We start from the raw sequence: 72,089 nt of genomic DNA, 5'->3' as shown, positions 1-72,089 counted from the left end.
GTGCATGTATAGATAACAAGACCAAATAGAATATGTGCTCACTAATGACTGGCCCTCTTTTTTTTTTTGTGGGGGGGGGGGGGGCTGGGGGGTGGGAAACTATGGCTGTAAATCATCAATTAATCTTAGTGCAGCCTTTTGGTGGTATGGTAGGAGAGTGTTTGTAAACATGCTTTTATGGCCAGTATCTATTTTTTAGCTCTGCAGTAAGCATAACTATGTGAAAGTTAGGAAATTAGCAAAGACAGGCTATTTGCCTCAGCCTTTAGAAAGGTGATTCTGGTGTGGTACTTGGAGCATCTGCTTGCAGGGAAGGGTAGGGTGCTGGTTAGGCAATTAGTACATTTTATATTAAACTTTGATTGAGGAAGATAGGGACTTTATGGTGCTTGATTAGATTTTATGATTGTGAATATTTCGCTTGTAAGCTGCTTTGATGCTATTGGGAAAGGTGGGTTATCAAACTGGAATGAATGAATACATAAATAAATAAATACATTTCTAGTTCCTTTACTCAGACATCAGCAGAATGGAGGAATGGCTTAGTGGTTAAAGCAGTGGATTATGAAACAAGGAAGTGAGAGTTTAAATCCCATTCCTGTTCCTTATGATCTTGAGCACTTCATTCTCCAATGCCTTAGGAACTATTTTTTGAGCAAAAATATTCAAAGGAATTCCATGCATACTTTGTAATGAACATACACACGAATATCATCATGAATGCATGAATGCATTCACAGCAATTTAACATGCCAAATTCAAACGTCTTTGTCTTTTATGACCTGGCATTTGGCATGCTGGCTGCTTGTGGTGAGTGGAAAGGACAGCTAAGTAGAAATTTAGGAACAGGGTATTTGGGGGGGGGGGGCTAACAGGGAAATCATTATCCTTTATCCTTGCTCATAAGTTTCCTTGGAGTCTCTATTTATCTGTTTTGCATGTCTGTCCTTCCATCTCATCCATTACCCTTAACCAAAAAGCCTGATGCTACACTTCTGATGCAACTCCAATATTGCTCTCTGCTTCAACTGCAGGGGGCGGTGTGTGTGTGTGTGTGTGTAAGGAAACTGAACTCAAACAGGAACCAACAGGAACATAGGGGTAACTTGCTTGATGCTGTGGTTTTACTACCCTTAACCAAAAAACCTGATGCTACACTTCTGATTCAACTCTAACATTGCTCTCCACTTCAACGGCTTGGGGGGGGGAAAGGAAATTAGACTCAAACAGTAACCAACAAGAGCCCTGACCTTGATGGTCTGAGTAACTGATAAGTATGGGAAACTGATAACTATGGGAGCTTGCTGGGCTGTCTGGATGGGTCACAGTGGCCTTTTCTGCCGTCACTTCTATGTTTCTATGTTTCTATATATATATGTATATCACTAGGGCTAACTGTGGCTTACTAGGGGGATGTGTGTTACTGTGGCTGACTGGTTGTTACTCGAGGGATGTCACTGGGACTGACTGGGGGGAGAGCATGTTTGCTTGGGTTGAGTGGGGCTGATTGGGGGGGTGAGTGTGTCACTGGTGGTAGCTAGTAGCTAGGGCTAATGGGGGGTATGAGTGTGACTGGGGCTAACCGGGGGAGTATGTTAGTGTCACAGGGGCTAACTGAGGGTGTGTGTGAGTGATGATGAAGTGATGGACATGAGTATTACTAAATTATGGATACCCAGGGCACTACGTTTGAGGAGGCAGAGAAAACAGCAGAAGAGGAGGAGGTACCCCCTTAGAGAGACTATATAGGACCAGGGTACAGTTTCTGGATCTGTCTGAGAAGCAAGTCTTGCACAAGTTCAGGTTCAACAAGGAAATCATACTATACCTCTGCCAGCAGTTAAAGCAGGACCTGTGCCCTTCTACTCAGAGAGGCCACACCTTGCCGGTACACCTCAAGATTACTTCAGCCCTGACTTTTTTGGCCACTGACACCTTACACATACCTTTAGGATCACGGCTAGACTAAGACAGTTTGCCACCTTCATATGTATTGATCAGTTTCTGGCTGCATTTCTCTGGAAAACACATCACTATATATCTTTCCCTTGGAGTAAACAGCAACAACAACAAATTATGATGGATTTGTACCAAACTGCATGTTTACCCTATGTTTGGGGGCTATCGATTGAACTCTCATCCCTATAAGGCCACTTGCAGATGCAAATGCCACCTTTGGCAAACGCAAGTGCTTTCACTCGCTTAACATGCAGATGGTCAGCGATGCTAAGGCCATAATCATGGACCTAGTGCCCAGGTTTTCAGGATCCTGTCATGATTCCTACATTCTCTCACAGTCAGGAATTCATGATTGCTCTAGGAAGTTCTCATCATTGGGGATTAGCTTCTAGGTAGGTATGCTGCTTTCACTACAATGGCGCAGCAACTAACCTCTGCCCTTTTCTCTCTCTGAGTCTCTAGCTGTTCTTACCACTTTGGCCTAGGAGGTCTATTCCAGTCTCTACCAAGGGAGAGTCTCACTGCCTACCAGCTTGGGATATCTCACTCTCCTCTTCTCTGCCTTCTCCCCTACTGATGACAGAGAATATCAACTCAAAGTCTGGCTCATGATCCCACTGGCATACCCACAGACTGCATCAGATGCCTGCTACAACGGGGTTCAAAGGCCACCCTAGCAGATCGGAAGGATGTCTTCCTCTTCCACCGACAAAGGTCTGCTGCATGCTTCTTACCTTGCCAAAAGCCAAGGCCTGCCTCCTCCAGAGGGCCAAGATCCTCATCTACAGGGCCCAGTGATGAAGAGGAGAAGGAAGAAGAGGTATATGATCGGAATGAGGAAGAATTGCAGGAGTTTATTGAAGGAATAGGCCGAGCAGATAACCAAGAATTCCCAGATGCCTCTGCTGTACTGTGGCCTGTCATAGGTGAATGAACTTGAGTGCTTTTCTGAGCATGACTTGCAGAAAATCTCTGAGACAGATTTGCTGGCAACAACAGGAGAGAGGCCTATTTAATGGCTACATTTACTTTACAATACAGAGAAACTGGGTCCAGGATGCAATCTTTTGTCTTGCAGATGCATGGTGTCAAACGGACAGAAACCAATTTGAAAAGGAGATCCTGTGACGGTGACAGTTTTTAATTAAACCCTGGTGCCAAGAAATGGAATTCAAGCCTAGCTCCTATTCAAGCCCCAGACCTGTTGATTTTGTTTACACAACAAAAGAAGAACAGAAGAGAATACATTGCATCAAAGCCAGAGTGATACAGGAACTTGTATGATGGGAGGATGGTTCAGGAAGACTAGTATAGAATGATTTTTACAATTGAATGGGGGGTGTCATCACAAGCATTTCCTATACATGATAGATTGTCATGACAACAGCATAAGGTATTTTTTGTAAGGAAATCTTTGGGCAAGTTACGTCATTCATTCTGGAAGCTTTCGGGAATGTTGTATTTTGATTATATAAGTCAGGGCATGTCAGAGATTCACTGAGATGCAAGTTATTACAGATAGAGGGCAGTTATATTGCATCTCCCAGAACACTTGTCTTGGACTTTCTTATAAACAGCTGAATAAATTATATTTTAAAATCTTTTGCTGAATCAAAGTGTTCTGATTGCCCTGTCCCGGTGTACACAAAATTATGTACATTATGTCACCAGACTCACCAGCAGGCTATAGAGGAAAGGAACACTCTCATACAAAAACACTTTCAAAGGTGAAGGTGCATTTATTTACAACAGGCAGGTGATATTTGTGCATACCAAAAAACATTGATTTACTGACCAAGGTTGTTGTTGGAACTATTCTTAAGAAATGTATTCTTGATGCTAGCAAAACAGCTAGCTCCCGTTCAATCTCCAGTTTGTCTTACTTGAGTAAGTTATTAGAAAAATGTGTGCTGAAGAAACTCATTGAGATTTTTTGGATGATAATAACTTGTTGAATAGATTTCAGAGTGGCTTTTGAAGAGGTTTTGGAACTGAAACTTTGTTAGTTGCTTTGCAGAATATCATATTGAGGGAACTGCATGTGGGTCATTCAGGTTTGCTTAATTGTGATTGATATTTCCTAAGCTTTTGATACTTTGTCACATACTATTCTAATTGAAAGATTATCTGAGATGGGGGTTAAGGATATTTAATTTAATTTAATTTAATTTAATTTAAAATATTTTCTATACCGTCATTAAGATATATACCATTACAACGGTTTACAATAAGGCACATAAATTAATGTTGCTAAATGTATTAAATTATATCAACTACACAGGTGCCATCAAGTTACGGTAACATAGTTGTATGATCAATGTTATTTGGTGGGTATGATACTTTATCAATGGTTTCAGTCATTCTTAACCAACAGATATCAGCAAATTAGGATAGATGACGCTGTCTCCCGAAGGTATCAGATACATTCAGGAGTACTGCAGGGCTTGGCCATTTCAATAATGTTTTTTAATGTGTATATGCAAATACTAAGTAAGTTTCTTTCTTTGCATTATGTACATTATATATATGCTGATGACATTCAATGTTTTATTCTGGTTGGGTCAGACTATGAAGTGTCTTTCTTGAGCACTGAGAGGCGAGGATCACCTTGCTGGTGGCTGAAAGGAATCAGTAGGTTCTGCTTGGAAAATTTTTTAAAAATACTGGGGAGAAGTAAACTATTGGGGTATATTAATTAGTGTGTTTGTGTGTTTGTTTTTTAAATAGTCAGTAAGACAGCTTATAAACAGAAGTCAGTGTTTGTTTTTTAAATAGTGTTTGTTTTTCAATAGTCAGTAAGCAGTAGTAAAGTGGCAGTTTAAATTTAAGGTGGATAAGTGCAAGGTGATGCATATAGGGAAAAAAACCATGTTATAGTTATACAATGTTAGGTTCCATATTAAGAGCTACCATCCAAGAAGAGATCTAAGGCTTCAAAGTGGATAACACATTGAAATTGTTGGTTCAGTGTGCTGCGGCAGTCAAAAGAACAAACAGAATGTTGTAGGGATGTGTATTCGTTTCATCGTTTCATATGTTTCCCATTATATTTATTTATTTATTTTAATTTTTATATACTGACTTCTTACATCCGATGTAAATCATACCGGTTTACATTAAACAGAAATAGCAGGAAATAAATTTCCATAGTCTAATACAATGAACAATTCTAATTAAAATTGTTAACAAGCGAAAAGAAAAGGTAAGAATTGGAATAAAGGTTAAATTACAGAAAAATATAAACGATTTTTTTTTTTTTATTTTAGAAGCACAAGGGTTGCACGAAGGGGTGCACCAAAGGGGATTATGTCAATTAGATGTGCATTCGTTTCATATGTTTCATACGTTTCATATTACATGCTTGTATAGGAAACGTATGAAACGGATAAAACGAATGCACATCTCTAGAATGTTGGGAATTATTAGAAAGGGAATGGTGAATACAATGGAAAATGTCATAATGCCTCTGTATCACTCCATGGTGAGACCGCACCTTGATACTGTGTAAATTCTGGTCGCTGCATCTCAAGAAAAATATAGTTCTGATAGAGAAGGTACAGAGAAGGGCGACCAAAATGATAAAGGGAATGGAACAGCTCCCCTATGAGGAAAGACTAAAGAGGTTAGGACATTTCAGCTTGGAAAAGAGACAGCTGAGGGTGGATATGATAGATGTGTTTACAATTATGAAAGGTCTAGAACAGGTAAATGTGAATCGGTTATTTACTCTTTTGGATAATAGAAGGACTAGGGGGCACTCCATGAAGTTAGCATGGGGCACATTTAAAGCTAATTGGAGAAAGTTCTTTTCACTCAACGCACAATTAAACTCTGGAATTTGTTGCCAGGGGATATGGTTAGTGCAGTTAGTGTAACTGGGTTAAAAAAAGTTTTGGATAAATTCTTGGAGGAGAAGTCCATTAACTGCTATTAATCAAGTTTACTTAGGTAATAGCCACTGCTATTAATTGCATCAGTAGCATGGGATCTTCTTGGTGTCTGGGTACTTGCCAGGTTCTTGTGACCTGGTTTGGCCTCTGTTGGAAATAGGATGCTGTGCTTGATGGACCCTTGGTCTGACCCAGCATGGCAATTTCTTATGTTCTATGACTCACATTTGTAGAAGTATTGAGGTCCTTGTATACCATTGTAGTACGAAAACTGGAAAGGGGGATGCCACACTCCTCAACTGCCTTTCAGACATTGAAATAACAAGCTCTGCTTACACTTGATTCAAGTCTTTCCTCTGTAACAGAGGCTACAAAGTTAAAATCAATAATAAAGAATCTCCCCGCTACAATTCCTCACAAGGAGTTCCTCAAGGTTCCTCACTATCCCCAACTCTTTTCAACATATACCTTCTTCCTCTATGCCAACTGTTAACTAACTTACAACTAAAACATTTCTTATACGCCGACAATGTACAAATCCTGATACCCATCAAAGAATCTATCACTAAAACCCTCAAACACTGGGAAAACTGCCTCCAAGAGATCAACCAATTCCTCGCTAACCTAAACTTGATTCTAAACTCGTCCAAAACGGAACTCCTCCTCATCACCCCCGAAAACAGCAACTCCCCACAAATTGCACCAGTTAACACCATTGCTACACAAGCAAGAGACCTAGGGGTAGTAATAGACAAACACTTGAATCTAGAAACATTTATTAACAACACAACCAGGAACTGCTTCTACAAGCTGCAGGTAATCAAGAGAATAAAACCACTACTACACTTTCATGACTTCAGAACAGTCTTACAATCCGTAATTTTCTCCAAGATGGATTATTGCAATTCTATCTTGCTGAGGTCTCCCGTCCTCATCCCAATCAAACCACTTCAGATGCTACAGAACGCGGGCAGCCAGAATCCTGACAAATTCCAGAAGAAGAGACCACATCTCGCCAATTCTAACTAATCTTCACTGGCTGCCAATACACTACAGAATCCTACACAAGTCCATCACCATCATCCACAAATCCATCCACTCACAGGCCCCTCTCAATCTCCAAATCCCACTCAGAATGCACACATCATCCAGACCTATCAGAGACGCCTACAAAGGCTCCCTGACTGTTCCCCCAACTAAAGCTACACACCATACAGTACTCAGAGACCGGGCCTTCTCTACAGCGGGCCCCTCTCTTTGGAATACCTTACCACCTGATCTTAGACTTGAACCCTGCTTATTAACATTCAGGAAAAGACTTAAGACTTGGCTATTTAAGCAAGCCTTTCCTGAGTCAAATATCCATTGAGGAGACCTTACTGCCCAATGTAAATATCCATAAAGAGACATCACTGCACAATGTAAATAAGTTACCTCTGTAAATATTTTTACTCCGCTATCCTGTCTCCTTCCTCCCCCTGTTCTACAACCCTGTTTATTGTAACTTTGCTTCCTCCCGCACTTGTTAAAAGAACAAAGTTTTTTGCACCCACTGTATCTGTAAACCAGACAAGCCCAGGGCGAGTTTCCCGTTTCTCTGTAACCGGACTGATTGTATCTCATACAGGAATTTCGGTATAAAAAAATTAAAAATAAATAAATAAATAAATAAATGATATGATCTTATCATGAATGCCGGTATAGAAAAACCTTAAATAAATAAATAAATAAAAAATATTTCATTCTGTTGTGAAAGTGTTAGTTATTGACTCACTTTTGGGAAAAGGTGTCAATGAGGGGAAAAGCAGAGAAAGGAAAGAGGGGAGTTTTTCTCCAGGAGCTAATGATAAAGTGCCTTGTACTCCAGCTAAGAACCACATGTTGCTTCAAAATGATAGTGTTGCAAACCTGCTTGTAGGCATAAGGCAGGACATACAGGGCTTCAAGGAAATGGTACAGGAAGAGCTGCAGGGTGTAAGACAGTAGATGCAGGGTCTTGATGGATCTGTGGGAGGAACTGCAGTCCATAACTTCTGTCTGGAGGAAGATGCTTCAGCAGATGCCTCCATGCCAGCCGCAGTCAGCATAGAATGCTCCTTGGCAGCCACAGGGCCCCTGAAATTCACCACCATCCCCATGGTTTGTTCTTCTGCCACCTGTAGTTCTTCCAGAATTGTGGGAGGCTTCCCCTGTGTGTCCAACACCAGGTTTGATGCCACCTCATACTCCTATGGCTCCAAAACCTTCACGGATGCCTCCTCCACCAATGATTTCAGAACCAATTCACATCTACTCATTCAAGACTTCTCATGATCTTAAAGACCTCTATCTCTGTACTTTCTCCAGTGCAACTATATCTTTTTTTTTTTGTAATTATCTTTTATTGAGGCAGAAACCAGATTGATACACGATAACCAAGAACATACCATAATCTCAAAAGGTTTCATTAATTTGAACCATTACTCTTCCTCTCCCACCCATCCCTCCCACACCCTGGTACAGAGAATTCCCCACCATGGGGTAGATAAATAGAAATATAGAGAGATATGCTAAGGAACAGGCAAAAATATATACATATAAGAGCATTGGTAAGACATCTCTTACTGCCAAGGTAAATGTCCTAAAAGACTTAATGGCCATCCAATGGGGCCAAAGCCCTGATAGAAGGTTGCAGAGAGTTGTAGTAAGCCATCCAGATGTCATGAAAAGACACTTTTTTGTTGGGAGGAAAGCGTTGAAACATGGAACCATATTCCAATTGATAGAGCTCAGTCAGTAAAGCAACCCACTAACTCCACGTTGGAGGGATGGGCTCAATCCAGTGCAATAAAATGCATTTTTTAGCAATGAGGCAAACTTTTGAGATAAATGTTACATTGTCTATATTAAGGCTAGCATCCCCCACATCATTATTGAGAATACAAAAGGAGCATGACTAGAGTAGTTCGGTGCCCAGCAATGTACAGCAATGATGTTGAATGTTCTCCCAAATGGCAGATGAAATTTAATGTGGATAAGTGCAAGGTGATGCATATAGGGAAAAATAACCCATGCTATAATTACACGATGTTGGGTTCCATATTAGGTGCTACAACCCAAGAAAGAGATCTAGGTGTCATAGTGGATAACACATTGAAATCGTTGGTTCAGTGTGCTGTGGCAGTCAAAAAAGCAAACAGAATGTTGGGAATTATTAGAAAAGGAATGATGAATAAAACGGAAAATGTCATTACACCCCTGTTTTATGTGAACCAGCATGATGGGACTGCGTTCTCGAATGCCGGTATATAAAAACCTGAAAATAAATAAATAAATAATGCCTCTGTATCGCTCCATGGTGAGACCGCACCTTGAATACTGTGTACAATTCTGGTCGCCGCATCTTAAAAAAGATATAATTGCGATGGAGAAGGTACAGAGAAGGGCTACCAAAATGATAAGGGGAATGGAACAACTCCCCTATGAGGAAAGACTAAAGAGGTTAGGACTTTTCAGCTTGGAGAAGAGACGACTGAGGGGGGATATGATAGAGGTGTTTAAAATCATGAGAGGTCTAGAACGGGTAGATGTGAATCGGTTATTTACTCTTTCGGATAGTAGAAAGACTAGGGGACACTCCATGAAGTTAGCATGGGGCACATTAAAACTAATCGGAGAAAGTTCTTTTTTACTCAACGCACAATTAAACTCTGGAATTTGTTGCCAGAGAATGTGGTTCGTGCAGTTAGTATAGCTGTGTTTAAAAAAGGATTGGATAAGTTCTTGGAGGAGAAGTCCATTACCTGCTATTAAGTTCACTTAGAGAATAGCCACTGCCAATAGCAATGGTTACATGGAATAGACTTAGTTTTTGGGTACTTGCCAGGTTCTTATGGCCTGGATTGGCCACTGTTGGAAACAGGATGCTGGGCTTGATGGACCCTTGGTCTGACCCAGTATGGCATTTTCTTATGTTCTTATGTTCTTAAAATGTCTGGATCAATGGACACACCATAAGCAGTGGATCAAGGTCACTGGTGATTGGTTACATTTGAGACAAGAATCCGTAGCGATCAGGCCCATCTTTTTCACTCTGGCAGGTGATATAACAATTCTGTGAAAGATGTGTTGCTGTAGCTCACGAAGGCGGGAAAGAAGGTGGTTGTGATTTATAGTATCAAATGCCGCCGAAATGTCCAGCAGAGCAAGAATGTAGCTGTGACCTTGATCCATTCCCCTGAGTAGGTGGTCAGTCAATGAAAGTAAGAGGGTCTCAGTGTTGAGATATTTGCGGAAGCCGAATTGGGAGGAGTGGAGTAGGTTGTTGGTTTCGAGGAATTCTGTAAGTTGCGAGTTGACAACCTTCTCTATGACTTTTGAGATGAATGGGAGATTGGAGATGGGATGAAAATTGGCAGGGTTCTTGGGGTCTAGTGAGGGTTTTTTATTTATTTATTTAGCATTTGTTTATATACCGAGGTACAGCTGACAATGCCTTCACTCCGGTTTACATTACAACGAACCAGTTACATTTGAATTCATAACATTACATAGAAACATAGAAACATAGAAACATAGAAATGACGGCAGAAGAAGACCAAATGGCCCATCCAGTCTGCCCAGCAAGCTTCCCTCATTTCTTCTCTCATACTTATCTGTTTCTCTTAGCTCTTGGTTCTAATTCCCTTCCACCCCCGCCATTAATGTAGAGAGCGGTGATGGAGCTGCATCCAAGTGAAATATCTAGCTTGATTAGTTAGAGGTAGTAGGGGTAGTAACCGCTGCAATAAGCAAGCTACACCCATGCTTATTTGTTTTTACCCAGATTATGTTATACAGCCCTTATTGGTTGTTTATCTTCTCCCCTGCCGTTGAAGCAGGGAGCTATGCTGGATATGCGTGAGGTATCAGTTTTTTTCTTCTCCCCTGCCGTTGAAGCAGAGAGCTATGCTGGATATGCATCGAAAGTGAAGTATCAGGCCACATTTGGTTTGGGGGTAGTAACCGCCGTAACAAGCCAGCTACTCCCCGCTTTATGAGTGTGAATCCTTTTTCTTCTCCCCTGCCGTTGAAGTTTATGCTGGATATGCGTGAAGTATCAGTTTTTCTTTTTCCCTGCAGAGAGCTATGCTGGAAATTCGTGATGTATCAGTCTTTCTCCCATGCCGTTGAAGCAGAGAGCCATGCTGGATATGCGTCGAGAGTGAAGTATCAGGTACATTTGGTTGGGGTAGTAACCCGCCGTAACAAGCCAGCTACTTCCCGTCTTTGTGAATGCAAATCCTTTTTTCCACATTTCCTCTTGCTGTTGAAGCTTAGAGTGATGTTGGAGTCACAGTAACCATGTGTATGTTTATTGAATAAGGGTATTGTCTCCAGGCAGTAGCCATCATTCTGGCGAGTCACCCACTCTTCATTGGCGGCCTCTTGACTTTATGGATCCACAGTGTTTATCCCATGCCCCTTTGAAGTCCTTCACAGTTCTGGTCTTCACCACTTCCTCCGGAAGGGCATTCCAGGCATCCACCACCCTTTCCGTGAAGAAATACTTCCTGACATTGGTTCTGAATCTTCCTCCCTGGAGCTTCAAATCGTGACCCCTGGTTCTGCTGATTTTTTTCTTATGGTAAAGGTTTGTTGTTGCCTTTGGATCATTAAAACCTTTCAAGTATCTGAAAGTCTGTATCATATCACCTCTGCTCCTCCTTTCCTCCAGGGTGTACATATTTAGATTCTTCAATCTCTCCTCGTACGTCATGCGATGAAGATCCTCCACCTTCCTGGTCGCCCTTCTCTGTACCGCTTCCATCTTGTCTTTGTCTTTTTGTAGATACGGTCTCCAGAACTGAACACAGTATGGAAATCTGTTAAAACAGATCTGTTAAAAATCTGTTAAAACAGATTGAAACAGAGTATTAACTTAGTAAAAGTTAACAAGTACATTGAACATTAGATAAGAATGTATGCAGTGCTTGAAGTTGACGGTTGAAGCCGTTAATGAGAAAGAAGGTTTTCTGCAAGTCGGGCGAGAGTCAGAAGGATTGTTGGAATAAAAAGGGGCGAGAGGTGGATATGAAAAAGGTTTATGCTCTGTTATCATTGGGTGAACAGTCATTGTAAGACTGTGAGAGTAGCCATTCTTTAAGTTCCTTTTTAAAGGATTTAAGATTTTCTGTGAATTGAGGTGTAGAGGTAAAGAGTTCCATAATTTTGGGCCGACTATAGAGATGGCTCTATTTCTGGTGGAGGAAAGTTTGGCTTGTGGTAATGAAGGGACATCCAGCTGAATTTTATATGTAGATCTTGTTGTACGTGATGATTTATGCAGATGTATAATATTGTCCAGGGCAGTGAAGTCTGCTTTGTGAATTGTCTTATGTAGAATTGTGATGACTTTGTACTCTATTCTTTTTTTTTTTTTTGAGCAGTGGTTTGACCACGGCGTGCTTGAGTGAGTCGGGGACGATGTCTGAGGAGAGGGAGCAATTGATGATATCAGCAATGGTTTTCGAGATAGTGTCAGGAATGGTGAGGAGGGCTTTGGTAGGGATGGTATCTGAGGGGTGTGTTGCAGGTTTCATCTTTTTAAGTATTGATGCGATTTCAGTGGATGTAGTTTGAAATGTTTGCTAAAGTCTCCTGACCAGCTTTGAAGTTGTGACTGACCGCTCTTTATGTGTCATGTCAGTAGGCCTTTATTCACCCTACAAACTCCCAAAACACTTTCATTGACTAAATTAAACCACTATTTGACACACCTGATTTCCATACAGTCCTTCAATCATTAATACTAACTGGTATCAGTTATTGTAACTCACTGTATGATGGACTCCCTTTATCCACCATTGGCCTTTACAATTAATACAAAATGTCACAGCCCGATTACTATCCAATACCAAAATATACGACCATATATCCCCTATCCTATTCAATCTAGACTGGTTACCAGTCAAAAGATGGATAAAGTATAAAATTCTATTATACAAAACCTCATCTATAATAATAACAGTGTAGCCATCGGCTAGCCTTCATTTATACACATCTATTAGAAATCTAAGGTCAAAGAATCAATTGCTATTGCAAATTCCTTCACCAAGACTAACATCTCGTGAATGGACATTTTCCATTGCCAGGTCTGATCCTCTGGAATTCAATACCACTTACATTGAGAACTCTAAGCAATCCAAAAGAATTTTAAAAAAAGCCTTAAAAGAGTACCTATTTAATCAGGCTTTCGCAGACTTATGGGATCCAAAGTAGAGACTATTCCTTTTGCTGTTAATTCTTTTCTTTTTATGCTACTGGATTTTCTTTTATTTCATTGTATCTAATACTTTTTATGTCACTTTTATTAATTTGTCTTAATTGATTCTGTATTTGTGATATTTATTAATTATGAATGTTTCCTTGTAACCCACCCCACACCTTGGTGGACATGGGATATAAATCCCTTTTTAAAAAATAAAATAAATAAATAAATAAATAAATAAATAAATAAATAGATAAATATGGCTACATTTGCAATAGATTAAACTTCCCAGACTCCCTCCTCTTAATTCTCCATAAAACGCAATTGTTTATGTAACACTCTCTGCGAGGCTGCCGGCCACCTCAGGTGGCAAACTTTTGGGTGCGGAAGGTATCCCCCCCTCAAAAAACAAACCTGCAGTGGTCGCTTCACTATGTTTTTTGTTTTCTAAAGCCAGCAGAGTTCCCACATCCTGCTGGCAAGAAAATCTGCAGTCCTGTGAAACGACTTGCTGGCAAGGTTCCCACTCCCCGCCAGCACTAGAGAAGGCCCTGAGGCGGCCCATGCGAAATGACATCCTGGTGGGGTCCGTACTCCTTGCCGGCAATAAGAAGATCCAGCAGGGCGACTGGCATTTCTCCTGCAGCCAACAGAAGAGGAAGCCCAGTGGTGTTGCAGTGTTTCCCCTGCAGCGGCAGAAGAAGGGGCTTCCTTTGTGCTGTTGGCAGCCAATAAAGAAATTCAGTGAGTAAGTCAGAGAGACTGGCATCAGTTCGACTCCTGCAAGTAAGAGAGGAGGCTGCCGCTTCAGTCTGGTCTATGCTGCTTAAGGGAGAAGGCTGCTACATTGGGCTTGGCCCTGCGGCTGAAGAGAGGACGAGACTGCTACTGGTGTATTGTACACATTCCAGGAACAGATCAAGAGGGTGAGAGCATATGTGTGTGTATGTAAGCAATAGCATAGCATGTATGAGAGCTTGTGTGTGAGTGAGCAAAAGTATGCGTGTGTGTAATAGCATGTATAAGAGCTTGTATATGTGTGTGTGAGCAATAGCATGCTTGAGAATTTGTGTGTGTGTCAGTGAGCAAGTGCATGTGTGAGAGCTTGAGTGTGAATATTAGCATGTGTGAAAGCTTGTATGTGTATGTTATGTGGGCCCAAGGAGGCTGCTGTTGCCTATGCATTCCAAGCAGAGAGAGCATGTGTGTGTGTGTGTGTGTGTGTGTGTGTGGTGTGTGTGAGAGAAAGAGAGCATTTGAGAGCCTGTGGGTGTGTATAAAAGATAGCGTGTGTGTGTGAGAGATGCTACACAGGCCCAAGGAGGAAGCAGCTGCTCCTCTATATTAGAAGAAGAGAGAGCATCTGTTTGTGCATGTGTGTGTGAGAGAAAAAGAGCATATGAGAGTGAGCATGCAAGAGAGAAGGAGAGAATGTGTGAGTAGACAAGCGTGTTAATGCATAGGAGGAGAAAGTCTGCATGCCTCCCTCCCACTTCCCCAATTAATCCACAACAATCTCAGGATGACTGGAAATGAAACGTTCCCAGGTATGGAGAGTGGGTGATTTTTTTTTTTATCCTTATTTTGATTATTGCTTGTTATTGATGTATTTGCTGTTTTGAAATATTTTATTGTTGTTTGGAAAATTTTAATAATTGGATTTTTTTGTCAGCTATTTTGAAATATTTGTTCCATAAGTATGGTTTTACTCTCATGAAATTTTATATTTCTTGATTTTATAGTTTGATGTTTTATATGGCATGGTGGTGATTCGGGTTTTCCATTGTTGCACTGCATATAGAGTGTGGCTTGTTGCGCTTTCCAATTTAGCTTTCGTCTGCATGTTTCTGTTTATACATTATCATCTCTTTATTGCATGTGTGGTGAAGGTTTGGTTGGTTTCTGCATATGTGACCAAGGCGAGGTATTTTACCTTAGAACACTGAATGTTCTAAGGTAAAATATATTACTATAAATGCATATTTTTCTTAATTATTTGTGGGAAGGGTGGGGCCAGGAGTTTGTGCAAGGCTGTAAGGTTTGCCTATGACACCTAATATCCTTGCACCAGCCCTCACTGCACTGGCTCCAGAAGAGAAAGCAGGATTCTATATGGAGCTGTGCTACTTTGGCTTAGTGGCTCTCCCCAGTCTCGGCCAGGGCTTAATTTTCTTTTTTTTATAAGCCCAGGAAACAGTATGGGTCACTTCTGGTCTCCCCCTCTCCTGAAATCTGTAGGCAGAGAACAGAACCAGGTGAACCATCAGATCAGCAGACAGTGTGGCCTGCAGTCACAATGGGAATGCACTAGAGTGGTGGTGGTGGTGGGGGGGGGAGAGACGGGACTGCAGAGAAGTGGGGGCAAGCTACAAGCACAGGAAGGAAGGGGGTAAGCCAGGAAGATGTGCCTGTGCAGTGTTGGGGAAGCTTCTGTCTGAGGTGACTGTGTTACCACCAGCAAGTCTCCTAGAGCAGCGGTTCTCAACTGGTGTGTTATGACACACCACTGTGTCGCCAACCAAAAGCAGGTGTGTTGCCACACTTTACGGTCCCCCCGCTGGCCCAGCTGCTCCCCCTGCCCAGCGAGATGAGAACGGTTCCTCCACCTGGGCTTGAAATGCTGATGGCCCAGGCAGAACGCAGCAGGAGAACTGGCAATCAGCGGCACTTGCAGCACACTTCTCTTCTTCCCGCTCTCGATGCGGACCAGAAGAGGAAGTGGTGAGCAAAGGCTGCATGCACGGGAAGAAGAGACCATGCTAAAGTACGAGTGTGCAGCCCAAAGCAGAAAATGCAGTGCGGCCCGGAGCAACGTCAATCCCTGTGGCCAATGGGACTCCTTTCTCGAGGCCGCGAGGGCTGGAAGGGGAGGAGGCTGTTGCTGTCGTTAGTTCAGTGAGGGGAGAGAAAGAGAGTGTGAGCGAGTGAGCGGGTATATGCATTTGAGATCCTGTGTGTGTGTGTGTCTCGGACAGCAGGTATATTAGTGAGTGATTGAGAGCCTGTATGTGTGAAAGACAGCATGTGTATGTGATGGAGAGCCTGTGTGTGATTGAGATCCTTTGTGTGTGAGAGATAGCATGTATGTAAGTGTATAATTGAGAGCCTGTATGTGTAAGAGAGAGAGCGCATATATATGTATGATTAAGAGCCTGTGTGTACAGAGAGAGAGAACATGTGTGTAACTGTGTGATTGAGAGCTTGTGAGAGAGAGAAAACTTGTGTGAGCTATCCACCCTCCCCAAGTCACAATCTCAGGGCACCTGGAAATCGAACGTTTCCAGGTATGGAGAGCAGAGAATTTTTTTTTTATCCTTAGTAGTTTTAATTATTGGGTCTTTGCGTCTGCTGTTTTGAAATATTTTATTGGTGTAAGGAAATTTTTTTATATGAATTTTTAATTGTTGGATATTCCATTTATCAGCTATTTTGAAATAATCTGTTCTTTTTATTAGTATGGTTTGATATTGATTTTATATTTCTTGATTTGTTTTGCGGACTGGTGATTTCTCTTTTTCCTTTGTTACACTGCATACAGTCTCTCTGGCTTGTTGCAGTTTCCAGTTCAGTTTTTGACTGCGTGTTTCTATTTATGCTTTATGGTCTCTTTATTCTTTGTTAGGTGAGGATCTGAATGTGTGACTGAGGTGAGGTATTCTGCTGGCATGTAGTTTGTGTAGGGCTCTATAGCAGCCTGGCTTGGTCAGTTTTCCTAATAGGAAGAGTATTGGAGTTTTAAGGCCTGGTGTAATATTTTCAGTGTTGCTTTTCTTAGGTAAGATGGTTACTGTTTGAGGGCTGGTTTACTATTTATGTAATTTCTGTTCAGAAAAAGAAATCCTTCCCTCGTGTTGTTCTTAAAACAATAATAATAAAAGCCCTTGGCTTTCAGCTATCCTCCACCTTTATACTCCATCACGTAATCTTAGATCAAAAAACCAAATCCTCTTGCAAGTTCCCTTCCCCAAAGTTACCAGGCTTGCAATGACTAGAGATCAGGCCTTTTCCATCCCCGGCCTTATCATTTGGAATTCTATGCCTGCTTCCTTGAGAGTTTTATGCACTAAAAAAGAATTTAAGAAAGCTTTAAAAAATCACCTATTTAAACAAGCTTTTAAAGATTTTTGTGAAACTTAAGACCTCACTTTTGTTGATCATGTTCGTTTTGTTTTCAAGTTAGTTTGTTTTTAACTCAGTTTTTTAATACGACTTTATTATAGTTTAGTTACACATTTTATTATGTCTGTTCTCATGTAAACTGCCCTGAACATTGGAGGGTGCAGTTAATAAATCTTTTAAAATAAATAAATAAATAAATAATTAAATATAAAGGCCCAGTAAATATTACTTTTATTTTTGCCATGGATTATAATTAGTGTGACACATGTGACCTTTGTCCATCAGCTGTGTCATGAAGGGAAAAAAATTGAGAACCACTGTCCTAGAGAATGGAATTGGGAAAGGGAGGGGGCTGTTGCAGAATGGGGAAGGGCTGGCAGCAAGCAGAATGGGGAAGGGCTGGCAGCAAACAAGAACTTTACACCATGATGCAGCAGTGCTGAACTGGGGGCACTGACGGAATGAGCACATAAGCAGCAGCGCAAAATTAGCTTGTGTGTCTGTGTCAAAAAGAGTGAGAGAGAGAGACACACACCCATACATGCTTTGTCTGTGAGAGAGAGTATGTGTGTTGGTATTTTCTCTCTGATATAGACACACACACTTTCAGTGTGTGAGTGTATCTTTTTGTCTGAGAAAGAGTATGTGTCTTAACATAAGACTTCAATAAACCAAAAGCAAAAACCCCTGCCAAATAACCTTAAAAGTATAAAAAAACAGAGGGGAACTTCCAGAGTTAAAAAACTCTAACGAACAATTCACATAGATTGAGTCAAACTCGGCATCAGAAAAAATGATGTTTTGTGGTTTACATCCACCGCCTCTCGCCACACAATGGGCCTCAAGTGGTATCAGTGGTATACACCTTAGTTTTCATTCATATGCCGGTTCTTTACTCTCCTTACAATGAACTACTTTATTGAAAAAATTACCTATGGGCAATGCCCTCAGTCACGTCTGTGTTCAACTAACAGTTGGTACAAGCTTTACACTCTAAAGTAACAACAAAAGGAAAAAATATTTTTAAAAACGTATCTTATATAGAGTTAGACACGCTGGGCAACCTCACTAATGACTCCACAGGAACACGAACCCAACATGGGCTCATGTTTCGGTGACCACCGCCACCTGCCTCAGGAATAATAGCTCAAAATTGTAATGAACGTGGAATGTATTCAAGTATTCATCCGAAGACTGTATATCAGCATGAATTGTATGGCTGCTCACAACGATATATCAGCATCAACGGCCAAGAGCTACTACCCCTGAGACAGGTAGTGATGACCACCGAAACATGAGCTCATGTCGGGTTCGTGTTCCTGTGGTTATTTGTGAGGTTGCCCAGTGCGTTTATATAAGATGAGTTTTTTAATATATTTTTTCCTTTTATTGTGACTTTAGAGTTTAAAGCTTGTACCAACAGTTAGTTGAACACAGATGTGATTAAGGGCAATACCCATTGGTAATTTTTTCAATAAAGCAGTTCATTGTAAGGAGTGTAAAGAACCGGCATATGAATGAAAACGGAGGTGTATTCCGCGGATACCACTTGAGGCCCATTGTGTGGCGAGAGGCAGTGGATGTAAACTACAAAACACCATTTTTTTCTGATGCCGAGTTCTACACAATCTATGTGAATTGTTAGATATTTTTTAACTCTGGAAGTTCTCCCTTGTTTTTTGATACTTTTAACATAAGACTTGCCATACTGGGTCAGACCAAAGGTCCATCAAACCCAGTATGCTGTTTCCAACAGTGGCCAATCCACTGGTACTTGTGAATGTGCCAATAAAGTTTCTCAAATCTAAAATCTTGTTGTGACTGAGCGTGTGTGTCTGACACTAGCTGGCAGTGTTCTTACTTGCAACTGGTTCAAGAGCCAGTCCGGGAATCCAGGATATATCTCTGTAAGAGATATAAGCAGATAGGTAAGGGGCCCAACCAGTTTGCATGGATGGAACAGAAGCTGCAGCTTTGCTCACCGCTGGTCTAGAATGTAGGGATGTGAATCGTTTTTTGACGATTTAAAATATCGTCCGATATATTTTAAATTGTCAAAAATCGTTAGAGCCGCGATACAATAACAATTCCCCCGATTTATCGTCAAAAAATTGTAAATCGGGGGAAGGGGGAGGGGAAGGGGAAGGGGGAGGGCGGGAAAACTGGCACACTAAAACAACCCTAAAACCCACCCCGACCCTTTAAAATAAATCCCCCACCCTCCCGAACCCCCCCAAAATGCCTTAAATTACATGGGGTCGATGTAGAGTATGGAGGCAAAGAAGACACTTGAGGCAGCTTTCATCGCAGGCAGGAAGAGAAGGGGCGAGCCCTCATGAGGCTCTTCCTTTTATTGTACATTCATACAAAGGCAGATGATGTATCATTACATGATTGGCTACTTTCCCATAGCAACAGACGAGTCCCTACACTATTGGCTTTGGCTCAGGGGGTGTGCACGGATCATCTCATTGGCTGCTGAAATCTATACCTCCTGACTTTGTCCTGCCTCTGACTAGGGAACACCCAGCCCCTCCCCTAGGAATTCAGGGCTAAGCACAAGCCAGAGAAATACATGATGTCAGGAATCCTTTCCTAGGCAGAGAGGCTTAAGCACAAGTGATGCTTTTATTCAGGCAAATGTCAGGGAGAAGGGAAGTTAGTGTTTAAACCCTGATGAAATGGCTTGCTGGCAAGCACATATTTCCCACATCGCACCCTTTCTGTTTTTGTTTAGGGAGCTCAGTAAAGCTTTAGACCCTTACTGAAATCTGTTATGTCTTGGTATGGGCTGGAAATAGGGGAAGGGGGATTATGGAGAGAAGAAAGCTGATTCGACGTGGTGTGCCAGCTGCCGATGAGCTCCTGAATCTCCATATCACCCAGAGCTGGTGCAGGTGGTGTGCCAACGCTGCAGGGCTCATGATTCCCTATTAGGCATCTTACAAGACATCTTTGTATCCGGGCTGAGAGCAAGGTTTCAATATGGATATGAGGTTGGGTATGCACTGAATACAGCATCACAGGCAGATAATTAAGACAATTACAGTAATTATAATAGAAATCACCCTTTTTGAGACCAGAAATATCAGGGAGCCAGGACCATAGCCAGTCCCATGGAGAAGTAGGTATTCTGCCTGAAAATGGTGCATCTGCTCTATGGTATGTGTGAGGTTTGCTTTATAGTCTGATATGTATACACAGCAATGAGATCCAATTAATGCACAAACACCACCCTTTAAGGCTAAAATGGTTTCTAAGGTATAGCTGTTCTGAAATGCTACTTCTCTAATCTGAGAAACTTCTGTTGTGAGTAGTTTTAATGCATGGACTGTCTGATTAAATATGGCAGTCGTCCAGTTAGCTAGGATGTGTAAATCTCTGTAATTCATAGCTGTCCCCATTGGGGGAAACAGGCTTCTAGCTATCTGAGTTTCTGTATACTTTTCTATGGGATTATTTATCGCCTCCCTTTTGTTACAGAGCCTTGCTTTGGGTAAATTTTTGACTGCATAGTATGAGGGGAGGATGTAGCCTAAAGTGCATCTGTCTCTCCATCTTGGGGAAATGTACATATATGCTCTATGCCCACATAACATCCATATGTTTCCTAACAGATTAGTGGACATGTCATTGGTTATCATTTGGGCTATATAACTACAAAGGGTAAATCCTTCATCCCCTCTATACTTTCTGTACCTGCTTGGGTCTCCCACTGCACATCCTGAAATCTGCCAATTGCATACATATATGTGGTATAATTATGCAAGTGTTCAGTGATTAAATCAAATGTTCGGTTACAATATGGATATTTCCCACCTGAAGTCCCTTTCCCATCCCCTGTATCATAGTCCCAACAAAGAGCGGCAGTCTCTTGAATACAGTTACCAATGTGTAGTATGGTATTATTAACTGGAGAGTTAATGAAAACCTCTCTGTAAAGGATAATTAGTCCATACTGTAAGGTTAAATGGTACAGCATGCATCAGTTGTTCTCCGCAGGCTTGGGTTGGCATGTGTGTGCAGATCTAACAGTCTGTTCGATTCAACAGGTGTGAAAAGTTCTGTCAGAGTCCTTGTTCTGAAATCGCCATAGCTGGAGAAATAAGGCAAAGGAGGAGGATGCAGAACACAATTGTTAATGAGTTGGCATTCAGGCAAGAAAAGACGGCTAATAAGTTCTCTGGAGTTTACTCAAGGCCTTGCTGTTCTAAGAGTTGTGCAGATTGGTTGGATAGGGCCTTGATCTGTCCCCAGGTCATGTGGTGCTGCTTTTTGCAAGGAGTCCGGTCTCTGTCCTTCTGAGGGCTGTGGAGGCTCATGGAGAAGTTGGGGATCGGGTCCTGTAGACCTGGACACCTTTCCATCTTTCCACGGCTTGATACCTGTGGAAGCAAGCAGAGAAACATATCCTCGTTCCCCATTTTAAGGGAACGGGACCGTACCAGACATTAAATATTCTATACAAAACTGATGGCTGTGGGTGACTAACCCTAGTCCCATAATGATTACTCATGGCTGTGGTCTTAAATTTGATATGTTTAGATGATTTAAAGTGATTTAAAACAATACTTTGTTCTTGTTCAGCCAGTCCTTCTTAGGGGGAAGTCCCTCCTTTTTCTTTTTGTGTGGTCCAGAGCTCTTAAGGGTATGATTGCTCTCTCCACAATGGCTTGCCCTGTGGTTTTGTAGGGGATGCCAAATACGTATTTAATGTTCAATGATTGACAAAATTCATGTAAAGGAATGGCTGCAGTAAATAGAGCCATTATCAGTTTTCAGGACAGAGGGTAGCCCCATTATCAAGAAAGTTTTTATGCAGTGATCAATTTTCATTCAGTAAAATAGCAATAAATGTAAATTAATCGTTTAAAGGAAAAGTCATTTGCAGTAAGCTGGATCACAAATGACAAGTATGTCAGACATTATATTAAACATATGTTACACAAGACTGACATATATTCATATTCATGCATCCTGCAAATATTCATTTACACAAAACTGACACATATTCATATTCATTATGCATTTACACAAAACTGACACATATTCATATTCATTCTGCAAATATTCATTCATAGTCTTCTTGGCATCAAGACAGACAACAGATAACACATAATTTGAGCTAAAAATCTTATCAAAAAGTTATCAAAAACAAAATTAGATCAAGGATCAAAAGTCAAAAGTCAAAAGGTGTTAGAAAAATGTTAAAATAAACTGCAAAGTGTTCACCTTCACATCTCCTCATGGCAGGAAGGCTGTAAATCTGGAAAATATTAAAAACTGGCATACTGCAAAAAATTACTAAGGTAAGGATTAGGGATGTGAATCGTTGTCCTCGATCGTCTTAACGATCGATTTCGGCTGGGAGGGGGAGGGAATCGTATTGTTGCCGTTTGGGGGGGTAAAATATCGTGAAAAATCGTTAAAAATCGTGAAAAATCGAAAAATCGAAAAACCGGCACACTAAAACCCCCTAAAACACACCCCGACCCTTTAAATTAAATCCCCCACCCTCCCGAACCCCCCCCCAAATAACTTAAATAACCTGCGGGTCCAGCGGCGGTCCGGAACGGCAGCGGTCCGGAACGGGCTCCTGCTCTGAATCTTGTCGTCTTCAGCCGGCGCCATTTTCCAAAATGGCGCCGAAAAATGGCGGCGGCCATAGACGAAAAAGATTGGACGGCAGGAGGTCCTTCCGGACCCCCGCTGGACTTTTGGCAAGTCTCGTGGGGGTCAGGAGGCCCCCCACAAGCTGGCCAAAAGTTCCTGGAGGTCCAGCGGGGGTCAGGGAGCGATTTCCCGCCGCGAATCGTTTTCGTACGGAAAATGGCGCCGGCAGGAGATCGACTGCAGGAGGTCGTTCAGCGAGGGTTCCGGCGGGTCCAGCGGCGGTCCGGAACGGCAGCGGTCCGGAACGGGCTCCTGCTCTGAATCTTGTCGTCTTCAGCCGGCGCCATTTTCCAAAATGGCGCCGAAAAATGGCGGCGGCCATAGACGAAAAAGATTGGACGGCAGGAGGTCCTTCCGGACCCCCGCTGGACTTTTGGCAAGTCTCGTGGGGGTCAGGAGGCCCCCCACAAGCTGGCCAAAAGTTCCTGGAGGTCCAGCGGGGGTCAGGGAGCGATTTCCCACCGCGAATCGTTTTCGTACGGAAAATGGCGCCGGCAGGAGATCGACTGCAGGAGGTCGTTCAGCGAGGGTTCCGGTGCCTCGCTGAACGACCTCCTGCAGTCGATCTCCTGCCGGCGCCATTTTCCGTACGAAAACGATTCGCGGCGGGAAATCGCTCCCTGACCCCCGCTGGACCTCCAGGAACTTTTGGCCAGCTTGTGGGGGCCTCCTGACCCCCACGAGACTTGCCAAAAGTCCAGCGGGGGTCCGGAAGGACCTCCTGCCGTCCAATCTTTTTCGTCTATGGCCGCCGCCATTTTTCGGCGCCATTTTGGAAAATGGCGCCGGCTGAAGACGACAAGATTCAGAGCAGGAGCCCGTTCCGGACCGCTGCCTTTCCGGACCGCCGCTGGACCCGCAGGTTATTTAAGTTATTTGGGGGGGGTTCGGGAGGGTGGGGGATTTAATTTAAAGGGTCGGGGGTGTGTTTTAGGGGGTTTTAGTGTGCCGGCTCACGATTCTAACGATTTATAACGATAAATCGTTAGAATCTGTATTGTATTGTGTTCCATAACGGTTTAAGACGATATTAAAATTATCGGACGATAATTTTAATCGTCCTAAAACGATTCACATCCCTAGTAAGGATTAAAGTGAGCTTCTTACTTTTTTAACCTTGAAGAAATCAATTCTATCATTCAATTTAATAAAATCAATTTGGATTTGCAAGAAAAGGTTTGGGAGGGATTGCTTTAGATGTAGCAACCTCTGTCAGTAAAAATTTTAAGGTTCAGAATTCTGTATAAATTTTGTGAAAAAGAAAATAAAACTGAAGTGTCCTTAATACAGAAGGTCTGTAGGCCTGAAAAATAAAAACTATTATACAACAGAATTATTAAAACAATAATATATTATAACTTGTAGAATAACATAGCGCCTCCTAGTGGAGACACCATCATTACTTTATAGAATGCAACTATTGTGCCAAGTTGCAATCAATAATACTCTGAGCTTACTTTCAATGTGGAATATCAGAATAGAATTTCTTCTTATAATTATTAGAATAGGAAATTAAACACGCTGTTCGCGCTGCTCTGTCTGCTGCACGCTAAAGTGACTGTAACTACTATTAATCTGTCTGAGTTATAACATATATAAACTAGAGAGAGAAACTGCAGTACTAAGTCCAGTTTTTTTTTTCTTTTCAAAAGTTCTCCCTCCCTCCCCCATGAGTGGCAAGCAAGAGTTACAGTAAAGGGGGGGAGGAGCAGTGTTTCTCAAAAGAAAAGAACTGCACCCAAGGAGTTAATCCTTCAGTCAATAGGAACTTAAGGATAGCATTGTTTAACAATTGATAACATCGACCATAGACAATGGCTTGGCAAGGACTTGCTGATTCCTTGCAGACAGATACTATTTTTATTTACCTTTGTCCTGAAAGGGAGAATCACAGTAAAAATATAAGTTCTGTACGCTAGCAATTCAAACTATAAACTTAAAGCTCAGAGAAATGGAGTCATTTTAAATGTGAGCCAAATAAACTTTGCAAAAGGGAAACTTTCACATGTAATTTACACAGAATATTATTCAAATTTCAGTACAGTTTTAACATAAGGCTGTGCATACACTTTGTGGGGGAAAATACTCTCAAAGTATGCAGATTTTCTGTAACTGAATTCAAAGACTAATAGAAACCATTTTTTCCAAATCTGTACTGTTTGTTAAGAGAAACAATTTTTTTTCCAAATCTGTACTGTTTGTAAAGAGAAACCATTTTTTTTTTCATAGTGATATTTTCTTTGCTTGTAACGCAGGAGTCTAATTAAATCCTTTTTTTCATATTGATATTTTCTTTGCTTGTAACGCAGGAGTCTAATTAAAACCTTTTTTTCATATTGATATTTTCTTTGCTTGTAACGCAGGAGTGCAGCTGCCTGGCCCAAGGTCTTATACGCTGATTTCTTTGAAGACCTGGGGGCATAGCCACTGCTCATGGCATTCCAGGCTGCACTCAACTCTATTGCTGCCACACCCAGCTCTTTAATCCCTTTTGTAATAGGAGAGGTTTGAATCCCTTTCAATAATTCCTCTCTTGTGAGATTTCCATGTTCTAGATGAAATCCCATGCTGACCGCGGCACATAAATTGTTACCGGGAGCAGTGGTTTGAGATGGTAATTTACCTGGACAAATTGGTGATGCAGAATCAATGACTGTCTCAGGCAATGGCAAATGAGGGTACAGGGAGTGGTTGGTGGGGGAAGGGTGTTGCAGGCAAGATGGAGGAAGGCTAGTTTTTCTGACCTCAGTGTTTTTTATTTCCTGGGGCCTTTTCTCTGAGGTGGACGCAGAGGAAGCCACAGGAGCCATGTGAGTGTGTGTCCCCAGATGTTCTATTTCATTTTCTGTCCCCCTTTGTTCATGGTTCTTTTCTGTGATGAGGAAGGCTTGAAGTCCTTCCAACAATTCTTTTTCTGTAAGGTTTTCTTTCTGCTGAAGTTCAATGCTAATCGCCCCACCCAGGCCAGGTTGTGGCTCTATTGTTCTCAAGGGTTGCTTTTCTAAAGAAGTGTGAATGGGCTTGGTTGTGGGTATGGAGAGCTGATACAAAGAATTTGCTGTCTCTGAGGGAGACTGAGCATAAGATGGGGGAAGGGTATTCTGATTGAGTTTGCCTGCTTCTAAAAGCACATGGTTTGAAACTGCTGTCTTTAAACTTTTTTTTTCTATGTGTTCGATGGCCTCTGTGCATTTTTGCCAGATTAATCTTTGCTTTATGGGAGCTCTGGGAGCCGTATGAAGACAATTGCCGATTGAAATCCATTCCTGGGTATTTAGAGTTCCCGCCTCCATGGAATACCAAGGGCAATGGCAAGCTATTTCACTTATTAATTTTTCTAAGTCCCCCAGGCTGACTTCCGCTATTTTTCTTCTGGTGATGAAATAATGATTATTGATGATTTGCTGCAGCTCCCTGGCATGTAGCCTCTGCTGTACAGTCAAATCATTGCCCATGCTCACGAGTGTGGGGAACAAACTTGCTGAGAAATACTTTAAAAATTACTAAGAAGTACTTTTTTTAAAAAAATATTACAATTACAAATCTGTTGAACGGTACGTACCTTAAGCTATGTCCAGCCGAAATAAGCATGGAGTATCACGGTCGGGCTCACCAGATGTTGAGTATGGAGGCAAAGAAGACACTTGAGGCAGCTTTCATCGCAGGCAGGAAGAGAAGGGGCGAGCCCTCATGAGGCTCTTCCTTTTATTGTACATTCATACAAAGGCAGATGATGTATCATTACATGATTGGCTACTTTCCCATAGCAACAGACGAGTCCCTACACTATTGGCTTTGGCTCAGGGGGTGTGCACGGCTCATCTCATTGGCTGCTGAAATCTATACCTCCTGACTTTGTCCTGCCTCTGACTAGGGAACACCCAGCCCCTCCCCTAGGAATTCAGGGCTAAGCACAAGCCAGAGAAATACATGATGTCAGGTATCCTTTCCTAGGCAGAGAGGCTTAAGCACAAGTGATGCTTTTATTCAGGCAAATGTCAGGGAGAAGGGAAGTTAGTGTTTAAACCCTGATGAAATGGCTTGCTGGCAAGCGCATATTTCCCACAGGGTCCAGAGGAAGGGTCCCGGTGTGATCTTTTACTCTCGGACCTCCTGTGCATTGTAGAAATGGCGCCGGCGCTACCTTTGCCCTGTCATATGACAGGGCAAAGGTAGCGCCGGCGCCATTTTGTTTTTTTGTCCCCCGATGGCAGGAGCGTAGGAGATCGCTCCCGGACCCCCGCTGGACCCCCAGGGACTTTTGGCCAGCTTGGGGGGGCCTCCTGACCCCCACAAGACTTGCCAAAAGTCCAGCGGGGGTCCGGGAATGACTTCCTGCACGCAAATCGTTTTTCCATACGGAAAAACGATTCGCGGCAGGAGATCGCTCCCGGACCCCCGCTGGACCTCCAGGGACTTTTGGCCAGCTTGGGGGGGCCTCTTGACCCCCACAAGACTTGCCAAAAGTCCAGCGGGGTCCGGGAACGACTTCCTGCACGCGAATCGTTTTTCCATACGGAAAAACGATTCGCTGCAGGAGATCGCTCCTGGACCCCCGCTGGACCTCCAGGGACTTTTGGCCAGCTTGGGGGGGCCTCTTGACCCCCACAAGACTTGCCAAAAGTCCAGCGGGGTCCGGAAAGACCTCCTGCAGTCGAATCGTGTTGCCGTATGGCCGGCGCCTTTTTGCGCAGCGGATGAGTGAGCAATTCAAGTCCCCCACAGCGGGCTGGAAGGCCAGTACATTGAGCAATGCTGTTCCACACCTGAGACCAGAATAAAGTAACAGTTGAACAAAAGAGGAGCCGATGTAGCAGGGTGCCTTCCTCCACGCCGCATTTTATACACAGCGGGGTATCAGTAAATCCCATGCGAAACCGCCGTACATCATCAAAATAGGAGAAATGTAAGATTCGGTATTGTAACTCCCGAAGGCTCATATCCGGGTTTTGAGTGTGCAGGGACTGAAACCAGTGCCGCAATTGCTCTGTCGTCACATCACTATGCTAGCCCAGTGAGATGGTCCATCTTTTTGTAATCCACACACAGTCGTTTCCATCGCGTAATGGAGTTAGCGATGCTGATAGTGTCAGCCAGTTTGGCGGCGAAGGAGAGCTCCGCAGCCACCTCCGCCTTGGACTAGTGAATCGTCTGGATATAATGTCGCGTCTGTAGAAATCCAAAAAAATGCTTATTCGGTAGTCGGTAAGTCCTGCTAAATGTTGGAAAATCCAAAATCTCATGAGTATCTGGGTCAAACAGGTGGTACAAATATTCCGCCCCATTGGAAGCCCAAAACTGAAAGCTGCCTCGGCAATCACGCCCCAGCAGGAAGTCCAGGTTGCCCAGCAACGGCGTCAGTATCATCTAAATCTTTGGGTTTTAGGGATGTTTTAGTGTGCCGGTTTTCGATTTACATGATTTACACGATATTTAAAAAACCCAAACTGCGACGATCCGATTCCCTCCCCCTCCCAGCCGAAATCGATCGTTAAGACGATCGATCACACGATTCACATCTCTACTAGAATGTGCTCAACGTCTTAGTTATTTAGGAAAGATAACGTTTATTTTGGAGATATTTTGGATCAATTCTGCCTGGTTCCAGGGTTCCAGGCATGCTTTTGGGAGCTGTTGACACATATGCTGCAGGGAAAGTGTCTGAGGGCGTCAGATATCCCATGGGCGGTTTTGAAAAAATACCCCGGGGCTGATAATTTCCTGCAATCCGCCCTGTAGGTAGAGCCTGAAATGTCAACAAACCAGGCAAGGGAAAATTAAAATTGATCTAAAAGAAGGGAAATATAAGTAGTAAGGGAAAGGAGAACTCAGTACATTTACATTCCTGCTAAAGAAAAATGAACTCTACACTTTGCAGAACTTAAATAAAAGTGATAAAAACTTGTTGGAATTGAAAAATAAAACAGGAAAAAAAAAATCTGAATTCATGACTTGTAAATAAACATTTTCTTTCCCTCTCTTTCTTTGTGGCATGTCTGGCTTTCTCTGTTCTTAATGTCCTTGTTGCAAACTTTAGTACAGGCACACCGGAAGTGAGATCATGCTTGTTTTGGCAGATTCAGAAGAAGCTGGATGTTAACAGTTAGTTTAGCCTTTGCTTTTAAAGAGGTAATGTAATCTCCATTACCACTTCTAACACCATTTTAAAATATTAATCAGATTCCTTTGAAAAACGCTAATTTGTATGTAATAAGACATGAAGTCTGGACTGGATGTGCTCGTCAATAGACTAGTACCAAATGAATGAAACCTTTTAGAAAACAGACTATGTATGGGTTTTGATAAGTAATATTTTTACTGTGATAAGAGAAACCAAGCAAAGATATTACAGTTCGGTATGCGTAGCAAAACCAATTCATCAGCAGACCTCAAACATAAAAAGTACTGTTCATTAGATTCAAAGGATTCACTCAAAATTGGAGCATTGATAAAATGTATGTCCAAAAGTTATTTGCCAAATTTAACAAATAAAAATAATTGTATCTTATGTTAAAAAAGCAACTCAAAGTGCCTGCATATGTAAAACTTCTATTAAACTTCCTTCTCCAAATTGTGGATTGTATTTTCAGCTTCATTACAGTACACGTGATCCTCATTATCTCTTTCTAGACATGCAGAATCATTCTCCTGATGTCTCCAGCATATTGAATTGGGATAGAAGTTCCATGAGTTTCCTTAGAGTGATTCAAGCTCAAACTAAGGACAAGAACTCCAAACACTTGTGCACAGTTTAATCACAAAACTGCCTCAGTTAAATATGTCCATCACCCGTATACAATCTTATGCTACAGAAGCAGGTCCGGCGTGCCCAGGTATGCATACCATGCATTTGCACAGGGTGGCACACCTGGGGGAGGCGGAGAGCTGGCAGCAGCAGCAGGAGAGGCATGGGGCCACCGGCAGCTGAAAGAGGAGAGAGGTTCAAGCCACCAGCAATGCATTCAACTCCTGGCAGCAGTCGGAGAGGCCCGCTTCTGTTTGCATGTGCATGCATGCCCACATGTGCACAGTTTCTGCTCTCCCCACCTCCCCAATCAGGAAGGCCCACGAGAGAAAGATGGTGGTGGGGGGGGGGGGGGGGGAGGCAGGAGAAGGACGCTCAGCATGATGGTTTTCCTAGGGCTGAGCCCCTCACATTGGCCCTGAATGTGTGTGTGTGTCGGGAGGGGGGGGGGGGGGGCAGCACGGAAAGTTTTTGCATAAAGCAGCATTATCGCTAGCACCGGCCCTGTATAGAAGTCAATGGGGGCATAAAGAAACTGAAAATCTTAGCATGAGAACCCTAAGGAGCCCGCTCTAGGTCTAGTGTAGCATCCGGGCTGAGAATTTTACTGAATCACCCTGAGTTGAGCAATAACCTAAGAGAAGAGGAGCATGAGCAGACAGATGTTAGAGAAGGCCTGGGATGAACTTGGCAGCATTGAGACCCTATGGTGGGTAAGAGCCTGTAGGATGAAACCATGAAATTAGTATTATTGACTGAGATGGGACCTTGCTGAATTTGAGAGGCTACAGAGGTGAGCATTATTTGTAATTAAGATCATGAGAGGTCTTGAACGAGTAGATGTGAATCAGTTATTTACACTTTCGAATAATAGAAGGACTAGGGAGCATTCATGAAGTTAGCAAGTAGCACATTTAAGATGAATCGGAGAAAATTCTTTTTCACTCAACGCACAATAAAGCTCTGGAATTTGTTGTCAGAGGATGTGGTTAGTGCAGTTAGTGTAGCTGGGTTCAAAAAAGGTTTGGATAAGTTCTTGGAGGAGAAGTCCATTAACGGCTATTAATCAAGTTGACTTAGGGAATAGCCACTGCTATTAATTGCATCAGTAGCATGGGATCTTCTTAGTGTTTGGGTAATTGCCAGGTTCTTGTGGCCTGGTTTGGCCTCTGTTGGAAACAGGATGCTGGGCTTGATGCACCCTTGGTCTTACCCAGCATGGCAATTTCTTATGTTCTTATGTAAAGCTTCATGGAAATGTTGGCTACGTTGAGGCCATGCAGTACTGGAGAAGGTACAGGGATAAGCCAATTTATTAAAAATATTGAATGGAGGAATGTTTTGCCCTTGAAACTTTAACTGCTATAACCAGATGATGTGAAATTGCTCCTGAAGAAGTCCTTATTAGAGAAAAAAAAAAGCCTTTGGACCTAAGAAAAGTGTCGAGCCCTGAGGTTTGGAGCTACTGCAATCAAAAGTGTAAAAAATAAAATGGTGTTTTCTGGAAAATATCCTTACTTGCACAAGCTATGTAGAATTAGTTCCCGTATGTTTACATCAGGGTTTCCCAAACCTGTACTGGTATTTCCCCAGCCAGACAGGTCCTCAGGATATCGACAGTGGATCTGCATGAAATTACTATCCATATGTTGAGTCTCCAGTGTGTGCAGTTTTTTTCTCATGCATATTCATTGTGGATATCTGGAAAGCCTGACCAGTGGTGAGTCTTGAGGACAGGTTTGGAAAACCTTGGTTTAGATAGAGTTGGAAGAGAGCATGGTTTTTCTTCACATTTCTCCCCTTTTGTGTGTTAATTTCCAAAAACAAATAATTTTAAAACTCTTCGTGGCATAAAGAAGTCTGAATTCTGAAACAGACCATTTCCTGACTGAGAGGGTCATTCATCAAATTGCAATAGGGCTTTATTGCGTGCGTTACCATGGTAACACATGCGATAATTACTGCATTGCGCTTTGAATATTTAAATTTTAAATTTAAATAAAAGAGGGGGGAGTTTGGGCAGGGTTTTGAATAATGAGGGGCTGGTAGTGCTGTGGGCAATAATGTTTCACACATTATCAACAGAAATAACTACAGCTTTTCTGCTGGCGCTATGGGGAAAAAGGGTTCAGTGTGGCTGCAACCATTGCGTACATTACCACACCTCTGTAATGCAGCTGTCTGCATACTTTCACCCCTCCAACCTTTTTTTGGCAGCGGGCGAACATTCACGAATATTTATAGCAGAATGATGAATCTAGGGGTGAGCTAGAGCCAAGCATACTACAAGTAGAAAAAGGACAAAATAATAAAAATAATAATTCTTTCATTTGTAGCAAGCTAGTGCAAACCAGGTTCTTGCCTCTATGAGCTTATCATGAAATAGAGCTATACAGGGTAGACCGAGCTGCGTTGGTATCTGAGTAATGTGTTTTGGACCTGTCAAAAAGGGGGTTTCAATCCTGCAGAGATTGCCAGCCACTGCATCCAAGGTCAAAAAACACCTGTATGCTCTCCTGTGAATGACAAATGTTCTGCAAGAATCAGCATCCAACACTCACAGTATTAACAAACTGGGAAAAAGGCAGTACTGTTTAGCCTGCTCAGAGAGCAGCACTACAAAGCCAATAGAGGAGGAAGTCAAAGGACTGCTGGGAGACCATTTAAGGTAGAAAAGGCACAACTGACTGGCTCTGTCTGTATGTGCAGGGCAGAAGTAGCCAGGAGTTGGAACCAGAAGTTATCAAGAGAGCCCTGCAAGCAGTTCTTCTCCTGAAGAAATAATTATCAAAAGGAAGAGACAGAAGTCTGTGCTCTGAGGAAATAGACAGACATTTCTTCTTGCTTCTTAGCCAAGCTACATGTAAAATCCCAACAAGGTACAGAGGAATCAGGAGCTAAGAGACTGAGAGACTTCCTTTCCAGAGATATCCAGGCCCAGGAACATATGACTGGATTACTCTCCTAAGATATTGAGTTAAATAATCTAAACTTTGCACAGAGAGTATATTAGCAATGGAGGGAGAAGGTTTTTTTCACTGTCTTTTGTCACAAATTCAGTATCTCATCTTAACTGCTTCAGCCTTTCAGCTGAAGTAAAGCATAAAGCCTTGCTGACACGTACTGGGAAAGAAAAACTATTGGATCGTGGTCTTTCTGTGAGAGACTAAAACCAGGCCCCTTTCTGTTTAGTAAGCCATTTGGAGAAGCTCCTCAGGTGAGAAAGACCTTTCACATACTGCAGCGCTCATCTATTTGGTTTGTCATCTAGCCAGCTCTACTATCAAAATGAATTTCTTCATTTTCTTGATTGCTTTAGTTTTTCCACACAATTTTGTGTTTGGAACAGGGTGCACCCATTACAAACTGGTGACACCTGTTTTTTTTGAGTACTCAGGGCTAAAGACAATTTTTGAAAGCTGTGTACTACGCTGCTTTCCCCTCCACCTTTCTCTATTAGCAGTACTTACATTTTTTTATTATCCATATGAGCATGTTGGTTGCCCTGGTTAACAGGCCATACTCAGTGTTCTTTTTGCATTGCTTGATATAAAATAAGAAAACTGCAAGTTTATGTTATACTTCACTGATGTACTTTTCCCATTTAATGTTCTGGTTGGATTTACTCTCTACTTACACAATACTCATAAAATAGTTAATTGCTGTTTTATTCTGGTGTGATGATTTTATCTGGTCTGTGGTGCCACAAGTGAGAGGTTATTTGGGAAGAGCACAGACTTGTGGTATCAAGGAGATCAGGACCTTGTGTCATCACCCACTCAGGGTACAAACCTGAAAATAAATCTTATTAGTAAATATAATTTCCCATGTGGTATTTCCACCCCAAGCATAGGGGTAATTCATAGTCTGGATCTGGGGGGGAGGGGGCGATATATTTATGCTAGAAAAATACCTTTTATATTTATAAGGTAACTAAGATCATTATCATGAGGTAAGGGAAGGCTCACGTACAAGTCTGAAAAAAATGTTTGTTCATATTATCCAAATAGGGTCCTTCATCTTCAGTTTTAATTTCCAGATTTTTCCAAAAGTGAAAATTAATTTAAACTGATTTTCACTCTAATTATAGGCCAATTAAAGAGCAACTTCAGAGCTGCAGATACAGCATTTCAAGGCCTCCCAACTCTCTAGGCCAAAGTAGCTGTGTTCCAGGTCCCACCCCCTTGTGAAAGCGGTCATCCTCCAGAGCATCAGATGCAGTGTTTCAAGTTTTGCCTGTCTCCTACAGACAGCCAAAGTATCTGTGTTTTTCCTTCCAAGCACCCAGTCTTCGTAACTCTTTGCCACTTGTCTTGTGTCTGGAAAAAGGCCAAGCTAAGTTGAAAAAAAATCACTCAAGACATGGCTTTTTTATTTTGCTTTTAATTAAGCAGGGGTTGTATTACTGATTTTCTGCTCTTATCAGTATTTCCTTTGGCTTTGTTATGGAGTCTTTTGTTTTTTTTTAATTTCCTTATTTTATCCCATGCTTTAAATAATTTTAGATCTCCTGTGAGTGTAGTCTTAGATTTATGTAGTTGTATGTATTTATGATTTGTTTATATTATATTTTCAATTATGTACTTTTGACTTAATTTTCTATTTTTTTTTGTTTTAATTATGTTATTGACACTGTTTTAAAACATTTTGTTGTACATTGCTTTGACAAAATTAAGAAGGCGAATAAGAAAGTGAATAAACGAATCTGTCTGATGCTGCTGATGCCAAGGCATTTCAAATCCTGCTTCCCTCTGAAGCAGTCAAAGTGCTTGCTGTCAGTGCAAGTCTACTCCCCCCACCCACCAAAAAAAAAAGAGCCAGCTGTCCAGTGCCTCTGACGTAGCATTTGAAGTGGCCCAGCATCGAAAGCACTTCCCAGAAAGCACTCTTGCACCACACAGACTCAGAAGTGCAGCTCTTCAAATCACAGAAACCACAACAAGCTGTTAGGGTGATGGACGAGACTGAGGACCCCTTGCCCGAGGGGGAGTTGGCACTACCTGAGATGGTGAACCCCCGCAGGTCCCCACCATTGGGAGGTGAGGCTGAGCTGGTGCAGGGGCTGGCTGGAGCTTCGCCAATACCAACCCCGTTCCCCACGGGTTGAGCCTTTGGGTGCCGGGGGCCGGCTGGTAGGGATGTGAATCGTTTTTTGACGATTTAAAATATCGTCTGATATATTTTAAATCGTCAAAAATCATTAGAGCCGCGATACAATAACAATTCCCCCAATTTATCGTCAAAAAATCGTAAATCGGGGGAAGGGGGGGAAGGGGGAGGGCGGGAAAACCGGCACACTAAAACAACCCTAAAACCCCCCCCCGACCCTTTAAAATAAATCCCCCACCCTCCCGAACCCCCCCAAAATGCCTTAAATTACCTGGGGTCCAGAGGAAGGGTCCCAGTGTGATCTTTTACTCTCGGACCTCCGGTGCTTGTAGAAATGGCGCCGGCGCTACCTTTGGTTTTTCCGTATGGAAAAACGATTCGCATGCAGGAAGTCGTTCCCGGACCCCCGCTGGACCCCCAGGGACATTTGGCCAGCGTGGGAGGGCCTCCTGACCCCCACAAGACTTGCCAAGACTTGCGCAAGACTTGCCAAGACTTGCGCAAAATGGCGGCACAAAATGGCGCCGGCCGTAGACAACACTATTCGACTGCAGGAGGTCGTTCCGGACCCCCGCTGGACTTTTGGCAAGTCTTGTGGGGGTCAGGAGGCCCCCCCAAGCTGGCCAAATGTCCCTGGGGGTCCAGCGGGGGTCCGGGAGCGATCTCCTGCCGCGAATCGTTTTTCCGTACGGAAAAACGATTCGCATGCAGGAAGTCGTTCCCAGACCCCCGCTGGACTTTTGGCAAGTTTTGTGGGGGTCAGGAGGCCCCCCCAAGCTGGCCAAAAGTCCCTGGGGGTCCAGCGGGGGTCCGGGAGCGATCTCCTACGCTCCTGACCTCGGGGGACAAAAAACAAAATGGCGCCGGTGCTACCTTTGACCTGTCATATGACAAGGCAAAGGTAGCGCCGGCGCCATTTCTACAAGCACCGGAGGTCCGAGAGTAAAAGATCACACCGGGACCCTTCCTCTGGACCCCAGGTAAATTAAGGCATTTTGGGGGGGTTCGGGAGGGTGGGGGATTTATTTTAAAGGTTCGGGGTGGGTTTTAGGGTTGTTTTAGTGTGCCGGTTTTCCCACCCTCCCCCCCACTGGACCCCAGGTAATTTAAGGCATTTTGGGGGGTTTCTGGAGGGTGGGGGATTTATTTTAAAGGGTCGGGGTGGGTTTTAGGGATGTTTTAGTGTGCCGGTTTTCGATTTACACGATTTTCACGATTTTCACGATATTTAAAAAACCCAAACGGCGACGATCCGATTCCCTCCCCCTCCCAGCCGAAATCGATCGTTAAGACGATCGATCACACGATTCACATCTCTACCGGCTGGTCTTAGGTGGGCTCCTGTATAGGTGGTTGGATAACAGCCGGAAGGATTGCCGATAGCTAGTCCAAGATCAGAAGCCGGAGGATCGCCGATAGCCAGTCCAAGATCAGAAGCCAGAGGATTACCGATAGCCAGTCCAGAGTCAGAAGCCAGAGGATCGCCGATAGCCAGTCCAGAGTCAGAAGCCAGAGAGTCACAGAAAGCCAGTCCGAAGTCAGAAGCCAGAAGAGTCACCGAAAGCCAGTCCGAGGTCAGAAGCCAGGAGATCCATCCACAGGAATCAAAGATGGGAGGAGGAACCGGAGCAGGAACAGGACTCAGAAGGTAGGAACAGGACTCAGAAGGCAGGAACAGGAACAAAGGCACAAAGAAGCACAGAGAACTCCACAGAAGCGAAGCAGACTCATTGCCAAGTCAAGGAACAGGAAGAGAAATCTCCCTGAAGTAGTCCCAGACCTCAGACATCATCCGGGAGGCTGGACTATACTTTGGTGGCTGGCCCTTTAAAAGAACGCAGTAGGCACGGCTGCGTGCCTAGGGAGGGCCCAGCCCAGAGAGGGTTGCAGGTGGCGATGGCCTGTGTCCTTGTGCCGTGAAGAGGCTGTCAGGGGTCATCCCCCCTGCTGCGGGGCACGGTGGCGGAAGCCACGAAGGAGGCCTCCCTGCGGCCACGCGGATCCCGATGGAGCTCCCGGCACTGGAGGGGAAGGTAGAAGGAGCCGGATGTAGCCATCCGTGCTGGGATGTCTAACAATACCCCCCTTTTAGGGCGCCTCCCCGGGGGTATCGGTTTGGATGGATGGGTCAGGTGGAACTAAACGAGGAAACCCTTGTCCAGGATATTGGTGATCAGCTCCCAAGTATTTTCCTCAGGTCTGAACCCTTCCCAAGCCAGCAGGTGTTCCCACTTTCTCTTGCGTTTTCGAATGTCTAGATCCTCCCAGACATGATAGGTGGAATCGTCTTTGGAGGAGAGAGGCTGCAGTTCGGGTAGAATTCTGGACGGCCATGTCAACACCACCGGTTTTAAGAGTGACACATGGAAGGTGTTGTGGATTTTAAGGGAGGACAGGAGTTGAATTTGGTAAGATACAGAGCCTACACGGCAGAGAATCAGAAATGAACTGATGAAGCAGGGAGCGAGATGCATAGATGGGAGTTTCAGGCGGATAAACTGCATACTCAACCACACCTTCTGGCCGGGTCTAAGAGGTGGGCCAAGTCTTCGATGAAGGTCTGAAAATTTTTGGCTGCCTGGCTGGCTTTGTGCAGGGTTTGTTGGGTGAAAGTCCAGAGTCAGTGCAGTTCCCTGGCGGATAGCTGTGCGGCAGGTGAATGGACAGTCACAGGCACGGGCAGAGGTGGGAGAAGTTTCTTGCTGTATACTATCTGAAAGGGTGAAGAGCCGGTGGCGGCAGATGGATGAGAGTTGAGGGCAAATTCAGCCCAGGGTAGTAGATCCGCCCAGTCGTCCTGTTTGTTATTCATATATGCCCGCAGGAATTGTTTGAGAGTCCGGTTAGTTCTTTTTGTTTGACTGTTGGTCTGTGGATGGTAGGTTGATGTAAATTCCAGGGTAACATCCCGACAAAGGGACTTCCAAAATTTAGCAGTGAACTGGGCTCCGTGGTCTGATAGGGTGACCTTAGGCAGACTGTGAAGGCAGAAGATGTGGTGGATGAACAGCTGGGCTAATTGAGGAGCAGAGGTTAATCCTGGCAAAGCCACAAAGTGGATCATTTTTGAGAAACAGTTGACGACCCAGATAGCAGTGTTGCCTTTGGATGGCGGCAAGTCAACAATAAAGTCGGTCGAGGTGTTTGTTCACGGTTCGCTGGGAATAGGTAGAGGTTGGAGTAGGCCCCAAGGTGGACCTGTGGGATTTTTGTGCCGGGCCCACGTGTGGCATGATTCAACTTAAGACCGGGTATCCTTGGCCATCCCTGGCCACCAGTAAAACCAGCGGAGCGCGACCGTGTTGTCTCGGATGGCCCGCACTGCGAGACTCGTGTGCCCAGGTCAACACTTGATTCCACAGACATGGCAGAATGAAAGTCTTCCCTGGGGGAATCATTGTGGTAGCGGCCAGCAGAACCCGAGTCAGGTCGATGATGAAGCTAGGGGGTTCCAATGCATCTGTGAGGTCGAAGGCTCGAGAGAGAGCGTCCGCCTTCAAGTTCTTAGCAGCTGGACAATACCGTAGGACTAAATCGAATCTCATAAGAACAAGGCCCAACGGGCCTGCTGTGGGTTGAGACGTTGGGCCCGGTGCAGATACTCTAGATTCTTATGGTCAGTATAGACCATAATCTGGTGCTGGGCCCCTTCCAACCAGGGGCGCCATTCTTCAAAGGCCATTATGATGGCGAGGTGTTCTTTATCGCCAATGACGTATTTGCAGAGAATTGGTGGGAGAGGAAAGAACAGTGATGGAGGGTATTGTTGACAGAGTATTGACTGAGGACAGCTCCGACTCCTTCAGTGGAAGCATCCACCTCAACAATAAAAGGATGTCGGGGGTCTGGGTGACGGAGGCAGGGCTTATGGAGAAATGCTTCCTTCAAGTGGAGAAAGGCAGAGACCGCATCGGGCGGCCAATGCTTGGGGTTGGCTCCCTTACAGGTTAGGGCAGTCAGGGGAGCCACCAGGGAGGCGTAGTTGAGGATAAATGAACTGTAATGGTTTGCGAAGCCCAAAAATCACTGTAGGGGTCGTAATCTGGAAGGCTAGGGCCTGTCTTGGATGGTTTTGAGTTTTTCAGGATCCATGATGAACCCCTGATTAGAGATGATATACCCTAAGAAGGGAAGAGCTTCTTGCTCGAGGATGCATTTTTCGAGTTTAGCGAACAGCTGGTTCTCCTGGAGACATTGGAGTACCCAGGAGACTTCACGGCGGTGAGTCTGCAGAGATCGAGAGAATATCAAAATATCATCAAGGTAAATGATGACGGACTGGTACAATAAATCTCGGAAGATTTCATTCATTAGATTTTGAAAGATGACCGGGGCATTACAAAGTCCGAAAGGCATAACTATGTATTCATAGTGCCTGTCTCTGGTGTTGAAGGCCGTCTTCCACTCATCACCTTCTTTAGTCCGGATCAAGTTATAGGCTCCCCTAAGTTCCAGCTTGGTAAAGACCTGCACCCCCTGGAGATGGTCGAACAGCTCTGAAATTAATGGGAGTGGATAGAGATCCTTGATTGTTATAGCATTGAGGCCGTGGTAGTCGATACAGGGGTGGAGTGTCCCATCCTTTTTGCCCACAAAAAAGAACCCAGCACCAGCTGGAGAGGAGAACCTCCAGATGAATCCTTTGTCCAGGTTTCCTCGGATGTAGTTGGACATGGCCTGGGTCTCAGTAGGTGAGAGAGGGTAGGTACGCCCCCGGGGTGGCTTAGTGCCAGATAGCAAATTGATTGCGCAGTCAAACGACTGATGAGGGGGTAGGGTCTCTGCCCCTTTCTTAGAGAACACATCTGCAAATGATGCATATTGTGACAGCAAACCGACTGGAAGGGTAGTCGCAGCCAAGCATCGTTGGGGAGAGACAAGTTCGAGACAGGTGTCTTGACAGGCGGGACCCCAGCGGATCAATTGCAAAGTCTTCCAGTTGAATTGGGGAGAGTGTGCTTGCAACCAGGGGAGCCCTAGCACAATGGGGTGTATGGTCCGATCCAGTACATGAAAAGCTAGATACTCTTCGTGAACCACCCAAGTGCGGATTAGAATAGGTGCGGTAATATGGGTGACTCTGCCCAGTAAGGGTTCACCCTGGATAGATGAGAGATCCAACAGAACCGGGGAGTGATGGAGGGGAAGTCAGAGATGTTCCACCAAACTCTTCATAATAAAGTTGCCCCCGGCCCCTGAGTCCACCAGGGCCAAGATGTGGAAGTCGAGAGATTCCATCTTCAAGATAACAGGTAATGTCTATGGAAGAGTTGGAGAAGAAAGGTCTAGGAAGAGTCCTTCTTCAGGACCTAGGCCCGGGAGTTTCCCGGATGCACCAGGCATGACGCCAAGACATGCCCTGCACCGCCGCGGTAGCGGCAGAGGCTGTCTTGCCGGCATCTGAGGAGTTCTTGAGGGGATAGTTTACCCCGACCCAGTTGCATGGGTTCTTCTGCTGTGGTTCCCAGGGAGCTCGAGTCGACCTTCGGGGAAGGTGAATGCCGAGGGCGTCTGAAGACGGTGAAAGGTTTCCTTGAGAATTGGACCTCCCAAGAGCATTCTTGGAGGCGTCTGTCAATTCTCCTGGTTAAGTCAATTAAAGCGTCTAATGACTCTGGCAGCTGGTGGGCTGCCAGCTCATCCTTGATTCTGGAAAGTAAACCTTCCAGGAAGATGGCCCTCAGACAACTAGTGTCCCAGTGGAGCTCGGAGGATAGGGTTCGAAACTCGATCACATACTTGGATAGCATCCGGGAACCTTGGCGCAAGTGAAGAAGAGTCACCCCAGAGATCGCCAGCCGAGTGGGGTCTTTGAACACGGTGCGGAAGAGAGCCAGGAAACCGTTCAAGTCCCATAGAACAGGGTCAGCACGTTCCCACAGGGGAGATTCCTAGGCCAGGGCTTTCCCATCAAGAAGAAACAAGATGTAAGTTGTCTTCGTGATGTCTTCTGGTTAATGAAGTTCCTACAGGACTGCGGGTCCCCAGCGAACCGGGGAGGAGCAGATAGGGGAATCACCGGGCGGCTACCTGGCATCGGAGGTGAGGCGGTAGGCATCGGCAGTGTGAGGGGAATCGTGGGAGCTGTGGAGTCCAAAAGTCGATTTAGGTTTTCCACTGCTGTGGCAAGCGTTTCCAGGGCTTTCTGCTGCTCGAGGATCCTTTGAGCTAGGTCTGGAATGACGGAGGGCAGAAGCCTCTGTTGGGTCCATGGACTTGGCAATCTGTTAGGGTAATGGACAAGAATGTGGACCCCTTGCCCGAGGAGGAGTTGGCACTACCTGAGAGGGCGAACCTCCACAGGTCCCCACCATTGGGAGGCGAGACTGAGCTGGTGCAGGGGCTGGCAGGAGCTTCGCCAATACCAATCCCGTTCCCCGTGGGTTGAGCCTTTGGATGCCGGGGGCCGGCTGGTCTTAGGTGGACCTCTGTGTAGGTGGTTGGATAACAGCCGGAAGGATCACTGATAGCCAGTCCAAGATCAGAAGCCAGAGGATTGTCGATAGCCAGTCCAAGATCAGAAGCCAGAGAGTCACCAAAAGCCAGTCCAAGGTCATAAGCCAGAAGATCCGACCACAGGAACCAAGGATGGGAGGAGGAACCGGAGCAGGAACAGGACTCGGAAGGCAGGAACAGGAACGAAGGCACAAAGAAGCACAGAGAACGCCACAGAAGTGAAGCAGACTCATTGCCAAGACAAGGAACTGGAAGAGGAAGCTCCCTGAAGTAGTCCCAGGCCTCAGACATCATCCGGGAGGCTAAACTATACTTTGTGTGGCTGGCCCTTTAAAAGATCGCAGGAGGCGCATCCGTGCGCCTAGGGAGGGCCCAGCCTAGAGTGGGTTTCAGGTGGTGACGGCCTGCAGCCTTGTACCATGAAGAGGCTGTCAGTAGTGATCCCCCTGCCGCAGGGGGCGGTGCAGGCCTGGCGGAGGAAGCCGCAAAGGTAGATGGGGCTCAGCGCGAGTAAAGAGGAGGCCTCCCCATGGCCACGCGGGTCCTGGTGGAGCTCCCAGCGCCAGAGGGGAAGGCAGGAGGAGCCGGACGCTGCCATCTGTGGCTGGGACGCCTAACACAAGCATGCTGCTTGTGGAAATGCTAAGCAAGAGATGAGGGTACAGAGGGGGATACTGCTCGATGACTGGGTAGGAGAAAGGAGAAAGAGAGAGATATGCTAGACAGGGAATGGATGAGGTAGAGAGGGGGATAGTGTTGAGTGGGTAAGTTGAAAAAGAGATGGCTGGGGAGAGAGAAGATGTTAGGCAGCAGTTGGGGAGAGGAATGGGGATGCCATGCTGGAGTTGAAATTATGTAAAGGATATCTGGATCAGCAGCCTGCTGGAAGGAGGGAAGATGAGAGAGGAGGATATTAGGTGAGGAGGAAGGAGAGATATGGAGGAGAAATGAAGAGAAATTTGAAAAGAAGGGAGATGTTGAAAGAGTGGAAGGGGATTAGGAGGAAAGGGGGAATTAGTGAGGAGAAGGGGAAAAGGTTCACCTGAAAAAACATTTGTGGGGAGATGATATTAACCTCCCTCCAAAATTAAATCATGCATGATGACATAAGTGTTTATCGGTATGTTTTAGTTCTATAGCACAGCAAAATAATGTGCGGCAATGAATTAAACTGGACAATAGCACTATAAATGAAGCATAAACAGTTTAATAAGTGCACACACCAATAGTGCACAAGATTTAAATCAAATAAAGCGTAAACACGTAGTTAACGTAGTTAACGTGTTTACGTGCATAAGATTTAAATCAAATGAAGCGTAAACACGTAGTTAACGTGTTTACGCTTCATTTGATTTAAATCTTGCCGCACATTATTTTGCTGTGATTTACCTAAATGTGTGTGCCCTTAACTCCGCCCTTCTTGTATGCTTAGTTCTATAGTAAACAGTAAATTTTGTTCATTAAAACAATATGCTTAATATTTTTTTACTGTCCTGGCTTCGATCGACCAAAATAAATTCCATTATTTATCCAGAAAAATGAGTCATTTTTCCCACTGATTTTTTTCCCATTTTTCTTCTTATCATAATAAACCCTAATAAATTCCTGGGAAAAAAAATGAAAGTCCATATGTTCACAATGCTGTTATTCACTTGCTTATCAGTAGCAGTATACATTAAGGAGGACCATTCTTTCCATCAATAACACATTATAGATTTTCAGAATTATGAGTCTATACTCCTATTGAGATGCTATGAACTTAAATCTTTAATCTGTACAATATAGAGCCAACCAATCAAATGGGAGAGAGTTAGGGAAATGTGGAAAGAGTGGCATCTGGATAGGAGAGTATACGCATCATGAAGTTTATATCTTGCTTACCGGGTCATTTATCAAATCACGTTAGGGCCTTATCACGAGCATTAGCGCCCTAACACCCACAATAATACCATAACACATGCGATAAATAATGCATCGCGAGATTTGTAAGCAAATTTTAAAAATGTAGTCAAAAGGGAGGAGTTGGGCAGAGTTTATGAAAATGAGAGGTGTATAACGTTGCGTGCGAGAGCGTAATGCATGCTATCACACAATTTAATGATGGAAATAACTACACATTTTTTCCTGGCATTATGCTGTGCATTATGCCCAAAATGGGATTTGTGATTAAAAATTGCAAATCCCATTTTGGGCAGGAAAGGGGAGAGGGGGAGGGAAAGGGAGAGGGAAGGAAGGAGGGAGAGAAGGAGGAAGAGAGAATGAAAGAGAAAGAGAACCTCTAATGAGGCATACATATTAGTCAACTTTTTATACCACTGTAAGAGGGTCAACTAGTAACTTGAAGTTAACTTTTTTGTGGTGGCTTAGGTTTTGGGGGGCAGTTTTACATGCACAGCCAGAGGTACAAAAGCACAGTACACATCAGTAAAGATTTGATGTGATTTGAAGTGATGAAAGATACACAAAGATGAGATTTGTCCAATGTACTCTCGACCTAGTTTAATGAACTCTTTATCTAGCTGCTATCAAGCTAGATTGAGAGTACAATGTACAAATCTCATCCTTCTGACCCTGTCATCACTCCAAATCACATAAGATCTTCATTGATGTGTACAGTGCTGTTCGTACCTCTGGCATGTAAAACTGCCCCTCAAAACCTAGGCCACCACCAAACCCTCACCCGAGTTACTAGTTTCCTCTCTTATAGTAGTATAATGTTGCAAGCGCGGCCTCCGGCAGCTGTTACAAACTGAGGGCTTGGGACCTTCGGCTACTATTACGAGTGCAGAGGCACGGTCATTTCTGAAGTGGGTGTTGTGAGCCCTTGGGCCACAGCATGACTCAGGAGGAGCCCCAAGACACACCGCGGGAGGTGAGCCGGTGCGAGCACAGGTAATGAAGAGCAGGACAAGGCTGACCCTCTACCAGACCTGAACGCCCTAGGATGAGCAACAACGCAATGTTGATCGATGAACAGTCCTCCGACCGTTCCAAGCCCTTTCAGACCTGCCGCTGGGTACGGCAAGAGGCAGCAGGCTGGACAGAGGACGAGGGCAGACGGAGTCCTTAGAACACAGAAGACTTTGGACGAATTCTGAAGCGAGGACACTGTAGACGAAGACTCAGGCGAGGACACTGTAGACGAAGACTGAAGCGAGGACACTGTAGTTGAGGACTGAAGGCATGGGAGCAAAGTGCTGGGTCGAGACTGCAACGCAGCACGCCCTACACAGTCCACCCGCAGGACTGGTCGCACACCACGCTGGGCTCGAAGCAGATTCTAGGAGGAATAGTGGAAGCTGACACCGGAACATGACAAAGATACTGAAGAGGCCTGCACCGGGGCGCGCCCTACACAGTCCACCTGCGGGACTGGTCGCGGACCACGCTGGTGTGGAGCAGGTTCGAACAGAGTCTTGACATGGACAGACACAATTTGCAATAGGCTCCGAAGACCGGGACAAGACTCAAGCACAGGATTCGATTCTCAAGGAGTAAAACTTAGGACTGAAGCAGAAGTCTTCCGGAGGGTTGGACTGCGGAGATGAGGATGGCCTTTGTATCATGAGGAGCCCTACACAGCCCACCCGTGGGACTGGTCGCAGACCACGACAACGGCACGCCAGGAAAGTGGACATCAGGGAACCAAGGCATGGAGGCAGAGGTGAAGACAAAGGCATCAGGAAGGACATCGGACATCAGGAGGTATGAATGAAGAACATCAGGAACATGAAGACGACTGGAGACCTGGATGAAGGACATCAGGAACAAGAAGACGAAGCTGTCAAAACAGGAGAAGACCACGGAGGACCTGGACTGGTCAGAAGACACAGACGACTGTGGAACCCAATCCAAAGGCCTGGAGTGACTGAAGAGGAACCCCTTTATAGGGCTAAGGCAGGAAAATGTTATCAGGTGGGGCCATGAGCACTTCCTGCTATTGGCCCTTTAAATACTGTGAAGAGGCGCATGGCAGCACCTAGAGACAGGCAGAAGAGAAGACGGGCATGTCGGCGGTGTCCCTGCCATGTGGGAGTGAGGCTCGGCAGCAGCATCCGCCGCGAAGATGGACAGGCAGTGGCAGGAGCTTCGGCGGCTTCCTAGCCACAAGAGATGTCCTGGCAGGGGCACTAGGCCACGAAGAAGACAGAGAAGAGACGGGCACAAGCAGGGACAGCCTCCCTGCTATATGAGGACACTGGCAGCGGCTCCAACTGCAAAGAACAGCTCCCAATGGCGTCAGCCCCGCCGTGCAGGGCAGAAGATGGTCGCGGCCTCCTGGCCGCAGAGGACGGAGTCGGCAGCATCCAGCCGCGCAAAGAGAACAGGTGGGTGGAGGGGCTGCCCGTGGTGAGCCGCGGGCAGAGCCATAACATATAAATAGTTTACTTATAAAAGAACCTCATAAATAGTCTCTCTTTCTCCCTCTCTCTTTCTCTCTCTCTCCATCCAGCAGCCCAAAAGGTGGTAAAAGCCCCACAATATAAACCACTTTTATTTTACCGCTTGCATTATTTTGCTATATTTATAGAACATTAGAACATAAGATATTTATTTATTTATTTATTTATTTTTAATTTTTATATACCGGAATTCCTGTATACAATACAAATCAATCCGGTTTACAAGTAACGAAAAGGTTGCCCTGGTCTGGGAGGTTAGACCGGGGTTTTTTTTACATGGAACATTGAACAATAACAATCAGCCATTGAACCTTATTACAACTATTTAACCTTATTACAATGAACATTGAAAGTAATAATAATTATATTTAACAAATTTAACAATTAACAAAACCTTAACCGTGTAATGAAGTATGTGTGAGTTCATCTTTTTACAAGGAATTTTAGTAACGAATATGGTCTGCAAAAAGCGGCTATATAAAGGTGAATAACGACTGTTAAATAGACATGAGAATAAGTAAGTGTGGGTATGAAATTAAGTGTCAATGTGTTAGTGACACCCTGCAATGGTTGGATTTGAGAGACAGGAGGAGGTGCCTAGTTACACTCTGGGAATTGGAACGCTTGCCTGAAAAGCCAGGTTTTTAACCTTTTTTTAAACTCTGGTAGATTGGGTTCGAGTCGAAGGTCTGGTGGGAGCGCATTCCATTGGTGTGGTCCCGCAGTGGAGAGTGCTCTTTTTCTTAGTGTTGATTTGGCCGGAGCTGCGACTAATGTGCCTTTGTAGGCGCTTCTGATGGGTCTGGCAGATGAGTGTGGACGAAGTTGGGTTTGTAGAGATATAGGTGCGTTGTTATGAATTGCTTTATGAATGATGGTTAATGTTTTATATAGGATTCTCTGTTTGATGGGTAGCCAGTGGAGGTTGCTCAAGATAGGGGTAATATGGTCTCTTTTATTAGTGTTAGTTAGGATTCTGGCTGAGGCATTTTGTACTATCTGTAGGGGTTTGATGCTGATGGCGGGAAGGCCCAGTAAGATTGAGTTGCAGTAGTCAAGTTTCGAAAAAATAATGGATTGAAGAACGAGACGAAAGTCATTGAAGTGAAGGAGTGGCTTTAGTTTCTTTAGGACCTGTAGTTTAAAGAAGCAATCCCTGGTGGTTGTGTTTATGAATTTTTTTAGGTTAAGTTGGTTGTCAAGCCATGCTCCTAGATTCCTGACGTCGGCAGAGAGCTCCATGTTAAAAGATGTGGTTTGTGTCAGGCTGGGTGTGTGGGTGTTCGGGTTGTGTGAGATCAGTAGCAACTCTGTTTTGCTAGAGTTTAGAATCAGGTTCAGGCTGGAAAGTAGTTGTTTAATTGGTTGAAGACAATTCTCCCAGTAGGCGAAGGTTTTTTGAATAGATTCTGTAATGGGGATGAGGATCTGGATGTCGTCTGCATAGAGGTAATGAGTAAGTTTGAGTTGTGATAGCAGATGGCAGAGGGGGAGGAGGTAGACGTTGAATAGGGTGGGAGAGAGGGATGAACCTTGAGGTACGCCTTGGTCTGATAGGATGGGGGCAGATTCCTTGTTATTAATTCTGACCTTGTAAAACCTGTTAGATAGGAACGATTTGAACCAACTGAGAGCTGTGCCTTTTATTCCTATGTTTGATAGTTGTTCTAGGAGTTGTGGGTGATTTACCGTGTCGAACGCTGAGGATAGGTCTAAAAGGACCAGTAAGAATGACTGTTTTTTCTCCAGGTTCAAAAGTAAATTATCAGTGAGAGAGAGCAAAAGTGACTCTGTACTTCGTGATTTTCGAAAACCATATTGTGCCGGGGAAAGAATGTTGTGCTCCTCGAGATATTCGGACAGTTGTTTATTTACGGCTTTTTCCATCAGTTTGGAGATCAGGGGCAGGTTTGCAATGGGTCTGAAGTTAGCTGGGTCCGTTAGTGATGCAGTTGGTTTTTTCAGTAGGGGTTTGATGATTGCAAGTTTTAGTTGATTAGGGACTGTGCCCATGGCTAAAGAGGTATTGATTTCTGCAATAGGTTTTGCGACAGTGTTAGGGATGGCGGTGAGCAGATTAGTAGGGAGTGGGTCCGAGGGATGTGCAGATGGTTTAATTTTTTTAAGTAAATTTTCAATCTCCAAGGCGGATGTGGGCTCGAATGACTCTAGTCTAGAAGTCAGCGTGGGTTGGTATGAGCTAAGAGGTGTTGGAAGAGTTTGATGGATTGTAAGGGAGCGAGTGAGGTTTGAAATTTTTGTTTTGAAGTAGTTGGCTAATTCGTTGGCCTTGCTGAGCGCTAGTTGGTCTGGAATGGATGGTGGTGTTGGTTTGGTGAGAGATGATACGTAAGAGAATAAAGCCTTCGAGTCGAAGATGAAGTTATGAATTCTTTTTGCATAGAAGTCCTTTTTGGTTTTGTGTATGGCGTTTCTGTAAGTGTTGAGGGTGGCTTTGTAGTCCAGTCTGGTTGTGGGTGTAGGGTTGTTTCTCCAGATTTGTTCTTTGTTTCGTAATTTTTGTTTTAGGGCTCTGAGTTCCGGGGCGAACCATGGTTTTCTGTTGTCTCGTGCCGGTTGGATAACTTTTGAGGAGGTTGGGCAGAGTTGATCTGCTATTTTGTTCGTGAGTTTGATCCATGAAGTGGTGGCTGAATTGGCATCTGAGAGATCTATTTGTTTGCCATACAATTTGCCATACAATTTGCCATACAATTTGCCATCTATTTGATATGCCATACTGGGTCAGACCAAAGGTCCATGAAGCCCCATATCCTGTTTTCAACAGTAGTTAATCCAAGTCACCCAAATGGCAAGTACCCAAACATTAAATAAATCACAAGCTATTATTGTTAATTAATTATTGCAATAGTTTATGTCCAAACCTTTTTTAAACCCAGTTACACCAACCGCTGTAACCACATCCTCTAGCAATGATTTCCAGAGCTTAACTATGCAATGAGTGAAAAATAATTTTCTTTTTATTTATTTTAAATAAGCTAATTTATTTATTAATTAGCTTATTTATTAAATAAGCTAATTTTTATTTATTTTAAATAAGCTAATTGCAAACTTCATGGAGTGCCCCCTGGTCCTCCTATTATCTGAGAGAGTAAATAACCGATTTACATTAACTTGCTCAAGTCCTTTCATGATTCTGTATCATATTCTTGTTGTGGAAGTAGCGGAATATAAGTTTATGCAAATAAATAAATAAATAAAATAAAATAAGTACTTTCCACACAATTTGAAATGCCACATTCAGCAAACTGACACCACATTGATCAGAGCTATCGCTTAATGGCCAAATCTCTTCCAAGGCATATATATATGTGTATATATATATAGAGAGAGAAAATACACCTTTGATCAATATATATATATATTGTGTAGCCTCATTTTGAATATCCAATCCAACGTGCTAGCACTACTTTCAAACTACCCAATCAAATTGACCCTCCCTTATTCAGGGAATGTACATATACTGCTATCACTGAAAATGGACCAATCCCTTAATCACATTTGAACCTAAATATACACAGAAATGAAGGCAACTATATAAACAAAGAAAATAAACTATAGAGAAAAAACTTACAAAAAAAAATCACCTATCCTATCTTTTCATTCAAACCATTAGGGATAACCAAATTCAAACAGAAAATTCACCTTTGTTCAATCCTGATTAAATGGTTAGATAAATCACCTCTTTGTGGTAAGGGTGAACCTGCTGCAGGGCAAAAAAATCTTCAATCCAAGTAAATATGCCCAAACTCAATCCAATGTTGGACCAGGGGGGCCTCCACCTACTCATTCTTCAGATTGCTGCGATGCTCTATTATTTATGTCTTTAATGCATGATTAGTTTTACTGAAATAGATCAGTCCACAAGGGCACATAATCACATATAAAACATTACTTGGCAAGCACGTTGTAGATGAATGTAATTTATATCATTTTGAAGTTTTCAGATGCGCAAACTCCAATAAAAATGATAAAAGAGAGCACATGCTTCACTCACCACACAGGTGATGCACACCATCCTCTTCAAAAGTCCTTCCACTAGACCAGTGGTTCCCAAATCTGTCCTTGAGGAACCCCAGACAGTTAGGTTTTCAGGATATCCACAATGATATGCATGAGATAAATTTGCATGCACTACCTCCACAGCATGCACGTTTACTCCCATGCATATTCACTGTGGATATCCTGAAAACCTGACTGGTTGGGGGTCCTCCATGACAGGTTTGGAAATTTCTGCACTAGACAATGGTAAAAAGGAAGAAACCAAATCATCCTTCAAATTCTTCCCCCGTTTATAGATAAAAAGAGGTGGCTTAGAAAATACACTAAACTCACTAAGCAGAGACCAATGTGATTTAATGATTCTAACAACATTGTGTGTCAAGGGGGTAAGTGGTAAAACAAACCACCCTGTCAGTCGACACTACAGGTTAGTTTTGTAAAAGCCATTCTCAATCACAGAATCAAGCTCTCTTATAGGCCCTCTTTATGACCTTAGGTGGATATCCTCTCTCCAAAAAAGATGGACACATGCTTACCGCCTATTCTTTAAACTCATCCAATGTTGAACAAACACAGTGCAACCATAAAAAATGGCTAATCGGAATCCCTTCTTTCATACACCGGGGTGACAATTGTCAAAATGAAGCAAAGAATTACAATCTGTTGCCTTCTTGTGTAATGTAGTCTCAAAATGGCCTGCCAAAAAAAGCACCCATATATCTAAAAGTGCAACCCAGGAAGGTTATGCCAAATATGAAAATAGAGATTAGAATCACAAGAATTCCAAAAGCAAAAAAATCTTGAAAAGACGCTCATCCCCATGTCATATTAGGAACACATCATCTTTATAACGAAGCCACAGAATAACGTTTGCCCAATTTTAACTAACATACAAAATGGGATTCTTCAAAAGATGATACATACCAACATGCTATTTGTGGGGCCATTGTGGCCGCAAAGCCACTATGCACTTGCTTTGTGAGGTAAGAGTTTGTACTTCTGTTTGATGTGGCTTTTAAAAGAATGGTTTTATTAACTTGTATGATAAACGGGGTTTGTTTGTTTTTCAGTTTGGTTCTTTGAACACATTGTAAAAAATGTGTTGGTTAATCTTGCTGTTTTTCTATGCTATATTGCATTAAGGTAAGGTATTTTTTATTTTTGTAGTTAATAGCTATACTTTTTTTGATTGATTTATTAAATGTGTTTTTTTGTTTCTTTAGTGGATGTTATCCAGGTCTTTCACCAATGCTGTTGTGTGTATCAATGAAGTAGGATTTTGAAGGCAGAATGATTGTTAAGTATCTTTTTTGGGAGTGATTGTTTTCCAGTGATTACAGTTTTAACCTTGATATTTTGTATTTTTATGTGTAGTTCCCCTGAAGCAGCCTCCTTTTGAGGCAAAACTTGGGCCCTTGTAGAGAGTATACTGAAGGGATATTGAGAAATATTACAATGAGAATGCATCAGAGAAATATTATAAGCCAGAATAGCTGGGAGGGAGTACATTGAAGAGATGTTTGAAATATTACATCGGAGCATACGGCAGAAATTTGAAGATATTTTGAAATTAATCTTGTGTGACATTGATAATGTATAGAGAAACATTGGGTTGGGGGGGTTGAGAAATATTGGGTTGGACGATATTGTTTTTTTTTGGGGGGGGGATTTCTTGTGGGGGTTTGAGGGATGTTGTTTTTTAATTATGTGGTGAGTGTGGTATTGAACATTAGTATGTGGGTTGTGTATGTGATATGCCGCATACCAATAATTGTTTTTAGCTGATTTGATATAATATTCACTGTGATTTCATTATTGAAAATTTCAATACTTTGATATAAAGAGAGGGTCAATATATAATGAAAAGTTGTTCATTATTGTAGTATGTTAATATATCAGTCATCTATGAAAAATTGGAATAATATTTTATTTTAAAATGTGTTTTGTATATTATGTTTTGAAACAATTTATTTTGTGAGTAGCTTACCTCTGATCATGTTTGTGACTATATATTGTTTGGGGAGGTTGATATTTAATATAGCCAAATTTTCAAAACATGACACACCCCTTATATTCCTTTATTTAACTAGTGTCCTGTTTAAGATAGTTATTAAACTATTGAAGACAACCTTAGTTGATTATTCTTCAGTAAAAATTTTTCTTATCGATAACAAACTGAAAACAGAAGCAAAGCTATGGAAGAAATGGTCGATACTCACAAAATTCTATAAGTTCATTCCAAAATATCTCAATCCTGATCCAGTCTTATGGGATATTGCCAATAAAACATTTGATTGTATGACGAGAACAGAAAGAAACAGAGCCAGATTATTATTGTGCCATTAGTGAAAAAAGTGTTTTGGCATAATTTTGAAGTTGAGGGGAATTCAGAAGAAGATTACACTCATTTGAAGTATTGGATAAATTGTACAGGAGAAAGAGGGAAAAAAATAAAGAAAAGTTGGAAAACCATATAAAATAAACATATGTTTTTCAACCAAGTGAAAGAAGTTAAAGTGGAGAAGACAATGAAGTATGTTCACTGAAACACTATGAGGATGTGAATGAATACAGATGCTCCTTCTCATGGAATAGGATGCATTGAGTATTGTTTTCTTTTATAAAGTTATTTAACACAGTTCACTAAGGCATTGAGGAACCTTACACCTAGGGAACTCTCCACATAACAAGTGTGTGGAAGAAGCTTGGTATAGGGAGGTAGCCTCTTTATTTGGTTTTGTATAAGTTAGGCTAGTAGGAAGAAGATCAGAAGACCAGAAGGAAAAGACAAGAAGAACAGCGGAGCCTACAGAGACTTTCAACCTGTTTTGCAACAGTCTCAGGAAGCAAAAAGCTAACAAGTACATTTTCAAAGGCCTGCGCGCAAATACTGGCAGTTACACTCTTGGCGGGGCCCTGCGCATGCTGCACGCATTTTCTAAAGGGCCCAGCCACGCTTGTAACCACTGACACGTGCAGAAGTGCTGGGCCTCTTAGAAGGGGTGGGGCGAGGGTGGGCCAGGACAGTGCCATTCGACGCTGTCCTGGGGAAGGGCGTGCCAGCAGCCAGCCGGCGCATGGAATCTACTCTGCTCCAGAGGAGCAGTAAGGTAAAAAATTTAAAAAAAACTGTAAGAATTAGGTAGTGGGTAGGGGTCAGGGTGGAGAGGGGAAGAGGTAGGAAGGGTAGGATTAGGCATAGGAAAGTTCCCTCCCAGTCCTTAACTGGAGCGGACTGGGAGGAAACTCGAGGAGGCCTGATTGCGTCGCGGCATGTGGGCTTTTAAAATTCCACCCCCCCATGCGCGGAGGAGGCTATTTGCCCTCAAATGTGTGTGTGGATGTTAAAATCCGCCGCACATGTGCATGCGTATATCACATTTTATAATGCATGCGTGGGTTATAAAATAGCCACAACCATGTGCGTGCTCCGGGAACCAGACATACCAAAATAGCCAGAACTGAGCTTAAAATATATAAAAGTCAAATAAACATAGAGGAAGAGACAAAAGATACAGAAAAGAAAAAGAAGAAAACACACATAGAAAGAAGAAAACATTTGGAAGACCTGACGGGATTTCTTGAGCCATCCAGTGCTCCTACCATGTGACAGGGGCCGGCCAATGGCACAGATACCCTGTCACATGGTAAGGGCAAAGGGCCATCGGCGCCATTTTTATTAGCGCAGCCGCCGGCCCGAGAGCAGGAGATCGCTCCCCGTGCCCCCACTGGACCACCAGGTAATTTTAAAACGTTTTTTGGGGGGTCGGGAGGGTGGGGGAGGCTAAGGGGTCAGTTTTAAAGGGTCAGGGTGGGTTTTTTGTTTATCGGATCGGGCGCAGCCGATAAACAAAAAACCAATCGGGCCGGTCGATAAAAATTATAAGATTTGAATCAGAACCGGAACCGAACCAATTCCGGTTCCGATTCACATCTCTATTTCCTATTTGTTTTGTTAAATACTTTCATTGTTCATAATGTAAAGTACTATCTGAAATTTATGGCATGAATTAATGCCTGTGATTAATTTAAAATTTAATAAAGAGAAAATAAAAAAAAAAAGAAGAAGAAAACAGAAAGGAAGCACACTAACACCTCGGCCACGACAGCATTCTTCACCTCGCAGGGGCAGCAGTTTACATATTCATACTTTACGATTTAGAGCATACCCTTAGCTAGTTTAAGACATAGAAACTAATGAACTAATTAAGTTCTAGTTTTCATTTACAAAATAAGATGAAAAAATATATTTCTACCTTTTGCAAAGTGGTTTCAGCAATACTTTTACAGGCAAAGGTCTTGATAAGCTTAAAAGCTGTGCTTTGAATTATATAAATAACAAAGGCAATTCTTTACGCTCTCTTTAGTTTGGCAGACAAAGTACCCCTTGACATTGTCAAAGACTGTGTTATCTTGGATTTGTCAGTGCAGACTCCATTGTGGCCCCAGTATACAAGTGACTGTCTCCACGGGTTTGAGGCAGCCCAAGGAAGTGTAACAGTGACATCAGCTGATTTAATGGAGTATGGAGGACACAGTCAGTATCAGTAAATGTCAGTCAAAAGCCCTTACATAGCTTGTCTCAGTCATTCATGAACTGGTAAGAACCATGAGGGCTAATTGAACCAATTAAAATAAAAAAAAAGTTTGATAAGAGCCAACAAAGCAGGTACAAAAAGTTATTATTTTTTTTTCTTCCCTCAATCCATTAAACTTGAAATGGACAAGGGAGGGCGGGGGTGAGAGGAAGGAGCAAATGTTTTTCTAAGCAGTAAGGTTAGAACAAGAAGACTGAGAAACAGTATGGGTGCCAGTCTGAGAAAACGGTCTAGAAAAGATTTGTCTTTTTGTGCGTGGGGGTCTCTAGGGACGAGGAAAGCAGATTTTGAGACTGGAGCCTAATGCAGTTATCGCTGCCTGCTTTCATTTATGTTGCTGTTGTTTTTCTACCCTTTTTCTGACTTCAGTAACCTCCTTTCAAGAACTAAAGCTAAATACTCGATGATTTTCACTGCCTTTGGAGTCATAGCTGTAATTTTTTTTAAAACTAAATTCGCAAAGGTTCTCACTAGATTATTTAAAATATCATTATTTAAAATGATGGACTCTGTTACTTCCTCTTGGTTTTATTCCTAGGTCTCCTTTCTCTTTTGTCTTTCTTAGTTTTTCAAAGCCATTCACGCAAGTAAGCAGAGCTTTACCTGACTAAGGCCTGGATTCACCATTCTACTGCAAAATGGTGAATCCAGCGAAAACAGGGGGAGGGGGGGCGGACCTGCGAAAACCGGCAGCCATCGCACCACCGCGGTGTTATCGCTGCCGACTTTCCCACCCAATAACGCCACTGTGAAAGGTGGCGCTACTGGGCGCGCTACTGGTGACGATAACGTGGCTTACTTTATCGCCGCCAGCGAAGACATCGCGGAGTCCTCCCCTCACCACCCCGACTCCTCCCTCACCACCCCGACGCGATAAGCCTTTGAAAATGACCCCCTAAATTGGCTGTCTGAAGATTGCCCTCATTCAATCCATATGTGTGGGGGTTCCTCTTTTAGCCAAATTAAGTGGTGGCCTTCTCAGAGGCATGTTAAAGTCTTCTGAGGAGAATAATGTCTGTAGACTGGATTTTCAAATCTCTGCATGTTATTTTCTATTGAAGCTTCATCTGTATAAACAGCAAATGCAAGGTGCATGGATGCTTCATACCTGTGGATAATTTTCAAAGCAAACAAACAACATACTTTTGCTTTGAAAATTAGGTACAAGCTGTAGCTAGGCGAGGAGTCTGGAAATCGTTCCCTGTATTTTTTAGCTATTTTGGGACTAAGGGGCTGATGCAATATGGTGCGCTGAGCCGAGCACACTGTTAACGTGCAGTTGGACGCGGGTAAAATAGGCGCTAATCAATCCCCTAAGGCAATAAGGGGATTAGAGCCTATTTAATGCACGTCTAACGCAGAGTGAATGCAATAGCACTCTTCTCATACAAATGCATATGAATGAGGCTATTAGGCATTCACTGCCAGGGGCAGGCGTTAATAGATGTGTGCATCGAAAAAAGAATAAAAAGAAAAGAAAAAAAAATTGACGATCGGGCCCATCACAAAAACCAACGCCAAGTTTATCAAGTCAGTTTATCCCTGACTTGATGTAGCACCTGTAAAGCTTCATTTTGTGGTATACTGGTATAAAGTGCACATATATCCAATGTAATCATTATGGTATCAGAGGTAGATGTAACTGATGCTAATTTATTCAACATCGCTTTGGTATCTTCAATATACGATTTAATCTGAGGAATCAATGGCTATAAAAATGTATCAATGAAAACCAATAACGGTTCTAATAGTGATCCAATCGTGCTGACAATGGGTCTACTGGGAGGATTAATCAAATCTTTATGGATTTTAGGAATCATGTAGATTGTAGGTGCTCTGTAAGAGTAATTAATCAAAAATGTCTTCTCTTTGGTAGAAAGAAAACAAATTTCAAAGCCTTCTTCCACAATATTTTTGATTTCTTCAAGTAATGAAGGACCAGGATCCTGTGGTAAAAGTGAATAATTATCGGTATCTGAAATATGTTCCATAACAGTAGTAATGTAAGTCATCTTATCCTGTAGCACTATCACTCCCCCTTTATTTGCAGGTTTTATGATCAATGAAGTATCCTCTTTTAAATTTTTCAAAGCTTGATACTGGGGATTCGTCATGTTACATCTTGGTGAGGCTACAGTGGATTCAATGTCTATAAGATCATAGAACCAAATCCATAAACATTTTAATATGAGGATCACTTGGTCCTGGGGGAATCCAAAATGATTTTGGGAACACCAATGATGTATCCAATGTAGGTGGTTGGTTGGAAAAAATAAATAAAATAATTTGTAGTTTTCTGAAGAATCTGTATAAATTAGGGATGTGAATCGTGTGATCGATCGTCTTAACGATCGATTTTGGCTGGGGGGGGGGAGGAAAATCTGATCGTCATGTTTTGTTTTGTTTTTTTAAATCGTAAAAAATCGTAAATCGGGGGAGGGCGGGAAAACCGGCACACCAAAACAACCCTAAAACCCACCCCGACCCTTTAAAACAAATCCCCCACCCTCCCGAACCCCCCCCAAAATGTTTTAAATTACCTGGGGTCCAGTGGGGGGGGGGGTCCTGGCACAATCTCCCACGATCTCCCGCTCTCGGGCCACGGCTGCGTCAATAGAAATGGCGCCGGTGGCCCTTTGCCCTTACCATATGACAGGACAAAGGTAGCACCGGCACCATTTTGGTTCCTGTCACCCGACGTCACGAGTGCAGGAGATTGCTCCCGGACCCCCACTGGACCCCCAGGGACTTTTGGCCAGCTTGGGGGGGCTTTCTGACCCCCACAAGACTTGCCAAAAGTCCAGCGGGGGTCTGGGAGCGACCTCCTGCACTTGGGCCGTATTGCCAATATTCAAAATGGCGCCGGCGCTACTTTTGCCCTCAGTATGTCATACGGGTCGTATGACACAAATTTCGTATGACACAAATTTCGTATGACACAAATTTCAAAGCCTTCTTCCACAATATTTTTGATTTCTTCAAGTAATGAAGGACCAGGATCCTGTGGTAAAAGTGAATAATTATCGGTATCTGAAATATGTTCCATAACAGTAGTAATGTAAGTCATCTTATCCTGTAGCACTATCGCTCCCCCTTTATTTGCAGGTTTTATGATCAATGAAGTATCCTCTTTTAAATTTTTCAAATATGGCGCGAGTGCAGGAGGTCGCTCCCGGACCCTGACCCTTTAAAACAAATCCCCCACCCTCCCGAACCCCCCCAAAATGTTTTAAATTACCTGGGGTCCAGTGGGGGGGGGGGTCCTGGTGCGATCTCCCGCGATCTCCCGCTCTCAAGCCACGGCTGCGTCAATAGAAATGGCGCCGGTGGCCCTTTGCCCTTACCATATGACAGGGCAAATGTAGCGCCGACGCCATTTTGGTTCCTGTCACCCGACGTCACGAGTGCAGGAGATCGCTCCTGGACCCCTGCTGGACCCCCAGGGACTTTTGGCCAGCTTGGGGGGGCCTCCTGACCCCCACAAGACTTGCCAAATGTCCAGCGGGGGTCCGAGAGTGACCTCCTGCATTCGCGCCGTATTGCCAATATTCAAAATGGCGCCGGCACTACTTTTGCCCTCACTATGTCATACGGGTCGCCCCAGCCGATAAACAAAAAACCCACCCCGACCCTTTAAAGCTAACCCCTTAGCTTCCCCCACCCTCCCGACCCCCCAAAAAACTTTTTACAGGTACCTGGTGGCCCAGTGGGGGTCCCAGGAGTCACTCCAGGCCGTCCTCCTGCTCCCAGGCCATCGGCTGCCACTAATCAAAATGGCGCCGATGGCCCTTTGCCCTTACCATATGACAGGGCAAATGTAGCGCCGGCGCCATTTTGGTTCCTGTCACCCGACGTCACGAGTGCAGGAGATCGCTCCTGGACCCCTGCTGGACCCCCAGGGACTTTTGGCCAGCTTGGGGGGGCCTCCTGACCCCCACAAGACTTGCCAAAAGTCCAGCGGGGGTCCGAGAGTGACCTCCTGCATTTGCGCCGTATTGCCAATATTCAAAATGGCGCCGGCACTACTTTTGCCCTCACTATGTCATACGGGTCGCCCCAGCCGATAAACAAAAAAACCCACCCCGACCCTTTAAAGCTAACCCCTTAGCTTCCCCCACCCTCCCGACCCCCCAAAAAACTTTTTACAGGTACCTGGTGGCCCAGTGGGGGTCCCAGGAGTCACTCCAGGCCGTCCTCCTGCTCCCAGGCCATCGGCTGCCACTAATCAAAATGGCGCCGATGGCCCTTTGCCCTTACCATGTGACAGGATATCCGTGCCATTAGCCGGATCCTGTCACATGGTAGGAGCACTGGATGGCCAGCACCATCTTGTGCTCCTACCCTGTGACAGGGGCTGACCAATGGCACCGGTAGCCCCTGTGACATAGTAAGGGCAAAGGCTATCGGCGCCATTTTGAATACTGGCAGCCGACGGTCTGAGTGCAGGAGGTCGCTCCCGGACCCCCGCTGGACTTTTGGCAAGTCTTGTGGGGGTCAGGAGGGTCCCCCAAGACTTGCCAAAAGCCCCTGGTGGTCCAGCAGGGGTCCGGGAGCGACCTCCTGCACTCGGACCGTTGGTTGCCAGTATTCAAAATGGCGCCGATAGCCTTTGCTCTCTCTCTCATAAAATTGGGTGTGCATGCCAGGACTTTGAAAATCTACCCCATAATGTCAGACCTGAATCAAATATTACAACCTGAATTCATAATGGGAGCACCTTAGAGCTTTTGCTGCTACCGTTTTGGCTATCTCTGTAACTCTAGGGGTCTTGCTGCCACATGCCTATCTGCCATGCCCCTTACCACCTTAGGAGTCTTGCTGCTACCACTTACCTTACTGCCCTGCCCCTTTTTTACTACTGTAGAGGGTTGCTGCCACATGCATATTTGCTATGCCCCAAATGTACCACCTTAGGGGTCTTACTGATACCATTCTGCTTTCCTGCCAAGCTCCTGATATACTACCTTAGAGATCTCACCACTACTCTGTCTATTTACCATGTCCTTATATACCACCTTATGGATCTAGCTGCCAAATGCCTAATTGGCATACCCCTTATGTACCACCTTAGGGGTCTTGTGCCACATACATATCTGCCATGCCCCAGATGTACCACTAAGGAAGGTCTTGCTGCTACCTCTCTGCCTCTCTGTGATGCCCCAGATATACCACCTTTGGGGGTCTTGCTGCAATCACTCTTCCTACCTGCCATGCCTCTTGATATCATCTTAGGGGTCTTGCTGCCACATGTTTACCTGCCATGCCCCAGATGTACCATCTTAGGGGTCTTGTTGTTACTGTTCTGCCTACTTGCCATACCCCTTATATATCAACTTAGAAGTCTTACTACTACTGCTTTATCTCCCTGCCCCTTATTAACTATGTTAGGAGTCTTGCTGCCTTGCCCCAGATGTCCTGCTGCCACTCTGCCTACCTGCCATAACTCTTATGTACCACCTTAGAGATCTTGCTGCTACTCCCTGCTTACCTGTCATGCCCCTTATTTAGCACATTAAGAGTCTTGCTGCCATATGCATACTTGCCATGCCCCTAATGTAATACTTTAGGGGGTCTTGTTGATACTGTTCTGCCTACCTTCCATGTCTCTTATATACTGCCTTAGGGGTCTTACTGCCACATGCCTCCCTCTTATGCCCCTGATGTATCACCTGAGGTGCCTTACCACTACCCTGCCTGTTTGCCATGCCCCAGAAATGCCACCTCAGGGATCTTCCTGCTACCGTTCTTCCCACCTGCCATGTCCCAGAACTTGCTGCCATATGCCTACCTGCCATGCCTTTATATAACAACCTTAGGGATCTTGCTGCCACATGCTTACCTGCCATGCCCCAGATGTACCACTTTAGGGGTCTTGCTGCTACTGTTCTGCCTACCTGTCATGCCCCTTATGTACCAACTTAGAAGTCTTACTGCTATTGCTCTGTCTCCCTTAGGGGTCTTGCTGTCACCTGTATTCCTGATGTACCACCATAGGAGTCTTGCTGCTTCCACTCTGTCTACCTGCCATGCCTATTATGTACCAGACTGAGAGTTTTGGTGCCTCTATATTGTTTTCTTTTCGGATCTCAATCTAATTCTCCCATCTTGTTCCTTTGCTGGCTATACTAGAGTGTTTTGTATAAAAAAAAAAATTGAAAAGGAAAGAAAAAACAAGTTTCTCCTCCCACCCAACCTCTTTTCTTTCTTTTGTTGTATCACTCTACTATCCCAGCCTAGTTCTTCCATCCTGTTTCTTTGTTGGTTGTACTGGGGTGTTTTATCCCCCCCCCCAAAAAAAATGAAAAAATACTTGTTTTTCCTCCTATCCCATCTTGTTTCTGGTTCTCTATCTTACTGTTTTGTTGTACATCTGTAGAATCCCAACCTAGTTCTCCCATCCTTTTTTTCTTCTTGATTATACTGGAGTGTGTTGTCCTCAAAATCTCTCAGTTAGAAGGAAAAATTGTAGGCACAAGAGAAAAGATATACAGGAGAGACTTTTTTTTATATCTTCTGAATGTGATACATGTTTCAGTAGGAAGAGAGAACTAATGCAACATCAGAGAATCAACAAAGCTACAGAATATGGGAAAAGCATTCTTAATATAGCAAATCTCAGCTACCAGGAAATTTATACTGATGAGAAACATGTTCTGATTGTGACAGAAGTTTCAATCGGAAAGCACATTTCACAAGAAATCCAAAATTCCATCCAGCAGCAAGATCAGTTTCAAGTTTTGCCCGAGTATTGTGGGGGATTTATTTTAAAGGGTCGGGGTGGGTTTTAGGGTTGTTTTATTGTGCCGGTTTTCCCGCCCTCCCCCAATTTACGATTTACATGATATTTAAAAAAACAAAACCGCGACGATCCGATTCCCTCCCCCCCCAGCCAAAATTGATCGTTAAGACGATCGATCACACGATTCACATCTCTAGTGGGCACCTCTCATGGTGCTTTGGTTGCCAGTCATTGTTTTGCTTTGTCCCTTTATTGGTGCCTTGAGGATTTTCTTGCCACCTTCTCTTCTTCGTTCCCCTTCATGGTATCTTAGGATATTGAGTCCACTCTTGGTGCCACTATGCTTCTCATTCTCCCTTAGAGGGTTCATGTAACTGTTATTGGTGCCCTCTTTTAAAGCCTTATGGTGTTGTTTCCCCTCTTGCTGCTGCTTTGCTCTTCTGATGGTGGTTGGAGTATTCCTGCCACTGCTGGTACTTTTTTGCCCCTTTATGGTGCCTTAGGCTATTCATGCCATGTTGACATAGTCTTGATGTGTTGGCATGCCATAATCATCTGATGATGTCTATCCACTAGTTTTAATAAAATTGATGAGAAAACCCTAATGTTGGATCCCAACATAAGCTGCATGCTTCCCCCTAGATTTTAATGGGAAATGAATGAATGAATAGAATGAGTAAATTAATTAAAAAAAACATTTTAAACTAATGAACCAAAAAAATGGTTCCTGTGAACACCCCTAGCCAAAATATCTTGTTGGCAAGAAGCATTGATGATGTCCTATTGCATGCGCCTTTTGTCCTGCTGGTTAAAGAAGTGATAGAAGCAAAAGCCCCAATGACTTCAGCATTCTCAGATACCCACAGCCAAGATAAGTGGAAGACGTATTTATTTATTTATTTATTTGTTTATTTAAGACGTATGTAGATGATCTGCAACTTCCCCAGTACCGTGTGAATTTCAAACTAACTTTAAATGTAATTTGAGATAATAAAAGACCCTTTTGTTTCAGATTTACACCAGTTTCAAACTCAATTGAATGTTAAATGAACTCTACACTGGAGGGTTTTTCTTTCCTTAGTATCGAGTCCTCTTCTGCTAGCATGTTAGAAATGTTGTGGAATCTCCAAAACAAATTATAGCAAGAACTCCTGTATGTTTTCTTCTAACCTTTTTCTCCATGCTAACTTGCTAGAGGACAGTTTCTCTGTCATTTTTCTGTTAACTGCCCAGCTCTGACCAAGTCTAATGATGTATGGAGACTACAACACTAGAATAACCATTTAGAATTTTTAAAAAAGAATAAAGAATGCAGAGCGACTGGCAACAGGCCACAAAGTGAAGCAAGCAAAAAAAAAAAATTGGCAACCAGTATTTTATTTAAGACCTCTTCCTCAGTTGACTGAAAAAGAACTGTTGAGGGAGTATAGCATAGTTAAACAAATACTGCACGGACCTTAGGCCGTAATAAACTACTACCTTTGAACCCTGTGCATGTATTGTGTGCAGCAGTTGTTCATCCCACACGATCACATAGTTCAGCAGCAGTTAAAATGAGTGAAAATGTTGAATGGCTGTGGAAGACAATTTTTCCTCTCATGATCTAAGTATGGAAAAAAATCTTTGTAAATCTGTCTTTTTAATCTTTAATCATAGACTTCTTTATTGGGTCTGCCTGCCTATCTATCTCCCTGTCTATGTAGCATGGTGGTAAAATAGTTATGATGGTTGTTGGTGATGATAAGGGGGGAATGTTTTGAATAATTTTTCTGCATGCCAAACCAGGGCCTTTTGGTCATGAATTAGTCTTGGATGAATCCAAGACCTTTACATCTTGATCCAAAGTTTACTATTTGCCCCATTTGAACTTGACTCAGTTCAGATGCAAATTTATTTATATGTGAAATATTAGAAAATTTGCACCTTCGTAGAATACTTTAATTCATCTAAATCTCCCCATATTTTTATAAATCTGAATCCATCTGAGGAAATCTAATTAAAATAAAATCTAGTCTTTTGCAGATGGAGCTGGCATGAGAAGACATGTCTATTCTGTCTGCTTAAAGTTCTGGTGGATATTACTTTTGCTTCTGAATTTTTTCCCATTTCTCATGGTTAAGCACAAAGGGAAAATTAGGAGAATGTCCTCCTTCTCCCTTGAGTATGACAGCTTCCCGACAAAATACGATAGCTGCATGCCTGTGTCTAACAATTGGCTGTAGTTTCGCCCAGAGCAGTGTTGGTGGTTGGGCCACCCCGAGCAGCTTCCCCACCTGACTTGAATGTCTCTTTGAGCCCAGGTGCATTGCAGGCTTCTAGTCAGCCAGTCACCTCGGGAATGGGAAGTTCAGCTGAGTTGCTTCCGATGAAGTTGGAGGCAATGTTCCCGGAAGTGACTGTTGGAGGTTCTGCATCTCAATGTGTTGCCGGAGCCCCTGCATGTTCATTTTGGGCTGGTGGAGCATCTGGAAAAGCAGAATTGGGCAAAATATTGATATGGGAGAGTCTGGATTCTGTGGCCCTACTTCTGCAGCTGTGCTTTGCCTTGTCAGCTTGCCCAATGAGGCCATTTCAAAATAATCCAGCAAACATTCACCTTAAATTCTCTTTGGATTTCCTTTGGAGCAGTCTGTGGCAGCTTCAGTAACTATGGCTATGCTGAGACAACGGTATATAAACAACAATAAACAACAAACAACAATTATAAAAACTGAGATTGAATAAAAGCTCCCTGAATTTCTAAAAAAGGGTATTGTTTCTCTTCAAAAGTGCATGGAACATGTAGATTGGGTTCAGACTGAATTGATTTAGATAAATATGGTGGTATCATGTAAGGTGGAAAATTTGGAGAATAATGCTAGGCAATTACATCTATGAATATTAAACTTTCCTAACATAAAAACTAAAACACCTATAGAAGTCTTCGTGGAATCTAATATTCTAAACTCGATTAGCGCTGCATAGCCAGATAAATAGAGCTTAGCTGGCGAAGTGGCAGCCGCTGAATATCCAGCTATGATGATTGTCAGATAGTTAATCATCCAACTAATATGATAGCTGGATAGTCAGTGGGTGGATTGAGACAGCACTTCTTATTTAGTTAACTTAATCGGAGAAGTAGGGATATTCACTCTTATCCAATTAAATTAATCAGATAAGTCAGACCTGTCATAAAGCTGGTCTAACTTAGGCCTGGATTTATCAAAATGCACTAAATACCGCATGCGATAGAAAAAGGGGCATGGTTTATTGCTAATACCCATGTGAAGAGCTACCTTACTGCAAATTGTGATAACTTTTTCACACTTTGAGATAAGTGTGGTATTTCCTATATACAACCACTGGGGGGACCATGTTTACTGAGAAAGAGTGAGAGTGAGAGAGAGAGAGAGAGAGAGAGAGAGAGAGAGAGAGAGAGAGAGAGAGAGAGACTAGCCATAATACCCTCACCCTAGATATGTTTTTATATCTCTATGGGAGGCCCACCTAGTAACTCGAGGTGAGGTTTAGGTATTAGTGTAGGGGATTAGGGGCCACTTTGACATTCAAAGTCAGACGTACGAACAGAACAGTGCTCTCTTGTGAAGATTTGATGACCTTTGGAGTGAGGAAACTCACTCAAAGATGAGATGTGTGCAATGTTCTCTCAACCAAAAAAGGTCTTTCAACCCTGATGAGACTGCAAGCTGCCGCAGCCAAGGTGAAGGAATATAAAAATATATCAAAATCCCTGTGTTCTCTCCTATGAATTTCAAATGTCTGCAAGAACCAGCATCCAACACTCACAGTGTTAACAATTTGGATCAAGGGCTGTACTGTGAACACTATTACATAGCCAGTAGAGAAGGAAGCCAAAGGAATGCTGGGAGACCATTTAAGGAAGAAAAGGCGTACATTGGCTGGATCTAACTGTGTGTGTGAGGGGCGTGGACGGCCAGAAGTTGGAGTCAGAAGTGAGGAAGAGAGGAGTATCTGGCAGCCCCACAATCAGTTCTTCTCCTGAAGAACTAATTATTAGGGATGTGAATCGGGCTTCGGACGATTGAAAATATCGTCGAAATTTTCAAAATCGTCAGAAATCGGGGGCTCCCCCAAAACGATAGGAAAACCCCACGATATTGATCGTGGGGGTTCCCTTATCGTTTTGGAGGAGGGTGGGAAAAACGGCACACAAAAATAACCCCAAACCCACCCCGACCCTTTAAAGCTAACCCCTTAGCTTCCCCCACCCTCCCGATGCCCCCAAAAACTTTTTACAGGTACCTGGTGGTCCAGTGGGGGTCCCGGGAGTGATCTCCCACCGGGCCATCCTCCCGCTCCTGGGCCGTTGGCTGCCACTAATCAAAATGATGCCGATGGCCCTTTGCTCTTACCATGTGACAGGGTATCTGTGGCATTGGCCGGAGCCTGTCACATGGTAGGAGCACTGGATGGCCGGCGCCATTTTGTGCTCCTACTATGTGACAGGGGCTGACCAATGTGCCGGTTTAAAAATTATCGTCCCTGGTTGCAAAAACCACAAGGGAGCAGTACAGTATAGTGGGGGCATAGATCAGGAGCAGGTTCTGGAGGTGATCATATCTGATGATCTTAAGATAGCCAAACAGATAGATAATGGTGACAACAAAAGCCAAAAGGATGGTAGGGTATGTAGGGACAGGAATAGCCTTCAGGAAAAAAGAAGTGGTATTGCCTTTGTATAAATGTGTGATGAGACCTCACTGTTGCATTCGTGGACCCTTGGCCTGAGGTGGTATTGGTGCCACCTGTGGGTGGCAAGACCAGATGGGAAGCAGAGGCCAACTGGAGCTTCTCCACTACCAGCCCGCGATCCCCGCAGGTTGTGCCCTTGGGTAGCGGGGCTGGCTGGTCTTAGATGGGCCTCTGCATGGATGATCCCAGGGAGTAGACGAGGGAGCACGGTGGCAACCAGAGGAGAGAGGTTGGAGGCCTGAAGCTAAGGGCAGCACTGATCCAGTGCTGCCCTTAGCAAGCGAGAGGTGGCGAGCGTGGCCGGGCCTGGCCTAGGAGAACAGAGGCACGAGGCATGGTCACGTCCAGTCCAGAGGTCTGAGGTAGGCAGCGGTAAGCATGGTCAGGTTCAGTCCAGAAGGTCAGGCAGGCAGCGGTAAGTGTGGTCAGGTCCGGTCCAGAGGTCAGAAACAGGCAGCAGGAACAGGAACAGGAGAACTGGAACAGCAACTCAGGACCTCGAGCAAGCGAGAGCAAGGAGACCCACTGCCAAGGTAAGCTCTGACTGTCAGAGCTTGCCTTATATACCCAGGACAGGCGATGTCATCACTAGGGGCCGTTGGAAACTTTCCCATCGCAGCCCCTTTAAGTCTTGACCGGTGGCGCATGCATGCACCCAGGGCAGGGGCCAAGCAAGGTGAGGAGCAGTCCGGAGCCGAACAGGGGAGCCAGGAAGCAGCAGGACCGCCATGGCATCCGGCAGGCGCAGCCGGAGCGAGAAGGTCCACGGCTCGGACCTGGCACCGAGAGGTAGGGGCAGGCCTCTTGGGACAGGGAATTGTAACACTCACTTGGAGAACAGGGTACAGTTGTTCTGGAAAATGCACTTTCAAAAGTATATAAACCAAATAGAGTCAGTTTAGAGGGCAGCTCCTAACATGGTCAACAGCCTTCATCATTAAACATACGGGGAGAGACTTAAAGATCTAGACACATATATCCTGGAAGAAAGCAGGTGAAGAGGAAATATGATTTATGTATTTATTTGTTTGATTACACACCCAACATATCAGTCCAGAGCAAGTTACAATAAAATATATCTTTACCATATAACAAACTTAAAATCAACACCCCTAACCCACCTTAACAATTCCATTCATACCCAACCTACTCAAAAGCAGAAATCATAGTCCTCATCCTCCTGCACAAAAAGTCAAGTTTTTAATTTCTTATGAAAGGACAAATAACTGAGTTCCAAAGGCAATAACTTCCACAAATTTGGATGAAAATAGCTCGAGGCTCTCTGCCTCACTGCTGTTAATTTTACCAGAGACAATCAAATACCTTCAAGGAATAAATGCACAGAAGGTGGGCTTCTTTCAGCAGGAAGGAAGCCCTGGAATGAGGGGTCAAGCGATGAGGGTGCAAGAGGGAATTATTTCTCTGCAGAAAGGGTGGTTGATGCCTGACGCCCCCAGTTGAGGTGATAGAGACAAGGGCAGTATCAGAATTCAAGTGTGCATGGGGCTGAGGGACTGAGGGAGTAGAAAGGTCTGTAAAGCTGAGTACGAGATGTGGTCTTTATCTATGATCATGTCCTATTTTTCAATGCAACTGTAATAAATACATTTCATGAGTCCTCCTATTTGTCTTGTCTGTGTGACTGGGTTAGATTGTAAGCTCCACAGAGCAGGGGCTTTCTCTGATGCATAACCATGTAGCACTGCAAATATCTAGTATGGTGACAGCTCCAGAAATGTTTATATGGGGAGGAAAAGAGGGGTATACAATGAATTTTAGGGTGGGCAAGTACTAAGGCCTTTCACTCCAACCAATCAAAGTGGTTCAGCCAGACTGGGGGGGGGGGGGGTATAGCTGGGGGAGCTAGCTTTTTGTCTGGGGGGGGGTCCCTTATCCCTGCCTCCTCTCTGGAGTCACTCATAATCTTGTAGCGCTGTTGTAGAAAAGGTAAGTTTTAGTAATAATGTAGTCAATAATGATAACTTGTCACGCTATCATAGAGGCAAGTACCACAATAAAAAGTGTTTTCTCCCACTCAGGTTATTTACTTTTTGAAAGTGTTTTGGGTTTGGAGTACAGTAAGTTTTGTAGGCACATTGTAAAAGAATTTAATGCTGTGAATGAATCCATTGAAAGCCCATTGTGGGCACAAGACAGCAGACTGAATTCAGTATACAAACACTGATACCATCCTCTTATTGAGTTATTTGATGTAAATTAATTATTTAAATGTTCTGGAAATACTGTTGTTTTTTTGCACTCTTGTTTTTTTTTGTTTGTTTGAGACTATGCTATCATAGTGGAACATTGTGACACATAGCTGAAGCCATCCTAACTTGTTTTTTACACTTGTTTTCATACAGTAAAGCCTATGAAAATGCCATCAATTTCAACAATCAGTTAAGTAATTGGGGACCAAGTTTGGAAGTACAGTTTAATATTAATTTAACTTTAAAATATTAGGTCATAAGTATGCATGGAAAATAAGCATTCAGAAATTGTTCTAGAGAAAAATAAATTAATTACTAAAGTGTTCAAAATGATAAAATCATATAATCAAAATAGACAAAAAAGTGAGGAAACTAAGGCCACAAGACTGATAAGAAATGATGAACCAATGTAGGCAGTAGGAGAGTAGAAACTACAATGAAATAGAATTTCTTCAAAAAATGATGATGTGACCTGAATGCCGTGAGGAAACGAATTGTGAAGATATCATAAATCTTATGTGAAAGCTGACTATTTTATGTATTTATTTATTTATTTATTTGTTGATTTTTATATACAGACATTCGTCGGAACATCATGCCGGTTTACATTGTAACAAATTAACAAGAGAGTGAAATACAATAAACAGGGATGGGGAAGGGGGGAGCAGCAGTGAAGGAGGAGGGAGGACAGCAGTAGGAAAGATAGGGAAAGAGAGAAATTTGATAGGAACATTAACAATAGACAATATATGTACAGCTGGGCTGGTAGGTACCAGACCATTGATGGCAGTGAAAGGGAGAGGTGGGGGGGGGGGGGGGGGGGGGGGGAGGGAGAGACAAGGTAGGATAAGCTTAGAGTGGAGGAGGGGAACTTATAACACTGTATTTCGGAGTCTTTGCTAGGGGAAAGAATAGGGGAGAAAGCGGGGAGGCAGATAGGAGGAGGGGAGAGTGAGTGGGCTAAGAGGTTAGAGTGAAAGCTAAGTTTGGTCAACTAAATAGAAATCCTATATATTGTGTAGCAGGAAGGAACTGAATGGAGATAGTCTCTTTACAAAAATGTACATGAACTGAAAGTGCGTTAGTGCGCACTAACCTGAAAATGAATTTTTTCTGAAATTTTGGAAAAAATTAAATCGTTTTTCAGTTCTCCCGAACCATTCCGAATTAGGCAATTTCGTTGAAATTTCCTAATTCGGGAAAAACGATTGCACATCCCTAGAATACAGTATCACTGACAGTCCCATGAGATAGCTTTGAGCATGGACTTTGATCAGTTCCACTGTTTTCTGTCAGATCTGTACTCTTGGGGAAGTCCAGGATCCACATTCACTTTACCTTGCATGCAGCACTATGATAGCCATTCTGTGAGCAGTCAAGAAGGCAATTTTCAAAGCCACTTACCCAGGTAACTTGGCCTGTCTGAAATGTTTCTTTCTCTACCTGGCTAAACATACATGCATGCTTCCACAAAGCATGGACTGTTAGCCAGAGAGCAAGATAGGGAAACAACATGCATTCATTGGATTTTCAGATCTGTGTACATTGTTTTCCAGCTAATTTTTTTCCCCACAGAAAAAACACAAAAGTTCATATGTACTTTGTCTAGGGACAGTTTTGGAAAAGAAATTTCCTACCTAGTTTCCTTTTAAAAATGAGCTGCAAGAAATGTGGATACGAAGTACCAGCAGAATTTGCAGCTATATGAGCTGTCTGAACATTGCCCCTATAATGCATTGTATGTCTTGCATCTGCCCTTGCTCCTGTATAGTTACTGTTATAGGTTACTGCAAATCATTCTATGTGGGTGTCTCTAAGTGCTATCTGCATGTCTCGCAGTTACTTCAGAAGGTTGCAGTTCTATTAATTACTGGCTGCTGATGAGGGGAATACGTATCCTTGTACCCGAAGGAGATTTATTGGCTCCTTATTGCCTCTAAGGTGCAGTTTAAGCTATTCATGTTGGTTGCTTAAAAGCAACCTCAACAAGGTAGATTTTTAGCTAGAACTTCAATGACAAGCATTGGGGCAAGATACACCAACTCATAAAGGCTGTTCTGGTTATGCAGCAATATGACATTCTAGGAGAGATCAGTTCAACCTCTACAGCACAGCATGCCCTTACATTTGATGTGAGCATCGTATATATCTTATATGTTGCTTTCAATAATTGGTTAGACATAGGAAGAAAGGGGTGCTGGCTAAGAACTAAACAGAGGATCTTGTATGCTCATCTGCCCAAGATAGTGGGATATAGTGGAGAAAGATGACAAAAAGTGTCATGGATAAGGAATGATGTTTTTATACAAGATCATGCTCTATTACTGGCAACTGGGATATATCCCTAGTAGTGTGGACTGAAATAACTGGATATGCCAGTTGGTTTTTTTTCTACTGCCATCTACTATGTTGTTACATAATTTATCCTGTTTAGAAACCTCCCTTTTTACCAGGAATTACTTTAGGCAACTGCAGTGGTGTGAAATACCTATCTGTAGCTCCAGAACTAGGGTTCCCTCCACTGGGAAATAGAAAAATGCTACAAGGCCCAAGAGAAGACTCATACACTAAAAATTTAGTCTACCCACAAAATTGTGTTCTGGAAAAAATTATTGGAAAAAATATGTAGACCCCTTTTTGGTGGTCATCCAGAATATAGGAGCACGTTGTTGTCCTTAAATCCACTTTCTCCCAGTTCTCTCTTTTCTCACTCTAAAACAGTCCACTTACCCCAGGTTGCCAGGGTTCTTTCCAGTGGGGAGGAGGATTCAACCTCTGGGGCCCTAAGCTTTGAAGGGTGGGGACCAACACACAGTCTCTTGAATTCTCTACTGTTTCTTTCCCAATTGTAGTCACAATTAGGAGGTCCTTGTGTTGTGGGTATCTCTGGTTCTCACAATAAACACTGGACACTCTGGGGGCGATGCAAAATAGTAAATTCAGCATAGCACATAGCTTGCTGCGTGGTTGGACGTGTGTTTTGGACGTGCTAGAATAACTCCTGATGTAATAATGGGATCAGTGTGTAGCTAATAGTGCTCATCACATGTAAATTCCATGTAGATGAGGCTATTAGCTATTATCTCCTATGCAAAAAATTACCGTGCACCTGACGCGCACGTTTTAACTCACAAAAATTTACGCCAGCCCCGAATCTGGTGATAAGTCTTGACAAAACCCAAGCCTGCACAAAAAAGCTGAAAATTCTGCTTTTCTATGGTTCCTCCTACTTAATTTCATCGCAATTCTAAGTAGGAGGAACCATAGAATGCAGCATCAGGAAAAAAATGGATGCTCAATTTATGAGTGTCCATTTTCCTGCCCAAGGACAAGTTGTGGGCACCCAATGACAAGTTGTGGGCGCCCAATGACAAGTTTGTCATTGGGTGCCCAATGACAATTGATCTCTAGCGTGTCCTTTTTAGCGCAGCACCTCATTAACATATTGAATCGCGCACCCAGGAAAGGTGGATGAGCTCGTGTTAGGAAAATGGGCGCTCAATATGAGCATCCATTTTCTATGTGCTTATATTGCATCAGCCCCTCTGTTGGGGTGTTCCAAAATAAATTTAATGTAACCAAAAATAATTTCAAGTCCAATTAGCAACAAACATTTTCTAATTGATCTTCTCACAAAATTAAACAGTTCCAAAGTATTTCTTTTATTGCTACTATCAGCTAAGTTGGTGTCATTTAGGTGGTAAGTACTAGGCAACACCCCAACAGCCATTAAGAACATAAGAACATAAGAAAATGCCATACTGGGTCAGACTAAGGGTACATCAAGCCCAGCATCCTGTTTCCAACAGTGGCCAATCCAGGCCATAAGAACCTGGCAAGTACCCAAAAGCTAAGTCTATTCCATGTTACCATTGCTAATGGCAGTGGCTATTCTCTAAGTGAACTTAATAGCAGGTAATGGACTTCTCCTCCAAGAACTTATCCAATCCTTTTTTAAACACAGCTATACTAACTGCACTAACCACATCCTCTGGCAACAAATTCCAGGGTTTAATTGTGCGTTGAGTAAAAAAGAACTTTCTCCGATTAGTTTTAAATGTGCCCCATGCTAACTTCATGGAGTGCCCCCTAGTCTTTCTATTATCCGTAAGAGTAAATAACCGACTCACATCTACCCGTTCTAGACCTCTCATGATTTTAAACACCTATCATATCCCCCCTCAGCCGTCTCTTCTCCAAGCTGAACAGCCCTAACCTCTTTAG

This window comes from Rhinatrema bivittatum, chromosome 2, assembly GCF_901001135.1.
Source record: "Rhinatrema bivittatum chromosome 2, aRhiBiv1.1, whole genome shotgun sequence".
Classification (NCBI taxonomy): domain Eukaryota; kingdom Metazoa; phylum Chordata; class Amphibia; order Gymnophiona; family Rhinatrematidae; genus Rhinatrema; species Rhinatrema bivittatum.
This window is presented reverse-complemented; position numbering follows the sequence as displayed.